The sequence below is a fragment of the Saccostrea cucullata genome, unplaced genomic scaffold (genome assembly GCF_032062105.1).
Source record: "Saccostrea cucullata isolate Sc308-1 unplaced genomic scaffold, CSIRO_AGI_Scuc_v1 ctg383, whole genome shotgun sequence".
In the NCBI taxonomy this organism is placed as follows: Eukaryota; Metazoa; Mollusca; class Bivalvia; order Ostreida; family Ostreidae; genus Saccostrea; species Saccostrea cuccullata.
The window spans coordinates 439,822-511,910 of NW_026933671.1; the positions used below are offsets into that span (position 1 = coordinate 439,822).

The 72,089-nt window shown below is 33.9% G+C and overlaps 2 protein-coding genes and 1 long non-coding RNA gene across 8 annotated transcripts; all 3 read left to right on the forward strand.

Moving 5' to 3' along the window:
- The first annotated feature begins 10,936 nt into the window (after positions 1 to 10,936).
- LOC134238901 (septin-2-like) lies at positions 10,937 to 35,133 on the forward strand. Of its 6 annotated transcripts, XR_009986115.1 has the most exons (14): positions 16,082 to 17,069; positions 22,246 to 22,351; positions 23,062 to 23,148; positions 24,969 to 25,092; positions 25,421 to 25,555; positions 25,889 to 26,006; positions 28,742 to 28,843; positions 28,958 to 29,103; positions 29,422 to 29,523; positions 29,868 to 29,906; positions 31,770 to 31,842; positions 32,997 to 33,221; positions 33,645 to 33,688; positions 33,887 to 35,133. XR_009986115.1 is itself a non-coding variant. In XM_062721024.1 (13 exons), exons 1-12 carry the CDS (start codon positions 11,344 to 11,346, stop codon positions 33,102 to 33,104), a joined length of 1,278 nt encoding a protein of 425 aa, XP_062577008.1. In that variant the 5' UTR covers positions 10,937 to 11,343; the 3' UTR covers positions 33,105 to 33,114; positions 33,887 to 35,133. The 6 variants fall into 6 exon arrangements, 5 of the variants coding, with proteins under 5 accessions (XP_062577008.1, XP_062577005.1, XP_062577004.1 ...); XM_062721024.1 differs by lacking the exons at positions 16,082 to 17,069; positions 33,645 to 33,688 and adding an exon at positions 10,937 to 11,481 and having other exon boundaries at positions 32,997 to 33,114; XM_062721021.1 differs by lacking the exon at positions 33,645 to 33,688 and having other exon boundaries at positions 16,095 to 17,069; positions 31,779 to 31,842; positions 32,997 to 33,114.
- Positions 35,134 to 37,291: 2,158 nt separating this feature from the next.
- Positions 37,292 to 43,918, forward strand: LOC134238922 (uncharacterized). The gene is made up of 3 exons (XR_009986122.1): positions 37,292 to 37,493; positions 37,841 to 37,981; positions 43,859 to 43,918. It is a non-coding gene; the product is annotated as an uncharacterized LOC134238922 (long non-coding RNA).
- An 8,271-nt stretch (positions 43,919 to 52,189) lies between these two features.
- On the forward strand, positions 52,190 to 61,489 carry LOC134238902 (septin-5-like). The gene is given in 12 exon segments (XM_062721025.1): positions 52,190 to 53,693; positions 56,658 to 56,751; positions 57,115 to 57,204; positions 58,140 to 58,263; positions 58,746 to 58,880; positions 59,085 to 59,202; positions 59,298 to 59,399; positions 59,496 to 59,638; positions 59,741 to 59,794; positions 59,894 to 59,998; positions 60,250 to 60,328; positions 60,790 to 61,489. Coding segments are annotated over 12 exon segments (2,004 nt in total). The 5' UTR covers positions 52,190 to 52,814; the 3' UTR covers positions 60,871 to 61,489.
- Positions 61,490 to 72,089: the final 10,600 nt, after the last annotated feature.

Sequence of the window (72,089 nt, forward strand, 5' to 3'; positions counted from 1 at the left end):
GAGCAGACGGCAGACAGGTAAGTGGTCTTTTTTTCAAGTGTTATTGTGTCTGGCGGTCTGGGTGCGGATGAGGCTGATCCCTCCTCATGACTCAGTGGTCAGTCATGGCATGGCTGTGAAAGAGAGGAAGAGATTAGGACAAATACTGGGCACAGCTAGATATTTTGGAATTCATTATACAAAGAAACATGTCATTGGTCAAGATTTAAACATTTCAAATGGGTATATTGTTCTCTGATTGAAACTGATACTATTTACCTCTTTACAGAAATTTAAATGCATGTTTTTTGAATAACTTGAAGTATCACTGATAGTTCAAGTGATTTGAAAATATGTATATCTCCCAAAGAGGTGGATGTTTTAAATTTTATTGATCTGACATGTCATTGTTCATATTTACTTTGAAGAAGCATCATTTTAGGAAGTTGTTCTCACTCTTACTCTAACCACGATTATACTTACAAGTAACATCTGTTATAACTTTGAAATTTTTCATTTTATGAATTAAACTTATTTTGCACTTGTTCTAGATTTATTATACATTTCAAAAACTAATATCTTAGTTGAGTTTGCCCCCAGTAATATATATATGTGGCAGCATCAGACAGGTTCGATTGACCATTGTCTGATAGTTCAGTTGGTTGAGTACCAGACTAGATTCAGGGGGCTTAGATTTGAAACTCGGTCTGGTCTGTTCTGTTTTTCTCCTTTCCAGTTGATACTCAACATTACATATATTGTATTATTCTTTGTTCATTTTATATGTAACCAAATTGCATATAATTACAGGTCTGAAATAAGATATTTTAAGAACTTGTTTTCTTTTTAAATAACTGGATTTGAGTCAAGTTCCCAAGACAAAGCAGGAAGAATAACAATGGAGTTTGATACTATTAAACCTGATCTAAAATTCTATGCATAAATGTCTCATCCTTCTAGATTTTTTGATATATATACAATGTACAGTGTTTGAATACTTGAACAATATATTACATAATATTGAATGCTTTTGGAGAAAGGGAAAAAAAGAGAAACTGATAAATATTTTGAATGATGTGTACATGTGTGGAATGCTATGAAGTACTGTGCTTGGTATTTTGATGATTTGACACACCAGGTGCATCCAGAAACTGCACTGATAGTTTATCATCATTAATTCATTACATTGATGCCTTGCATCATTTTGACTCAGTAATCCAGACTCTCAAGATAATTCTGGTGTTCAAAGTGAAATTCCATATGGGTGGCTTAGGCAGTGCAAGTAATTTAGCATTTTTTATGTCAAATGATTGAAGGAAAAACATCTTTATGATTTTACTTTCATTTTAAATTTGCTAATCATGGAGCCTAAATTAACTTCAATTTATGCATTTGTATGTTGTAGGTTTTAAAAAGCTTTGTTATATTTGTTTCAAAATTTCCTGAAACTTAAAACATGGCTGTTTGTTATTTTGCTTTCATGTATGATATCAGTTTAATGGAATTTATCAGCATAAAAAAGTTAGCCTGTGATGAGCACTTCAGAATGCACAAATAATGTTGCAGTTTTTCTTAGAACATTATTTCTTATTCTGTTACATACTTGATCTAACAAGTGATGTTACACTTTACTATAACATGATTCAGCTCTTGAGAACCAGGAAAGATAGTGTACTCAATTTTCACAGAGTCTGAAACAGAAATAGACATAAAACAGCTGTATAAATACAATTCATTGTTTTGTGAGGGGCCTTTGATTTGGTAGTACATGTATCATTGAAATATAATAAACAGTCATACATCTTAGAAAGATGGGGTTGGATTGTACGCATTTGTCTTTGATGAGTTACAGTGGAAGAAACATTTTCAATACAAGATATGTACATGTTTAGTAAAGTAACGCATTAATATGTGTTGTATAGAGTGAAGAAATAAGAACTTTTCACATTTTTTAGTTTAATTCAGAAGATCTAAGGCATTCACACATCAATGATAAAGAATATATTATGTAATGTGCATGTGATGATAATCAATGCTTTTATCGGTCTAGCACAGTTGGAGGGCATAAGTAGATTGTGCATCATTCTGTGTGATGTATAGAAGCATCAGGAAAAGGAGGTTGTAGCCGATTTAATCCGAGATGTTTTAAATCCTACATAGCTTAAAAATGTCTCTTAAAATTTACTTTAAAACTGAACCTTAATAGATAAAAGGAAAGTGTGACAGAACAAGACAACCCTTTTAACATTCTTTAAATCTATAAAGGAGAGCTGAATGGACTAGAATTCCACTTGTAAAAAAAAAAATTCTTGTACATCAAGTGCTGTATGAGAGAGCTGTGTGTATCTTGGTGTTTTTATGTAGAATTAGGTATAAACATTCCGTCTTCATACAGTTAGCAGAATTTTATGGCAGACCTGACATCTTGGGCAGGGCTAAGTTTGAGCTCATTAGATGTCTGTGTGTTGATAGTTCTCTGTTTATCACTGGTGATTGATTGTACCTTGCCACGACCATGTGTTATATTTGTGTGTTTATAGTAAATTAGTAATACATGTACATATATATGTAATATACATACTGCAGTATAATATGTATCAGTAAAGTCTAATGTGCATTTGGAATTTATTGTCTATATTGTCAGTGATCATTTCCCATTAGATGAAAGAAGGTTGAGGCAATTAAGAGACTTTATGTGACAATATTCAGATTTATTTTTGAAGATAAGAGTTATGATGTTAACTTTCTTGAAGATTGTTATTGAATCATATTCAAATGTTGGAGAGAGTTAAATTTTTGTTGCATCAGTTTGTGTGTAGCAAAATGTTCTTAACCAGTTTTTATGTATGCAGCTGCATACATAATTACATGTATAAGGAGGATGATAATTTCACTTTTTGATCAGGGTTCTAAAATATTAAAACTATTTTTAAAAAAATGCCTACAACATCACTTTAGTAAACATCTGTATGACTAGGAATCTGCATCCCCATTTGATCTTTTGTAAGGAAATGATCTGTTGGCCATATGCAAAAGAGAACATACAGCATTGTGCTTTCATCTAAAAGCAAAGACCTGATTTTGTTGTCTAGTTTAAACATGTAGACTACATAGTCTTTGAAGATATTATATCATTTATAGTCATTATTTGAAAAAGAAAAATGCACAAGTCTGACAATTGTTAATTTAAAGTTAGACAGTAGCCATGTTTTGTGATTTTCTGTCCTATTTAGAGTGTGTTTTGCTGTATAAGATTCTGTGTAAATGTGTTTGATGATACTTGAATGAATACAAATAATAACTTCACACTCCAGAAATATTACACAGTGGATAGAGATCTTTTTATTACATACAGTTTATTAAGTAGTATGTCAACCAGACAGGAATGTCAGCTCCACTGTCAAGAGCAGTTTATTCAATTGTTTTCCGTAAATATCCCATCAATTATTTGTCCAGGCTTTTGACACTTAAAAGAATTTAAAGCACTTTTTTTTTCAAAGTGCCCATTTGATTGGGGGTTATTTTGTCAGCTAACTTAAACAAAGTTGGGGATGGGGGTATATAGTACCATCTGTGTCCCAGGTTAACATTTTTGCAGCAGATTTTGTACCATTTATTTCTGTTCCATAGATTGCAATAGAGTTTAATCATACATAGATAAAAGAATCTATTGATAGAGGACAGGGCCATAGATACTCAGGTAACTATTTTGGCCCATGAACCTTTTTTTATTTTACAATGTATTGTGTTCATTGAGATTGTGGCTGAAGCATTTAGATTAATTTGTCTGTTAACTCATAGCACTTTTGGCAGTTTTATATCTTTTTCAACTAACTAAGACTTCATTTGGTATCTTCTGATCAGAAATATGTAATGATTTGTTTTGTATGAAATACATGTATTACGAAGAGAAAAAAATGTCATGTGTTTGAAGTTTGACTGCTAGAACGTTGTCTTAATAAGTCTGATTTAAGATGAAAATGTTTGTAAGTGGATAGCAGCGAGGTGTCATATGATGTTCATGTGAATCTAGTATCTGGATAAGACTAAATGCAGCTATTAAATAACTACAGTAAGCTTGATAAAATACGGAACTAAGAGTAGACTACTCTTGAAACTTCAAGGATGAGGGTTTATCAGAGTTACTGTTCCTTACATGTGTGGACATATTCTATGGAGGATTTTGTAATGATAAACTCTGTTTTGCTTTCTAAAGAAGAAAAGAAGGGTACATTGTTTTGTAAACACAAAATATAAAAAAAAAAATCTACTTACTGTAAGATATCATAGGACAGTCTCACTTAGTCCATGAAATACATTGTTAAAAAATACTTCAGCATAAATCTGCATTATTCAGGTAGTGTGTGAGTTACCTGTGCTTACCTGAATAGCTCAATGATAATAAACTGGCCACGATAATATATGGGGATTACTTTATAGCAGAGCAGGATGATAACATTTGTAAAACCCACCTTGTTAAGATTCCTCCTCTATTTAAATGTCAATAGCTACGTTAAGATTTCATCAAAATGATTCGAATTTTGAAAGCCAACCAGTTTGAACATCATTTAGGGTTGTTTGTTAGGACCTTTCTGTAAAACTTAGGAGCTTGGATGTTTTTGATGAATTTTTGAATTAGATATTTAAATGCGTATTTGCTTACAATGAGTAATACAAATGTGATAAAATTTGCTTTATTTTAAAAAGAGAATTATTTAAAATATTTGATTTGTTCCCTAGCCAATTATTTATGACATTTATTAAGGAGAGTCATTCCAATGGGGTCAATTTTTATTGGTTTGAGGGAAAAAGGTTTTAGTACCTGAAAATTTAAAATCTTAGTTGAAGAAATGAAAATGATACTTTTTTTTGGGAGGACATAAGTTTGTTGATCTTTACCAAATTTTAATACAATAAACCTTCATGAAAGTAAGGGATTCCTTAGCAAGAAACCACCCCCGGTGTATTTTCTATATTTATCATATCATATCACATGTCATCATTAGTGTACTACTTAGTTCTAGCCCTTGAACATTTTGAAAATATTTGTTAAATCTGTTAAATTAAGCATATATATGTTTTAATTTTTTCCCTAATGCAGTGTTGATTGTATTCTCAAGAAAAAGCAAATTTAGAACATCTATTTTTTTTTTATACATGTGCTATTTAATCCTTGATTTAGCAATGCCTGTGTATAAACGTATGTTTGTTTGTTTTGCATTGAATTATCTTGGTATTCAGTCTTCAAAAACCAGTAAAATAACATTTAGTTACCCTCCAAAACACTGTATGGTTAAGGCCCATAGAAAGATGAGCCATCAGTGTATGTTAGTAAAGCCCTTAACACAATATTGACAGATGCTCAGACCTTTTTGTATATTAATTTTAATGGAAAAATTCAAAGATCTGAAAAAAATCTAAAGAAAGTTCTTTTTCAATATTTTCCTCATTAAAAGTTTGTGAACATGTAGGTTCTGGAAATGTTTTTCTTTCCCAGATGATACCTATATGTAGACCTGATAAAGTCCTTGAAGTATAAATTGTAGTAAAAGCTACATGCAGTACATGTAGTGATGAAAATAGGCGAGTCCTCAAATATTGGCATCTTGATTTATTACCCAAATGGACCCAAATGGAATATTAAATATGTATTGTTACTTATTCAAAATGATAAAAAAAAAATGAACTTACAAATGGAGTTTATTAATTACTGTATGGGGGAAAATAACTCGCGGTGTTAATATACGCTATATTCACAGTGATAATAAATCCGTGAATTCAAGAAATAGTGAATAATTTTTCAATAATCTCCATGTTTTATTTGGAAATTTGAGAATAGACTACGATAGGTTTAAATACATGTATCACAGTGCATGTTCTTTTCAGTAATTACGAGTAGTACTAGTACTTGTCATTCAATTATTTTAATTAGCACTCTTTACATTAATTCAAGTCAACAGATAATATCCTGTATTTGTTTAAAGGCTTTTTAATAGCCAACGCTACATATTTCATCAATCAAAACATGTGGGCCATGAGTTTTTATTACCCGTGCGTAACTAATGTTACCACGCACGGTGTGTGCATTACCTGCATTATCATGCATATTATAGTTTTTATCGACATTTTGATTTTAAAAAATCATTCAAATAACTATCGAACTTAGTGAAGATTTGGAAGGATATTATTTCGTCGACCTATACATTAACACATTTTTAGGTCACCTGAGTCACTCAGGTGACCTATTGCTATCTGTTTTTGTCCGTCGTCGTCCGGTTCGTTCGTCGTCTGTTCGTCGTATCGGTCGTAAACTTTTGAACATTTTCAGCTTCTTCTCTGCAACCACTGAACCAATTTCAACCAAATTTGGCACAAAGCATCTATGGGTGAAGGGGAACAAAAATTGTGAATTTCATGATCCCTGCCCCCCTGGGGCCTGGGGGGTGGGGCCAAAACCACTAAAATTAATGCAATCTTCAAAAATCTTCTTCTTTACTCCTGGACATCAAGCAGTCAAACTGTTTGCATGATTGTAATCAGCATTGAGTCCTTTACCAAAATTGTGAAATTCATGGCCCTGGGGTCAGGGGTTCTTGTACTAGGGCGGGGCTAAATAAGTATATAGTGAAAATGCATTATTTCTTTGAAAATCTTCTTCTCTGCTCCTGGGTATTAAATAAACTAACTAAGTACATAGTTATGATGAGCAAGAGTGCCTCTACCAAAATTGTGAATTTTATGGCCCCAGGGTCAGGGGTTCTGGTGTCAGGGCGGGGCTCTATTGATTATATAGAGGAAATACATGAATTCTTTGAAAATCTTCTTCTTTACTCCTGGGTATTAAATAAACTAACTAAGTATATAGTTATGATGAGCAAGAGTGCCTCTACCAAAATTGTGAATTTTATGGCCCCAGGGTCAGGGGTTCTGGTGTTAGGGCGGGGCTCTATTGATTATGTAGTGAAAATACATGAATTCTTTGAAAATCTTCTTCTCTGCTCCTAGATTTTATATAATTTAACTAAGTACATAGTTATGATGAGCAAGAGTGCCTCTACCAAAATTGTGAATTTTATGGCCCCAGGGTCAGGGGTTCTGGTTTTAGGGCGGGGCTGTATTGATTATATAGTGAAAATACATGAATTCTTTGAAAATCTTCTTCTCTGCTCCTAGGTTTTATATAAACTAACTAAGTACATAGTTATGATGAGCAAGAGTGCCACTACCAAAATTGTGAATTTTATGGCCCCAGGGTCAGGGGTTCTGGTGTCAGGGTGGGGCTCTATATTATATAGAGGAAATACATGAATTCTTTGAAAATCTTCTTCTTTACTCCTGGGTATGAAATAAACTAACTAAGTACATAGTTATGATGAACAAGAGTGCCTCTGCCAAAATTGTGAATTTTATGGCCCCAGGGTCAGGGATTCTGGTGTTAGGGCGGGGCTGTATTGATTATACATGTATAGTGAAAAAACATTAAATCTTTGAATATTTTCATCTTTGCTCCTAGGTTTTAAGCAGATGAATTACCTATATAGTTATGAGCAATCCCTAATCTTCAAGAATTGTAAATTTCAAGGCCCCAGGGTCAGTTGTACCATAGTGGGGGGGGGGGGGGGCTGTACTTATGTACTGAAAATGAATGAATTGTTTGAAATGTGCTCCTTGGTATTAATCAAATATTTTTGAAAAGCAAGTATGCCTTTCCAAAAATAGTGCAATGTGTGGATCTAGGCCTAAGAGTCAAGGGTTCATGTGTGGTAGCGGCACTACTGATTATTGCTGAATATTACTGATTAGTTGAAATGCATTTTTTGTTCCCCTACCCTGCCTATGGGTATAAAGTAACCAAACTAAGGAACTGCTAAGTGTATAGTTATGATGACCAGATTGTAAATGCTATAGCATCTGGCTTAAAACATGGATCAAATTCAGTCACTGGAAAGTTGTTGAATAATGCTCAGGTGACCTATAAGGCCCAGGGGCCTCTTGTTTACCGTCCAGTGGTTTTTCGCCGCTTTGTTTTGAAGATCATGGGGTGTACATGCACTCATCGTAATAGCATACAGAAATTCAAATGACGTTTATAGTCAAGGACTTTTGATATCTGCACCTGTTTTAATTAATCGTCAATTATTTATTAAGTCTAACTATTTTACATTAACCTAATCTGTTTTTGTGAAATAAAGACATAAGAATGATGAATGTCGTTTACATGTAGCTATGGTATGGATTAAACGGATACAGACAAGGGAGGTAAATTCAATACCATAAGAATTCCGCGAATTCAAGAAACCGCGATCGTGTCCGATGAGAGAAAACCGTGAAAATTACAACCCGTGAAATTAATCCCCTATACAGTATTCATCTCTAATATGTATTTTGAGATACAAATTATTTTTGATAGTATTCTATTCATAGGCAAAATTATTGGGAGGGGGCTGGCCTCTTGTTCAGAGATTTAGGGGGCCGTGTTTGAATCCCGGTCTGGTCTGCTGCATTTTTCTCCTCTCCCGTTACATTTGGTGCCGTGCCTTTGAAGTGACAGGTGAGGGGACAAAGACCTTCAGGTTGGAGGAATGTGGCAGTCAGTCCGGTTCAGTCTGTTGGTGTGGACGCCAAAGTCTGAAGGTCACACCAAAGTTCAATGGATAAGTTCCTATGAAATGCACTTTGCTAAAGTGTGATGGTCTAATATGCTGAATTCCGATGATGCAGAGAAATTATCAAATAGTGCCTTCTCTGATGCAAAATCCTGGATCCACTCCTGATAATTGTTTAATAATTTCAACAGTATAAGAAAAAGTTGTCTTCATAGATGCCATACTTCAATAGCTAAGATTGAGTAAATGTGTGTATAGCTAAAAAATGCAGCCTGGTATAGAAATAAATACATTTGCACTCCATAGTTCAATCTGACTAAAGCCAGACCTCTATTTACGCTATCGCATAGATGCCTCTATGCGATAGCGTAAATAGAGGTCTGGCTTTAGTCAGATTGTCCATAGTTAGCATTTTAGTTTTATTCTAAAGAGATTCATGCAAGGAAGAAAAATCTGCAATAATGTTACTAGATCTTTCTGTTGAAAAGTGATTTTAAAATGTTACATTGTGTTTGTAATAAACCTCAGGAGGCTTTCACAGGAAGTGGTGACGTTTTTCCATCCGCTGTCGTTAAATCCCTCCATAGAGAGAGGAGACAGATAATGCGACTTCCTGATCTCGGGGAAGATAGAGTGGCGTGTGTCTGGGAAGATAGAGTGGCGTGTGTTTACAGCCTGTGATACTCTGTGTCAGGGGCGGAGGCTTGAGTAATCCTCTCCTGTCTATCGAGGGGTGAAAGGTCACAGTGATTGTTGTTTTAACAGGTCAGGGGAGAGAACTGTCAACATATATAACATATAATAAATGCACTGATGAACAGAAACACTATGATTGTTATAAAACTTGTTAATTAATAGGCTTGTGAAGTTCCCTAATAAGCTATAAAAATGTACTTAAACCAACATGTTTAGAGGTTCCCAAACACTCTTTATAGGACTACACTGGATTTCCCCCCACCCACAAAGTGAATGGAATATGTCTATTGTTGATATTTTGGAATACGTCTTTTGTTAAATATTTCAGTCTGTGACAGAGTTTGTTAGTGGAAGAGTCTGTGGTGGTGTTTTGTTGTTGATACTATCAGCCTGTCGGAGATCTTATCTCTCGTGCCTACATCTCTTCTGTGTTGGGTCTGGAGTTTGGTCAGAGTGGGGAGTGTCGCGGTGATTGTGGTTGTCTGGGTAGCGCGATGGTGGTCACTTGTCTGAAAATCTCCCTTCCTTCCAAGGATTCATATCTCAAAGATGGATTTAGATATTTTTTTAAATTGAGTAAAGCCTAACATTTCTCTTAAATTCTGGAAAGGGGACTTATCTCTTAAGTGTAAAACTGAAGATCACAAATAGACAAGATTAAGAGTTTGTCAGCATTTTGTACAGAGTCAGATTTAAAAGTCTGTAATGGAAGATGACAGATTAACTTCAGAAGTGAATTTATCTGAATTTGTGTTCTTTTTGTTATCTTCAAGCAGTATCAAGTCAATTACTACAACAAGTTTGCACTGAGAATTGGTTGAGGCAATTTTCTCAGTAGGAATTTTGTGAATAACTTTTTATCAAGAGTTTGTGACCAAACATTTAAACTTAATGAAGGAATTCTATCTATTGGTAAAAAATACCAACATATTTGTCAGAGGAATGTACAAATAAAGAGAGGGCTGCTAATTTAGGGAATCCGCCCCACTTCTTCCTTTCGAGACTGTCTAGAGAACCCCTCCAGGGGAGACTGGCCTACAATTAGGAGACAATCAAGTTTGACCGCGGTTTGATGAGGAGGCGTGTTAAAGTCGAGAAAAGAGCCATTACCCTGAATGGATTTCCTCTATTGAGCAATCTTATGTACATAATGCTTGGATTTGCTTTTTTGTGCGTTCTGCTCCAGTGCGTCATTGAAGAATGAAGATCCTCAAAAAACTGATTTAAGAAATAATGTGCTAATGATGATCACCCTGCATAAAGACATTTAAGATTTCATTTAAAACTTCTGACATAGAACAGGTAAACACTGATAAAATGGCAGAATTTGAATCCATTTGTAGAAATTGAAAAGCCTTATCTTGTTAAGAGCTTAGCACCATCCAGGATTGGATTTCATCAATAATAAGAATTTCTAATTTGTTGTACATGCCAGTGGGGTGGAACTGTATATTAGATGGGCAGGGATGTGACGCTCATTTCTGGTCTTTAGTGAACATGTGTTAATATCTTTTAGGAAAACAAGCCGGACTTAAGTACCCCGATTTGAAAATAGCTGCCCTTTATTGACATATTTGATGTTCCTAGTAAAATGAAGCAAGGAAATGGGTGACGTTGTTATGAGTCGCATAGGTCAGTGTAGTTAAACAGTGTTAAGTGAGGTGCAGTTACAAACACTGGGGTGTATAATACTTGTCTATTTCCCCTGCAGCCAGGTAATTGTAAATGGTGGGAAAACTATATCTGTAGCACAGTGACATTAGTGCAACTCCGCGTGGACAAAAATTCACAGTTTGTTTCCATAGGAAGTACTTGAGTGAGTTTACATGTAATTCAAGTACTTTACGAGAATTGAATTGGGATTATCCCTGGATTCGTGGGGAGTTAGTGGAGTCATTTAGATAACCCTGATCCTCGGTGAGGGGGAATGGACAGGGACTAGCGTGGGGGATGTCCACATCGTCTGGTCGGACAACTGAGGAAGGACACTCTCATTGACACTGTGTAATGGAATGTATTGTTTATGTACGTTTAAGTGTGAAATAGCAGGAAGTATGAAATAATGGCCGAGGAGACCTGTAATATTAACAACCATGAACTAACTCCCAAAAAGAAAACTACGATAGCTCGGTCCGAATCCTTTGGACCTCTCAAGTTAAGAAAAAGTTGTGGAGAAATCTTGCTATCAAGACTGCAGAAAGTAAGTGTATTAAGGAATTTCAGTATGTAGCATTTCACAGGGATCAAACTACAAGTTCCAGTTTAAGGAGACTTGGCCCTGTGGCGACTGTGAAATCCTACACAGTTATCTGTTTTAAATAAGTATTATAGATTTAAGCAGTGTTAAAATCACTTGCATCAATGCAGATTAAAATCTTGCAGATTTTACATTTCTTGTGTGATTTTAAATCATGTTTGACTGCAGTTTAAAGTGCAGCCAATATTCAAAACATTCCAGCAGTGTAATAAACTTATAGCAAATATTTTATAGCACTCTTATGTTTATAGCCATTGCATAGTAAAGGGATGTATCGTTTTTGGAAATTTCACCCCTTTCATATTGCCCAAAAGCACCGTATGTTTTAATTTTTTACAAAGTTTTTTTTCTCTAAATTCATTTTACTTCCCTTCTTTCTCCATTCTACAAGCTGTTAAATTGATTTCTCAAGAAATGAAGACCAAATCAATACAAGTTGTCTTTTTGCAGTAGGGCCTGATGCTTTGTACCTGTAGTATCAATTTTCACACTTGCAACACGTTCTGCATTGCAGGTACTGGTCTTCTTTTTAATCTTTCCTTTTTATGATAAGGGTATACTGTATAATTATTAAAACTGTGGATTTATCATAAATTAAAACCTTATAATAATTGTTGAACCATATAATAATTGATGAATTGATTGATTGCATGCTGTTTTACGTCCCATTCGAGAATTTTTCACTCGTATAGAGTCATCGTATACCATTGAAGGACTTCACATTTTGACCTTTACTGAGCACTCTTGGCCATTGGGCAGTGAGGGATCTTTAGCGTGCCAACATCTGATGTGACACCCGGCCTCAGTTTCTAAGGTTTCATCTGAAAAGGACCCGTAGCTTTCACCTAAAAGTGATGAGCGCATGGCGAAGGAACAGTTGATAAACATTTTTTATCGACATAGATACTTAGTTGAGGCCGAGATTTGAACTCACAACCTTCTGTTCACAGAGTTAGGCAGCACTCCACTGAGATACCAGTACAGGTCTAAAAATGAATGAGACCATAAATTATCAGCTGTCACTTTGTCCACTTGTCTGTCCAGCTGTCCAAGCTAGTGTGTCTAAGCCATAACATTGTAATGAAGAAAAACCCAAGGAGCATAATGCATCAAGAGTGTTTTGTTCATAACCTTGCTAACATAACATGGAAAGTGGAATGTAACTAGAAACTGTTTTAGCAGGTTTAAGGTCATTTTATTGAGCCAGGTTGTTTTAGCAAGTTGTCATGTTCTTGAGCCAGGTTGTTTTAACAAGTTTTTAAGGTCACTTTAAGAAAAATATATTTTCCCCATAGCCATATCTTGTGATAGAGAAATATAAGTTTATTTTTGATGGACTGACCCAAGGTTAGTAGAGCAAGTTCAAGGTCCTTCACAGTAAAAGTGTGAAATCTACATTTTGTTCCTATAATTCATGGATTCAACTAAAGACCATTATGGTTTACAGTTGTTTGAAAATGAGGAGCTAGATTATGCCTATTTCAACATGATGAAAGCTTTCAAAAACATTAAGATTCTCATATTTCCTGAATTTTGTGTGATGGGATAATATCATTGTGTACCATGTACATAGTAATTAGGCATGCTAAAGGGAAAGAGATGGGGTTAGGCAGGGGTATTATTAAAAAACTGAGTTAGTAATCCATGTCTATTAGATGAGTCAAATAACAAATGGAGGAACTGTGAAATTTGATGCACGCTCTCATATTTTATGAGGATTAAAATGACATTGAGTTTAAAGAGCTGGAAAAGAGAAGGCAGTTTGTCACCATTATAATGTTATCTTTACTCATTTTCTTTTGAGGAATGTCATTGAAATTCTGGTCTTGTAAATTTTACATTACTGGATACATGCTTGATAAGAATTGCTGGTGTATTGCTCTCATTATTGGTTATAAAAGTGCTAAAGTCCTCCAGAATGCTTTTAACTCAAATGGCTTATCAACAGTGACCAAACCCTCTGCATTGACCACTTCAGTATATTATCTCAAGGACCCCACAAGATGACTGTGTGGGTATATGTAATAATTTTGGTGTGTGCTCAGTGGTTCAAGATTAAATATCTGATGGTAATATTTAGTGCCATGACACAAATCATTAATGGAAAGATTCCTACAGCAGTTTAATTGTGACATGCCTTTTGTTAATTCAGATTCAGAAAAAATGCTTTTAACATGTCTAAGTGACCATACATTAGCTTGTATGAGGGGAATGCAATCGTGTCAGTATATCTTTTAATATATTTTGCACAATGCAATGTGTCAAAGTTCCATTAAATAAGTGGGAGACTCGAGAGATTTAGATTTAAGATATTTATTAATAAGTTTATAAGTTTAACTGTGGTGTTGATGTTAAGGGATAATCTAGTTTTTAATCATCTTAACTGGACCATTTATGATACCCCTCTCCCCCCTTCCGCTTCCCCCTGCATGGATGGATCTAGAGGGGGGATCCAGTTATTTAAAAGTGTTTATACTAAACCAAGTAAAAGTGACCTTTTATATTGAGATTTGTTTGATGGTTTATTTGTTTCCTTTGTTCTTTTGATAGTTAATTGATTCTAGTGCATTGTTTTACATGACAGGGAACTTCCCTGTACTGTTGTAGAATGTCCTTATAGGAAAATAAGGAAACATAGTTTTAATTAAGAAAGAGAGAGTTGCTAAGAGAATATCCACAAAAATATGCATTTTTATCTTCTTTAGGTTTGTCTGCATTTTGCTCACAATTTAAAAATGGAATTTTTAAAATATAATATATCATTCAATTTCACTACAAAGTTTGTTTTTGTGGCCTTTTATGTAAATGAAGTAGCAGTATTTACACAGAAATGTTTACATTTTAGATAAATCTTGAGGATATATGATGTTTCTTGCTTTAAAGGTATAATATTTTAATTAATTTCTCTGTTGTCCTGAAGTCAGTGGAAGCTAGAGATGAACTTGGAATGTAACCTAATCCATCATTCCACACACACAAAATCTGATGATTATTTAGGGAGCACTGTGAACTTTGATTTAAAATTAAATTTTGTCAGATCGTAAATGAGCCATGACTTGGCAGAGATTATTTTTAGATACAGTATCTGAGTGATGAGTAAAGGACGAGATCACCTGTAGGTGTCTGAGGATGTTTAATCTGAGTATTGTCCAGGATAGCTTTCTCTGAAAAGGGAGCTTACTCTGACATGTATACCACAACTTGCGAGGTCAGAGGATAAATGATCACCAAATTTAGGAGGATTAAATTTTACACTTGAATGAAAATTTGATAAGGTTGAAAGTGATAGTTTAAATATAAATTGATGTGTGGATGGTTGGTATAGATGGCTTAGTGGTCTTTCTGATTCAGCCTTTTAGACAGTGGGTTATGAGACAGGTATTACAAGACAAGAAAGTTATGGCATTATAAAACCTCAGACTTTTTACATATGTCAGGTAAAAGAATCAGACTTGCCAAAGGCAGTAGGAAAGAGTGACTCATCTTTTATTGTTATTAACAGAATTTTTTAAGCATTAAAAAATCTCAGATGCGAGATATTAGAACGTTTACATGAAATAAACAAAGTCAAATCTTCACAAGCAAAGACTTGTAAGTGTATATACTTAATAAAGAATTCCCCACATTAATTGAATTGAAGACCCCATCATACAAATTATCCTTGTTGGCTGAGCTCTCTCATTCAAATACAAATCACCTGCATTATTCATAAGTTGGGCTTGAAATGCTCTTGATGGGACCTTGTATGGCGAGTGGACCAAATTAGTGTCAGGTCAGCAAGCATACGGTCACTTATCCTAAACGTAAGACCAGAGGGGGAGGGATGCATCAACATGACTCCTGTTAATGACCGAGACAAATCCTACCCCAGCCAGGCACAGTGAATGATGGGTACACCACAGCAGTGAGTGTCATGCAGCGGGTTTTGTGTTACACAGTTTGGATGTGAGTCGCTGGGGTTTGACACTGAATGATACCTGTGTTGTTTTCAGAGTTCTCCATCACTGATCTGGACCTCATTAGACTTTTCGTATCTATCTAGATATACGACTTGAGTGACAGATTGACTGCACACTTAATTAGATCACAGTCTTTTCGACTTATTATCAGGGATTGTTCAATGTGAAATCACACTGGCTCGGAGCTGTGAATGGCCGTCTTACAAAAAGTTTAAATGCCGGGGTTAAGTGTATCAGATTAAATATACACAGTAAAAGTTGTCATCTGTTTGCAGAGTGTGGGACTGATGATAAATGTTGGCTTGATATCCGGACCTAAACCGTGGACTGAGATAGACTAGCTTCCAGGGCCCTGTGTGTTTGGACATTACCGTTTATATCATCAGTTAGGAAGTGTTAATGGGTCATCAAGGTTTATGACGGATATATTCTGTACCTGTATAGATCTGGACTTTGGGTCACCATCTAATCTTATGTTTTTGTGACTGGCTTGTCATGTTGATTTTATCACAGCACCTGTGCACACCTGAATGGTTATATTAGTTTTACGGAACATGGTGGTCTAATTTGAATTAACGACATACACATCTACTTTATGTCACACTTGAACTCTACATATTACACTTGTGTTTCCTCTGTAAACAAGTCATTATGATTCCACGGAGAAAGCCGGGGACTTACACGTCAGTTTCTTCTGTCAAAGTCTCAGGGTCTGAGGGACAGTCAGGGGACACCAGTAATACAAGACCCACCTCAACCTCTGGGGGACAAGCTGGAAGCAGTAGCCACCAAAGGCCCCCTACTGGGGGACCAACAGGAGGTATCAGTCACCCAAGAATCCATTTAAACAGTGGGGGCCATGCAGGAGGGGCCAGTCATCCAAAGTCCCCTACAAGTCCTACTGGCAAATCAGCAAACGGAACAGAGGGGACTACAGGGAAGTCATCTGAAAACGGGAAAGCCAGGCAACCTGTGAAGAAATCGGACTCATTTATTAACTCAAGAAATGTGTTCCAGAGTATGTCAAATGGCAAGCAAACAAGACCAGTACAAAAATCTGAGTCTTTTTCAGAGTCAAGAAGAAAACTTTCATCTTCCTCCTCTGCCAAAGGGGATTCCACTGGACAAAGAAGGTCCAGCTCGTCCAAAACTGAAACAGGGCCCACCTCTACCAGAGTAGAAAGCCATGGATCAAAGAGACCACCAAACTCCACTTCTAGTTCAAGATCAGGCAGTATGTCAGATTCCAGATCCTCAAGTCTGACAGAATCCCCTTTTGTACCCAAACAATCCATGGAGCCATCTGATGTGGTGCCAGGAGCAAGGGATCACAGCGTGACAGACACCACAACACGGAGTGGACCGATACAGCACCACTCACACTCTTCTGTGTCTGGCTCTTCTCAGCACCATCCACACTCATCTGTGAGTGGCTCCACCCAGCACCACCCTCATACTTCTGTGAGTGGCCCCACACAACATGGGACACACTCTGTCCATTCTCATGCAGTAAATGGGACTGTGTCTAGTGGTGTTCCTGAGGACAAAGTCAAAGGGGGTTCACCCAGCAAGGTTAGTTAGTATAGAGAGGATTTATTAGAACTCCATTGCAGTTCTATATCCTTTTTTTGTTTCAGCCAAGAGTATATTAGCATGTGATGCCGGTTCCTTTGAGCTCTGTTTAATTAAGACTGCTTTTGAGGACAAGTGAAGTAGGTTTAAGAAGGAATACTGTTACAGTTACCGCTTTTCTCGGCTCAGGCTGGTTAAGATGTATTTTATCTTGGCAATCAATCCTGAGTTATTTTAGAAATTGTATTAACTCCGTTAATCTGAGAAGGTTATTTGGTTCTTATCCAAAAATTTTAAAATGTGTCATCTGGTCAACCAATTCTCGTGTGTGCAGGTTTCTTGTTACATGGAGTGTTTGGGTGTGTAGGGTAGAGATTTGTATTCACTGGAGTCATCTTAGGGTTAGGCTTTGATCTACCTTGTCTGTTTTACTGAGTAGAGGATAATATTTCACCACTTGACTGAAAAAAATTCTGTTTATACACATAAATCACAAACATGTTCTCTGAAACATAAGACTAGTGCATTAAGAGAGGTGACAATAGTTTGTTAAACTCATTATAATCTCTTAAACCTTTAGAACCCGTGACTCAAAAGATGTTTCATACATGAATATAAGGTTTCCAAGAAATATGATCCAAACACTGCTAGATTTTTTAATTCATTTTTTTCAGTTTAAAGATTTTTTAGCATTGGCACTTTTAAAGTATCAGTTCTGAATGTTTAAATGCTTATTAGAATGAAATTCAAAGATTGAAATTGGTGATAAAGCTTTATTGAGAACAGTTGCTTTTTGAATGCCATGCAAGAGTTGCCAGAATGTTGTTTTTCTTGCTCTGACTGACAAAGATACATCTCAGATTATAAAAGTCCTATGATGTATGAGGCAGACATTTATTCCCTTTCCATCTTGCTTATCTAACTAAATTATCAGGAAAATTCCTTACATTTAACTCACAGGACTTAAAAAAGGCTTAATGGAATTTATTGGGATGTTTTATTTTTTTGTATTGACTAAAAAATGAAAATGTGGGTGTCCATATGTGACAGTCCAATGGTTTGAATTTTTAAAGAAATTATTTAAGAAAGTTGCAAAAAATATTACAGATTTTAATTTTTGTAAACAAGATATAGATTTACAACTTGCCATTTGTTTATCTGTGTGTAAAATCGATGGCAGATGTCTTCAGTAATGGTGAGTTGTTCCCAGACTACAGATTACAGAGATTATTGCTGGTGATTATAGAACCTCCCCTCCCTTCTATCAGTAAATAAAACACAACATATCTGTGTATTTCTTTTTACCAATATTAAGTCGGTCTACTGTGGAACATTTCAAAAGTCATAATTCCTGTAGGCAGCCTGTCTTTGAAGTGGCAGGCTACAGTGAAGGAGGTAGCTTGACTCCTTTTGACCTGCCCCCTCATTGAGAGAGGAAGCAATCAGGGAGGCAGACTCTTCATGTTCAGAACAGACAGGGATATATGATTGTTATTGGAGAAATTATTTAGTCAAGAGCATTCATTATGTTTCCAACAGGTGTCTTTGAGGAAATGGTAAGTCCATGTAATATTGTATCATGTTATAATCCATTATTTCTGGGAGATTTAGGGATTTGGAAAGAAGAAAATCTTGTTTTGGTTGAGATTAATGAGTCACTGGAGTTCTGTTAGCCTCTGGATAAATAATCGATAGTGGAGAGGGGGCAACATTGATGGATGTATTGTCCCTGTCTCCATAAACACGGGGGAAGCTCTAGAACAGAACGGCCATCATGTGTTGTCTTCAGGGGTCACAGAGATCCCTGTGTCACATTCAGAATGGAAATTGTTTCCTGCATTTAATGACAGACATTGAATTGTTATCAAGCCAGTTCCCCCCATTTGATCTTGATTTTTCTGATGATTTTGTTCAAAAGGTAAAATTTCCAAGATGCATATCGATGGTGGGATAGTCTGTATTGTAAATCAAACTTCATGTACAGCCATTAACATGCTGTTAGAAGTCATTTGTTTAATCATGTTAATGGACATGAATAAATAGTTCAGAGATAAATTAATTTCAATTCAATTAAGCTTTTTTTTGTCCAGTGAGTGTCAGGGTCCAGTCTTGACCTTGACAAGACCTAGACAATGAAATGGATGTTTATGTTCATGATGAACTTATAGATTGTTTCTTGTGTATTATCTTGTAATAGGTTTTTGCTTTATTAAGTTTTAGCTGCAGGAAATGGTTATACACAGATATTAACCTGCAAGCAAGGAATTTTAATAGCTAGTCTGAAGTAAACAGAACCTGGTATAATAGCAATTGTAGTACAGTGATTGTGTATTGTGGCGATCCCCTGCAGATGTAGGCATGTAGATTGTATGGAGTAGATTTCTGACACATATCTTCTCCAGCTGTTCATTACATTAGATATACTGCAGTCAGTTCACCTGATTACACCTGGTCCTCTCAGGTGATGCGGGGACAGGTATCGTACTGTGTACCATTCAGGGGGAGGGCATCATTCTATGTCCTCAGCTGTCTGTAACAGGGACCTCTGATCTTTACAGCCAGCATTCATCTTCACAGCTGGCTGAGAATCTCCATTTCTGACACAGGCATGTTATGATATAGAGCTACTGTTTTGGGGGGCTGATATATGATCTGATAGAGATTTATAAGATATAGAATTCCACTTTTCTATCAATTCACCTGTGCCCTCTTCTTTTAATTTTTTTAAAATACATGATGGTCTCTTTTAAGTGTGTCAGGTTTCAAATCTGAGAAATTTGACATTTTTTAGATTAAATTATAATTTTTTAATCAAGCTGGTTTATAGATTTTTAAATAAGATGCACATTGAACTGTATGAACTTAGTGTTATTATAACAGATCTCAGAAAAGATTACCAAAAAAATCAACTATACACTCTGTAATGTGAATATTCTTTACACAGGGGAGATTAAAGTTAATGATATTTTAATTGGATTTTAAACATTTCTTTGACTAAGATAAAACTTCTTTAATCCAGTATTAAGAAATATTTTAAAAAAAGTGTAATTTATTAACAGTGAATGAATTTTGATATCAGGTAAATTCAAATGTGTAATTAGCTCACCTGAGCCGAAGGCTCAAGTGAGCTTTTCTGATCAAAATTTGTCCGTTGTCTGTCGTCGTTGTTGTTGTTGTCGTTGTTGTCGTAAACTTTTCACATTTTCATCTTCTTCTCAAGAACCACTGGGCCAATTTCAACCAAACTTGGCACAAAGTATCCTTGGGTGAAGGGGATTCAAGTTTGTTCAAATGAAGGGCCATGCCCTTTTACAAGGGGAGATAATTATGAATTAGTGGAAAAATTAATGGCATTTTAAAAAAATATTCTTCTCAAGAACCACAGGGCCAAGATAGTTGAAACTCATGTGGAATCATCCTCAGGTAGTGTAGATTCAAGTTTGTTCAAATCATGACCCCCGGGGATAGAGTGGGGCCAAAATGGCCGATCAAAGTTTTACATAGGAATATATAGGAAACATTTTTAAAAATCATCATCTCAAGAACCATTAAGACAGGAAAGATAAAACTCATGTGAAATCATCCTCAGGTAGTTTAGATTCAAATTTGTTCAAATCATGACCCCTGGGGGTAGGGTGGGGCCAAAATGGCCGATCAAAGTTTTACATAGGAATATATAGGAAAAATCTTTAAAAATCTTCTTCTCAAGAACCACTGGGCCAGGAAAGATGAAACTAATGTGGAATTATCTCAGGTAGTGTAGATTCAAGTTTGTTCAAATCATGACCCCCGGGGGTAGGGTGGGGCCAAAATGGCCGATCAAATTTTTTCGTAAGAATGTACATGTATAGGGAAATCTTTTAAAATCTTCTTCTCAAGTACTTCAAAGCCATGATTAGTGATATTTATATGAAATCATCCTCAGGTAGTGTAGATTCTAGTTTGTTCAAATCATGACCCCCTACAAGGTTAAGATTTAAGCTCCCCCCCTCCTCCAAACTCAGTAAACTTTCATTTCTGATTTGATATTTGCTTTTTCCTAGCCGGTCTGCTCAGGTGAGTGCTTTGGCCCCTGGGCCTCTTGTTTAAATTCTAAAATGCTTAGTATGTGTTTTGTACTAAAAGGTACACTTTCAATGTTTCATTAGAGGAGCATTCTGAAAATTTATTACAATGTTGGTAGTTGGTTTATTTAATCACATACATGTTCATTTAAAACTTCCTCTGGATGTAATGAAATTATGAATATGTTTTCATAATCAACTATTTTGTCTTGTAATGTTAATTACCTCAACTTTAAGATAATTTGTGTTAATTTTATTCCTACCATCATAATGTGTATTGTTTTACAAAGATATAAAATTCACATACATCACCATCAAAGAAAACACTGACATGTTTTGACTTAATGTATGAAATTCAAAGCTTAATTCTTTGAAAAGGTTGTGAATGTGAGATGAAATTATTTTAGTTGATTATGCTAAGAAAAGCAAAGGGTCACATTAAAGGCATGATAAGTATATTTTTATCATCATGCTATATTAAACATAATGAAAAATAAGCCACACAGCCATTAGTGTTGTGATTTATGTCAACAATTTAAAGTTGTATACTTATATTTTATTACATTATTGATTTTAAGGTAAATTGAGGGAAAAAAAAATCACTTCTAATAAATTATGTCTGTTTAAATAGAACCCATAATACTTGTACTAACATATATCGGACTTGCATGGCAAGTCAAAAGCAAACCATTAATTGTTCCCCTGTATCCAACTAGTATAGCAAGTCATTGCTTGTACCCCTGTTTTCAACTTGTGTAGCAAGTCATTGATTGTACCCCTGTTTCCAAATTGTGTAGCAAGTCATTGCTTGTACCCCCGTTTGCAACTTGTGTAGCAAGTCATTGCTTGTACCCTTGTTTCCAACTTTTGTAGCAAGTCATTTCTTGTACCCTTGTTTCCAACTTTTGTAGCAAGTCATTTCTTGTACCCTTGTTTCCAACTTGTTTAGCAACTCATTGATTGCATAAACCATGTGTCATTTAGTAAGTTCCTTTACTATGTACAATGAGATGAAATGTAACTCAGACTCTTGTCACCCTACCTAATACTTGTACAGACAATACACGTTTTCACAAGTAAATAAATTGATGTATCTGATTTTTCTGTTACAGTTTACAGCACCAGAGCAATCAGGATATGTGGGCTTTGCCAATCTCCCCAACCAGGTTCACAGAAAGTCGGTCAAAAAAGGGTTCGAGTTCACACTTATGGTGGTGGGTGAGTATACCGCTTGTCTTCCATAGTCAGATCTGGGGATGTGAATACCTTAATGAAATGATGTGTCATGTTGATTCTATTTGTTTTAAGTTAAATGTTTGGAGAAATATTTGCTACTCATTCTTGTATAGAAATTATGGACTGAGTAGTATAAAATGATCTCTAAAAATAGAATTAGCTTTGAGGAGTTTGCCAAAACAAAGTCAAAACAAGAAGGTATTTGCTTTTATTGAAAGTACATGAAGGGTGTGTCCCAAAGATTAACAGTGTTTTATAAATCTCACCACAAACTAGTGTAAATTAAAATCACCAAGATTAAAGTGGAGCATTATACTGAAGGAAGTGAATCACCTATAATAAGTACATGTATATAGGGTGGATTTTGTATGACAATCTCTCCTAGGCTTGTCTCTCCACTGCTAAACCCCTTTCCTTTAATGGTTTTATCAGCTCCTTGATTTTTCTTTGATTTTAGAGAGCACAAATAAGTGATAAAGCTCAGCAAGGCCATAATGTCAATGTGAATGTGAACTCTTATCATCAGCAAATATAATCAAAAGTTGACACTTTTAAAGGATTATACCATCCAAAAAATCTTATGAAGATAAAAGAAATTTGACATATTTAAGATAGTTTACAATTAAAGTTGCTAATTTTGACAGGCAGCCAACCCTATATCACATTTTACAAACATTGATGATCTGTTGTAGGTGAGTCTGGACTGGGGAAGTCTACATTGGTCAACAGCCTATTCCTGACAGACCTGTATCCAGAGAGACACATACACTCAGCTGCTGGTACGTACCAAACATATACACTCAGCTGCTGTTACATACCCAGACACATACACTCAGCTGCTGGTATGTACCCAGACAAATACATACACTCAGCTGCTGGTACGTACCCAGACACATACACTCAGCTGCTGGTATGTACCCAGACACATACACTCAGCTGCTGGTACGTACCCAGACACATACACTCAGCTGCTGGTATGTACCCAGACACATACACTCAGCTGCTGGTACGTACCCAGACATACACTCAGCTGCTGGTACATACAAAAAATAGACACATACACTCAGCTGCTGGTATATACCCAGACACATACACTCAGCTTCTGGTACATACCCAAAACAGACATACACTCAGCTGCTGGTACGTAACCAAAATAGACACATACACTAAGCTGCGGGTACATACCCAGACACATACACTAAGCTGCTGGTACGTACCCAAACACACTCAGATTCTGGTATGTACCCAGACACATACACCCAGCTGCTGGTATGTATCCAGACACATAAACTCAACTGCTGGTACAAACCAAGACACTTACACTCAGCTGCTGGTATGTAATAAATGTAAACATACACCAAATACAGACACATACAGTCAGCTGCTGGGTATGTACCCAAAACAGACACATACACTCAACTGCTGGTATGTACCAAATACAGACACATACACTCAGCTGCTGGTATGTACCATACATACACATACTCTCAGCTAGTGGTATGTACCAAACATAGACATACTCTTAGCTGGTGGTATGTACCAAACATGCACACACTCTCGGCTGGTGGTATGTACCATTTACACACACACACTCTCAGCTGGTGGTATTTATCAAACATAGACATACACTCATCTGCTTATACATACACAGACACACACTCAGCTGCTGGTATGTACCCAAGGTAGACACATACATTCAGCTGCGGGTATGTACCAACATACATATATTTTGCTGCTAGTATGTACCCAAAACAAACATAAATTTTGCTGCTAATATGTACCCAAACAGAGATACATTTTGCTGATAGTATGTACCCAAAACAGACATACACTCAACTGCTGGTGTGTACCAAAACATACACTTACACTCAGTTGCTGGTATGTACCCATGGTAGATATGTTCACTCAAGTGATGGTATGTACCCAAGACAAAACACACATACACTCAGCTGCTGGTACGTACCCAGACGCATACACTCAGCTGCTGGTATTTACCCAGACAAATACACTCAGATGCTGGTATGTACCCAAAGCAGACACATACACTCAGATGCTGGTGTGTACCCAGAAAAATACACTCAAGTGCTGATATGAAGGCTGACACATACACTCAGGTGCTTGAATGTACCCAAACCAAACAGATACTTGATGGTATGTACCCAGACAGACACAGTGTTATACACTTGTCTGATGATGTGTACATGTATCACAGAGAGACATATAGAGGGATACTGGGGAAAACATGTACACCTAGCTACTCGTATAAAAGTAATATGGTACATATCAGCTATACTCAGAGTTGCATACATTCAGCTGCTGATACATAGGTACATGTATATCATTTCCACTCAGATAACAGCCATTATTTACAGAGGAAGAGAGCTTTGAATTGTTGAAGATCATGTATTGGTTGTATTATAGCTATTGGTTAATGATTGGTACAGTTCAGTAAACTTCTCATTTATTCTATCTTTTAATTTTCATTTTTTTCAAACTTACAAAATCATATGCAATAACTGATCTTTACAGGACCTATTGATTATGTATGGACTTTCTACCGTGTTATATTTTGACTAACCTTGATGACTTTTATTTACAGAGAAGATTTCGCAGACGGTGAAGATTGATGCCTCTACCGTGGAGATAGAGGAGCGTGGAGTCAAACTGAGGCTGACCGTGGTGGACACGCCGGGCTTTGGGGATTCCCTCAACTCCCAGGACTGGTAACTACATTTACATATACTGTTCTCAGAACGACAAACTTTTGTCCAACCAGAAGCAAGTAACAGAATTTAACTTTGCATGAAAAGGACGAGCACATCTGTCCACTAAAGTATTGAATGATATTTAAGTTTTTGTTGACTGTTCAAAATACAATTCTTATTTATGTGATGCCTGCCTGTGCAAGATCCATAAGCATGCAAACATTCGAAAATGTAAAAGATCTGAACATTTTTAAAAAAGTCAATCAATTTTCTATTTTCCCCTACAAAGTATATAAACTGTTTCATATTGGTTCTATGTTAAAGAGATAGGGTGTATTATTTGTAGTTTTAAGCCCATCATCCAGTACATAGACAGCCAGTTTGAACGGTACCTGGAGGACGAGAGTGGATTAAACAGAAGACATATCGTGGATAATCGTGTTCATTGCTGTTTCTACTTCATAAACCCATCAGGCCATGGGTAAGCTCACAAACCATCACTTAAAAATATGCAATGTGTGAAAACAGTGTCTACCTTGGAAATTTTTCATGCTAGTGTCAATTACCTTAGTGGAAATTTAATGAAAAGACTAAACTAAGCAAACAAAATCAACAAATATGACAGATTTTTTTCATTTCAAAGTTTAAAAGAATTTTTAAAGAAATAAAGAAGATTGTAAGATTTCAGTTGTAAGAATTTGGTTTCTGATAAAAAACTGAGAGAAACTTGTGAATGTACCACTCTGCAGTTTGCATGGACGAATTTCAGGTGTAAGTTACACTGATGCATGAAAATTCCTGATGTCTTTTTCAGCTTACGTCCCCTCGACATCTCATTTATGAAAGCAGTTCATCACAAAGTAAACATAGTCCCAGTCATAGCCAAGTCTGACACGCTGACGCAGCAGGAATGTAAACAACTAAAGAGGAAGGTCAGTTTTTTACTGTTTTCTTAGATGTTCATCTTTATATCTAGTCAGTAGGGATTCCCGTAATGTATATATAGTAGGGATCTTTTTTGTCAGTAAATTGAATATTTAACAGTGTTTCAGCAAAAATGTACACAGAAAATCAGTAAGGTTGGTGTTAAACAGGTATTTAAAGCTTCAGTAATTAATTGAAACAAAGCACAAAGACTGTGTGCTTAGACTAATGCCATGGGAAAGCCTATTCACAGCACACATTTGTCTGTTCAATGGATTAATCACACTGCCTTAGAAATATAAAACTTCCTGCATCAGACTAGGCAGAGATATTAGCAGCATGGATGGGGAATAATTTGTATGTACCGTAATTGGGGGAATACAATACGCACTTTTTTCCTAAAATAAATTTCTGTGAGAAAGGGATGCGTATTTTACATCACAATGGGATTTTGACAAGTTTTTCTTTCAGGTGAAACACGGCTATCATACGTACATACCGTAGTATTACCTAGAGACATATATGTAATTTCTTTTGTTAATTGCCATATTTTAAACTTTGGAAAGTTATTGTTGGAAGGTATGCTTCTTAAAAATGTCACTTTCATAATCTTTTTATGCCCAAATAACATGAAAAAGTAAGTTAAAAGTAATTTGAGCTGCATGTTGATTGTCTCCGAGGAGGCCGCCATTACCGATGTTATTTTTAGACGTTCACTCATAGCTATGTCACGTGCTTCCGGAATGATTAGTGCACATGCACCTTATCTGCCAGACAAAGTAATAAATCATTTTTTAATGAAATACAATAAAATAAATATTAATTTTAGGTTTAAAATAACTCAGTGATAAACTGCAACAATATTAACACCCCTCCATACGTCCCGATGAAAGGAAGCCAGTGTTGTGACACACGTGCGCTGGTCAAATGATAATTACCTATCAACACCCCTTGGGGCAATTAATTGTCTACCGACTCCAAAGCAATGTTTTTACAGTTAGAGCACTGATTATTTACTGCCATGTTAATTGCTGTGATTATTTTCTTTGTTAAAAATTAGGGGTCGGTTTATGACCTTTCGTATGTGTGAGCATGGTGAGCATGTGTTGATTACGGCACTTTAAACAATTAAACACTTGTTAAATGTAATTTTACCTTATCTTATACTTATCGGCCTCTTGTTTAAATAATTGAGAGTTGAGAAATGAAATATAAATTATGCTAAAACTTTTAATAAAAGTGGTATCTTTTAGAAAATAAGATATCCGCGAAGATTCAGAAGAGGAAAATCGTAGTCTTCTTAAAGAAATAAATACTTTGATGTTTCAATTTCGTTTCCGGTTAAAATATTGTAAGATAGTTTTAAGCATGATTATCTAGAACCAAAATTAAATATGACAACTGATAAAACTTTCGAAAATATCTCTTGCTTTGTTGAAATAAAATTATTTCATCTAAGAATATGGCTACGCATAATTTCAAAATCACCGTAACTATTCTTTAAAAAAATCTGTTAATACTTTTACGCAACATTATCTTGTGCTTTGTTGAAATAAATGAATAAATAATTTTCTCCAGATTGCCGCGATACAGAATGTCAGGATTAAGAGAAAGTCATAAAGTGTGTATTTTAAAAAAAGTGTGTTCAGTAAATTTTTGACATTTAATCCTCGCGCCGATTTTCTTAACAAATTACCGTGATTTTCATAGTTCAGAACATCGCTTGGTAAATTTTTCTGTTGCGTATAATACATCCGAACTGCGTTTTTTTCCCCAGTTTCAGACTCAAAAAGGGGGGTGCGTATTTTACATCAATGCGTATTATACTCGGCCAAATACGGTATACATGTTGGAAGGGGAATTCATTGCTGTTTTATGTATACACTCTTGTTAAGCCCTTGTTTTTCAGATAAACCTGAATCATTTGTGAAGAATTGGTAGTCCCAAGACTACACAATCTACTCCAAAAACAGTCAAACCTGTATTCATATTAATATGGATGACTGATGCAGGCTTGACTGTAGTTTGGTATCAGAAAATTCTCAAGGGGTGGGTCTCTGAGAAATATTTATATGCAGATTTGTAATTGCAAAGCTAAAAAATAATGGTCATGGTTTAAAAATGTCTCTAATAATCAGTTTAAAAAGAAAAAGCTTTTGAATAGTGCTTTTAATAAAAGTTAAAAGGATTTCTAACATCTTTTATTATTACATTAACAACTGACTTTTTCATTAAACATTGTACACTGCAGATTGTTGCTGTTTTATTTAAAATCTAGCAAGTTTTCATTAGGAGGTATTTAAGTTGGATACCTGCCCATGCAGGTGGATTATATTGACTTAGAAAGTTGATCCAGTTACCTCTGTTCCAGCCTCCCGGTATTTATGTATAAATAAAACTGACAGTTGTCTGTCAGTGACAATGTATACCCTTCTGTAAACTCTCTCCAATTCTGTTTGATTACTGGTTTCTCTTGTCTTTTTGTCAAATCAGTGGTAAACAAGTGATCTGGTTTCCATTAATTACTACTGTTATATCACTATAAAGTGTTATCTTTATGGTAATTGGGTAAAATCTGAGTTCTTCAAAACTTTCCTGTAATATTTTAATGATGGGAGACATTGTACCAACTAATAAAGTCAGTTATTATTTAGAGTACTTATGACCATCTCAAATTTATATGGATGATGAATGAAGTCGGTAAATATTTTAGAGTACTAATGGTCTTCTCTGATTTGTACAGGTGATGACTCAGATCGCTGAGAATGGTATTAACCTTTACGCACTCCCAGACTGCGATGAGGACGAGGATGAAGAATATCGAGAACAGTGTCGACTTCTTAAGGTTAGTCTTCTCAAGATCATTGGTTGTTACTGAGGAGTGCCTCTTACTTATTAAGTCTGACTAGTTTTCTATTTTTCTATTCATTGTAAAATGGCACTACTTATTTTGCTACAGGAGGCTGTGCCTTTTGCTGTCATTGGTGCTAATACTGTGATAGAGGTCAAAGGTAAAAAGGTCAGAGGTCGTATGTATCCATGGGGAGTGGTGGAGGTTGAAAATCCAGATCATTGTGATTTCATCAAACTTAGAACCATGCTCATGTAAGTAAAAAGTTATAATTGAAGCATCACTTGTGAGTCCAAGAGTATGACAAATACAAAACTTATCCAGTGCATGAGTCTCAGTGAAAATTTGCAACCTTCAAGTTTTAAAAGCTTTTGAAAATAATCAGAGAGAATTAACATATGAAAAGTGTCAGCTGCTGAAAAGTCTGGTTTTTAGATTGACAGGAATTTCTCTCACTGCAATAGCTAATAGTCACAATATTAATTGGAATCATCTTCATTTGAATGCTACTGTTCTTACAATTTAATGATTATGGCGTAATCATTAGTTTGATTTATATGATATATTTACAGCACTCACATGCAAGACTTACAAGAGGTCACCCAGGAGGTTCATTATGAAAACTTCCGAGCGGAGAAACTGGCAGGTGGTGGATCTGTCCCCAAGAAAACAAGGTACGAGACTGACGTAATCTTTCTCGAGGTCTCAGTGGGATCCCTAAAAAATTAGTTTTTATATTGAAAGCAGTTTCAATGTGTGAAGATAACAAGAGCTTTGTTTTGTGAAGAATTCAGTTTCTGTGCTTTTTAATGCATCGTTTTTTGATCAGGCAAAGGAAACAAATTTGGCATTTATCAGGATAAGCTTCAGTTTTATTAACCATTTAGTTTTTGCATTCTTTAAAAGTACATAATGTTTGGCTTATATATCAGTGTAGCTTTATATATTATAAATGTTCTTATTTTGGGTTCTTTGTAAGAAATCTATTTGATGTTACAAATGTCAATCAAATTTACAGAAGACCTCGCAATGAAGAAACTTACAATGAAATGACAGAGTATGTCTTATTTTCATTCCAATTGTAAAGATTTATATACTCCCCTCACCAATGTTAGCATGTAGGCACATGATTTTAGTTTATCTAACATGTTTACAGCAGTTATACAAAGTCAATGCAATGGTTCCCAACAACATGCCATGCCAGTAGAATAGATACCTGGTAGTTTGAATGATTCAGTATTTTGTGTATGAATGTTTGTGAAGTTTTATAAAAACTGAAATAAATTGTCATTCTGAATGCAGCAAGATTATAATAAGACAGTGATTGTTCAAACCTAATAGTTATAAGTGTTATTAGAGTTGATATTACATGTTTGTTTTGCCTGTAATTGTGAGTTTATGGTCCAGATCCATTTTGTTTAGATTTAGGATGTAAACCTGAAGTAGAATCCATTAGTGTTTCTTTGTTTACAAGGAGTCTGTCCCTTACATCCCTCTGTTCTACACTCAATAGGAAAACTGTGCATATGAATTGTCCATCATTTGATGAAATACTTCTTAAATAACAAACTTCTGAAGTCTGCAAAGGAGTTGGAGAATGTAATTCTTTTTCTTTAAAATTGAAATAATACTGAAATTGCATGGAACTAATATAATTTTTTTTCTTCTTTTCTCCCCCTCCCTGTTCTGTGGTCACCTGACTCTGGGGTCCGGGTAAGCATACTTCCTGTCTAACACTTCCTGTCCTCATCTCATCTTGTTGGAGGTTTCCCTAACTTTCATTTTCCATTTTCATTTTGAGATTTTTCATAGTATTTGTCATGTTTTGGTTTTTCTGCATTAAAAACTATCATTTGATTATCTATGACATTCTCTAGCTATTTCTAGAAGGTGAAAAATTACTTGTGACCTTAATGAAAATATTTAACATTGACTGCCTTATTAAATTGGCAGATATATATGAAAGTACATGTATGAGTGAAGTTGAAAATCATATAGATTAGATTTGGGAGAATAACAAACTGTTATCAACATTATTCAATAGTTGTCAGTAATAATTATGTGGAAATTGTGCCAATATTGATGGATATATTGGTGTGAATAAATTGGACTGCACATTATGATATAAAACAGGAATTAAATTATAGAAATATTGTACATGTAATAATCATGGTAAAAAAATAAATACAATATATATATTAACATTCAAACTTTGATATGTAAAAGTTGCTAATAACCAGCATATCATCCTGTTATTAAAACTTTGTCTGACTACATGCTTTTTTGTCTGTCTGTCTTTCGTCTGTCTGTCTTTACATGTGTATATCTTAAGCTAAACACATCAGTACAGCACATTCATAAACTTTTTTCTCTCTGATCAGTCAGTTGTATGTTTCTTATATTTACCTAAGACAAGGTGAAACATCAATATAGTAAACTTAGTAGAAAATGCCCTAAATTCACACCTCAAAATTATATAAAGAAGTGGTTATTTTATGTTCATATTCATTATTCTTTTATTGCAATTTTTGTTTGCTTATATTTCCTTTACAAGAGTTTTTGTACATAAAACTTTTCACACAAAGTATTAACCATGTATCACTGTAAATATGTAAAGGACATAATACTCTTTATATCCAATGTACACCATTGATCTCTATCGCTGAAACTTAGCCCAACTTTACATTCATGTCTGTATATAAAGTATGTGTTTCTTATTTTTATAAGTCTGGCACTTCTTTTTATTTTTCTAACTTTCAATTTTAAAAAAAGTAATTTTGAGTGCTCTTTATATATCTATGTAAAAGGGTTACCTTACTGTTGCATGTTAATTAAATATATATATTCAAAATTATACATGTATTATATATAAATTGCAAAAGTTAAGGTGTAAATTGAAATTTTTCTTATTTTGTTTCAGCAAACGTAGACCTGAGGGCCAGCAAGCTGATTTGTCAGATCGCGAGAAACAACTCCTAGAAAAGGAACAAGAGGTATGATATACTGTAAATCACGTTTTATTCACGAAAACTTTATTTTTGCGTAATTACGCGAGACACTGTGCTCGCTAAAAGTTAATTCTCTCGTATAAAAGCATTTCTTAAGATTATATAGAGCTTTAACCACAATTCGTGAAAATTTTGTCTCGCTAATCAATAGTCAATGACTATCTTGCGAAAATAAGGTGTCGCAAAAATTTTGTGATCTACAGTAATCAGAACTCGGGATTGTTAGGGGAGGGATAGTTCTTATAAACACTCAAGATAAATAATGTACTACAGGGCTGATGGACTTGATTTTACACACATCTCAAAATAATGGAAAATATAAATCTTAAAACTGTAATTAATAAGTTCTGAATTAAGATTGGCCATTTATTGTGGGTGAGGGAGTGTATTTATGTAGACAGTAGTCACAATACAATCCACTTTGTCACAGTGTAGACAGATCCATTACACTGGGGAGTAAACTGGTTTTTATCTTGACTTAATTACTAAGGAAGGGAAAAACCTAGGGATTTGTGTAGTAGGGAATGACTTTTATGTATTGGCATTAACTTGTAATTAAGGACATAATCAGGGGTGTGCAATTACCATCGCTCAACGCCCGGGGCTACCAATTTTAGAGGTCAGGCTATCTTAAATCTGTACTGCGTTAGCCCGTCAGGCTAGTAAATCTAAAATGAAAGTAAACATATATTTACCTCGACTGAATTGAGGTACGAATTAACTTTTCTGTAAAATCATAATCTTTCATTCGTTTTAATTTATATGCATTTTGTGTTCCTATCGCCAGTCGTCTCAATGACAATTATAGTCGATATAAATAGGGGGAAGTACCTGAAAATTACAAAGCGCAAACCATTATCTGTTTTATTTATTTCAACTTAAATGTTTTTTTTTTAAACCTTTATGTTATGCATGTATTGATTTCGGTAGTTAATGGGCTAGTGACTGGCAACCTCGGGCTAGTAACTTTGTTACCGCCATTGTCCGACGGGCTAGTAATTTATTTTTGTAATTGCACACCCCTGACATAATTCTGCCTAAAATAGAGACCTGAAGTTAAAAGTGTAAATAAAAAAAAAAACTAATAGAAGGAAAAAATTCATTAGATTGTATTAATGAGAAATGTTGATACTTTTTAGCTGAGGAGAATGCAGGAAATGATTGCCAAGATGCAGGCAGAGATGAACCAGCGCAACACACCACAGAAAATGCAGCAGAACGGAGAAGTCAAATCACAGAATGTGTAAAGTTTGGCAGGTAAATCTAGAACTAAGAATGTGTAAATCTAGGACACAAATGTGTAAATCTAGCACACAAAATGTGTAAAGTTTGGAAGGTAAATCTAGAACACAAAATGTGTAAATGTAGAACTCAGAATGTCTAAATCTAGAACACGAATGTGTAAATCTAGCACACAGAATGTGTACATCTAGAACACAAATGCATAAATCTAGCAAAAGTAATGTGTAAATCTAGAACATGAATGTGTAAATCTAGCACACAGAATGTGTAAAGTTTGGCAGGAAACTCTAGAACTCAGAATGTGTAAATCTAGAACACAGAGTGTGTTAAGTGTGGCAGGTAAATCTAGAATGCAGAGTGTGTAAAGTGTTGCAGATAAATCTAGAACACAGAAGATATAAATCTAGCACACAGAATGTGTAAAGTGTGGCAGATAAATCTAGAACATGGAGTGTGTAAAGTTTGGCAGGTAAACCTAGAACACAGAATGTGTAAATCTAGAACTCAGAATGTGTAAATCTAGCACACGGTCGGAATGTGTTAAGTGTGGCAGGTAAATCTAGAACACAGAATGTGTAAAGTTTGGCAGGTAAGTCTAGAACACAGAATCTAGGTTGCAGAAATGTGTAAGGTTATGACATAAATCTAAATGATTAACTGTGTAAACTTTTAAATGGTAAATCTCTTGAGTTTTATTTTTTGCTCAAAATTCTTTATACAGTATTAAATGTTAATTAATTGAATTATATTAGTTGAACTTTCACTAATTTTGATTTTTTTCCTTCAGGTGACCATTTGATAGGACCAGTATTTGAAGATGAGATTGTCGTATTTATACTTAGCGACCTCAGACAATCCACAGTAACAAACGCAATGTTATCACATCATTACACCAAATCATCAAATTAAGTGTTCAGTTTGTGATGTCTAACATCCATGCTACTTACATTTTGTTAATAATTTGCAAATGCTCTGCCCTGTGTGTTTAAAAGTAAGTGGACACATGGTTTTATAATGTAAAATCTTTTTTTTTTTTCTTTTCAAATATTGTTAAAAAATATTGTATGGGATGATTTTTGTATTCTGTGTGAAATAGAATAAAAAGAAACCTTATTTTTGAAAGTAAAAGACTTTAGATTGAGTGCTTACATAGGCTAAGTATTCTAGATTTGAGCATTTACAAACATCCAAAGTCATTGTTTTGTGTACGTGAGTATATGTTTTTTTAATAATAAATTGTATAAATTTGCTGTACCAAAATATTGAAATCAAAACCAGAAAGCTCTGCAGAAAGGGAGCTAACTTTTCTCTAGCCTGGTCTAGTCATCTAACCACAATCAGCAGTGACTTGTTAGAGTTATCTACCTTTGTTGATAATGGTTGATAAGTTCATCTTTCCTGTAAATTGATAATTTGAATGTCTAACTTAGCTGGATTATTTTGTTGTAGTTCTTTTTTTTAAATGTGTCCTTTGATTTTCATTCTTGGTGACATATAACTTTCATGAGGACATTTTTAATAGCTGATCTCCCATGTAAAATTCCCTCCCCCATCCCCCATGTAAGATCTAAGATGTATTGAATACACTATATGTTAGGAGTAATTTTTTTTTTTTTTATTGTTATATCATTTGTGTAGTCTACATATATGATATTACTTGTTTATTTCTGTAGATTTGAAAAATTTACTGTAAACTTTATGAACAAAAAATAGATCTGAAATTGAATTAAAGAGCATAATGGCCACACAACATAAAGGAAAACTTTGTTTGCCATCTTTTGATTCAGTAAGGAGGAAAAAACAAACATACACTGAGTTTATAGAATTAGTATACATTTTATAAACATCCTCCTTATATTGACTTTTTAGTGTCGTGTATGAATTGAATCAAGGTAGATTTTCCATGAGATACTGATATGAAGACATCTTTATTATTCTGCTTTAAAGCTTATTCTGCTGAATTTTATCCAACTTTGCAATAATTTTGTAATATTTTTATTTAATTTGTACATGAATAAATTTAATGTATATAAATGTGGGCATTTGTTGTTATATTTTAGTAGACCAGTAATTCTGAAAAATTGTTTAAAAATGCATGTATCAACAGTTTCTCAGCAATAATAAAAGAAAAGGTTATAGGATATGAAAAAAATACCTTAAAACAGTGCCAGTGTCTGCTTGGTTTTGTCTCATGGCCAAAACTAAAAGGGTTTTGAACTGAAAACATGAATATTAACTAGAGAAACCTTGGCACCAAAGGTTGATGTAACCTAAGGGGTGTGTTGTACCCATGAGTCAAGGTCATTTGGTTAAGGTGAAGGTCACAGCTTTCCAACATAAGGACATAACATTATTATTGTAATGTAGAAATAGAAGAAGCTCAAACTTTGCTCTGTTGAGTTTCTCATGTTTTGACTTGACCTTCCTAAAATGAAGGCAAGATTTAGTTAAGGAGCAGAGTATAGTTTATGTGAAAATACTCTAGGACTCTATTATGACATAAAATTACATTGGTTTATAACAATTTCTTTTATCTTGGAAGAAATTGAAATATGCTGTTTAGAGAGGGAATTTAAAAATTTTGGTTTTTCATCAAGCTTAAGGTAGTCCGATCCTCAGGTTTTTAAGATTAGCAGTTAAGTAATCAAAAGTACTCATAAAAGTATCTCTGAATCCACAATGTTAGGTAAATTTATCCACAAGATTTTTTTAAAGTTAGAAATTAAAGTTAATCATATTATATAGGGAAAAATGTCAAATCTCCAATATTTTTGCAGAGAAAGTGAATTGGATTATCAGCAATGCATTTTCTAATTACAAATTGACCAACAAATATATTTTAGGCTAAAAAATGATAGGTATCCAGGCATTCAGAGAAATTTCCTTGATTTTTATACTTATTTTGGTATTTTTTGTCTTCTATTTCCGTCATTTATTCTATAATACACAGTGTAAAAGGCTTTTGCTATCATTGCAAGACACCACAAATCACTATTTATATCATATCATGCTGATAAGCATTAGTTTCTAAGGCTGGATACAAGAAAATCTTATTTCTCTAAAACAGTTTTAATTTTTTCCCTTTTGTAGGGTATAAAAGTCAACTTTTAAAAGACCTTTCCCAAGACTTCCAAAAACCTTGGATCTTATAAAGATAAATAAAATGAAAATTGTTGCATGAAAAAATTTCATTTTCAAGCTTCATTTTGGTGCATTTCAAATAAAATATTAAATTTTGGAGTTATCCTTCCTGGCTGAGGATCGGATATCCTTAATAGTATATAATTATTTCTTTGACTTACAGTATTGTCCCCCTTGCTTCTCATTTCTAATGGCTTGGATGCTAAGGTAAATACAGACTGGTTTTCCATGTAAAAAATAAGTTAGACACACCAATGCATTGAGGACTGGTGTCATGATGTGAATTGCTACAATCCAAGTTTTGTACATATTGGAAAAACTGAATGCCATCACTCAGGCCATTGGTGCTGTGTATGAAATTGTTTTTATCTTATCTTGGGCCATTGTGAATAAGTTTTTTTTTTGACATTGAGAGAATTCTAGTTTTTGTGGTACTATACTTCCATAAACTTCTTTATACACCCGTCTCTTTCTGTATGTTAGATAAAGTGTGAACAGTATTTTTCGCACATGAAATAGTGTTATCATTGAATGGGAAAATAGAAGTGGAAGAAAAATTTTACAGCATACTCATTTTGATTTGTGGTGGTTCAATATTCATGGGGAATCAAAATGTTACCTGTTTGTTGGGACATATTTTGTTGGGTTACTCATAGGTAGAATCAATATGTTTACAAAATAAACATTCATTCTTGGGTATATGAATAGGAAAGGGTTACTCCTGAAATCCAAGAACGTTGGTTACCCATAAAAAATGATGAATCTACAATATGTGTGCAAGGGTCAATGCTTAGACATTTTCTTCTGAATTATAACAGTTTTTCAGATGTATTATTAATAATTTAATAATAAATAAAGATTGCTTGGAGTTGTAAGTTTTGAATATACAAAGGGACATGGAATAAATCCTTACACAGTAAAAGTTCTGTGCTGGAACTTTGACAATTTTTGTCTTGATGCTGGGCCCTAGCGAATGAAGAGGAATCTAGGGTTATATGATGGGACCATCTATAAATAAGTGAGATGGCAGTTGTTTACTGAAATTTACTAAAATTTCTGCCTCATTTGATATAATTTATAAAGAATAATTGGTCTTTTGTACTGTTTTTGTCCAGAAATTGATAGTTTTTCAGTGTCATTTATGCAGGCTCCTTACAGTTCGGCATTGTCTGTCAGGAGGGTTGGGGTAGTTGTATCAGGATAAAGCTGTCAAGTGAGATGATGGATTAAAGGAGGTGATGCTGAAATTACAGGTGAGCATGTTACCTGTGTAATTACCTTATACAGGTAATAAGACTCCTCACAAGAAATAATGGTAATTGAAACAAAATTGATTGCTAGGCACAAAGCATTCTTTTACACTGATTGATTTTTTTTTGTTTGTTTATTAATTGCTGTTTTTCTTATCTAAAAGGATAGCTTTGAATAGTTGCTAAAATAAATGCTGGTTGCATGTATGTTTGGTTAATGTACTGAGTGTGCCTGCTGATGATCCACCCAAGGAGCTTATTTTTGGAGGGGTTCTGTAGATATGTAGATAGAGTTTTGATAACCTCTTGGCTTTTGTCAGCTTCTGTATAATTACTGTTAACAATTGCAGGGTTAAAACAGTAACCAGTAGTGCTGAATGAAAGAAAGTCTGCAAGGCGTTTCAAGTTTTTTTGCATTAATGTGTCGGAGAGCGGATGTTCTTTATCCCAGAATCCTATGTATTGTTGAGTGATTATTGAAAGAAATTCAGGTGAGTCAATTTTAAATGGATTTTTCTTTTTGTTTTTTTTAAATATATATTTTAAAAATTAACATAAATTTTTTTAAATTTCAAAGTTCTTTAATTTGATCAATTTCTTTTATGCACTGTGAATTTCATGCATGTATTGGAGAAGACTTAAGGATGCAGCTCGGTATCTCTAACAATTCATGAGCTTTTGAAGTAAAACTTTATTTATTTTAGAATTTTATTCAGACTTCTGAGAAAATTTTACTTCATTTGTGCTAGTGAGCAGCAGATGGAAAGGAAATATAGAAATAGCTATAAAAAAAAATGTAGTTAAAAATGGATAAAATCATCCTCTCTATTGAACCCTGCAGTTTTCAACACAATTATTAGCATCCCTATTTTGTTTGATGCAATCTGAGGTCTGTAATGAGAAGATATTTTAATAATTAGCTGCGGGGGCCACCTGAGATTAATCGATCCCCACAGATGACAGGGTACCGGTGCTTCGGTGCCTGGAGTTAATGCTGCTGACTCATGCACATGCATGTGTGTGCATATCTGTATTATTAAGTGACAATTGTTCAGGTGTACGGTTAATGAGGTCTGGTCAGGTACGGCCTGACCATTAAGTATCCCTCTGTCTTCCTGCCAAATTAATCAGGGCAGCTGGATCCCTCCCATACCCTCAGGTAGATATACATTCTTCATTGTCTGACTCTACTGTGTTATTTTGTCTGCTGTGTGATACATCTGTTTCAGGTGTCAGGGTCATGATTAATTATAATTTTTGAAAATGGAATTAATTTAACTGCAGTTGGAAAATGCATTATTTACTTTTTGGGGGTATATTACTCTAGACTTTTAAAAACTGCCTCAAAATAATAGATAAATCTGTCTGTCTTCAAATTATCTATATTTTGCTTGGAGAGCTAATAATTTCTGGAAATTGGTAAATACAAAATTGTGAGTGCTTAATGCATGTTGATGCTAAAATATATTGACAGATTGAAATAAGCATGTCCAAACCATTGCAGACTCCTGAGCATATAATTTTTGGTGTCTGGCCATCTGTCTGCATGTCCATCAAAACTTTAACCTTGCCCATACCTTTTGATTGGTTGAAACTTTGAATTTCCTTTTGACAAGATCTTTCCTTTGGAACCCTATACATTTGATCTTGACCACTTTTTAAAAATCTTACCAAACTTTGGTCATGTCTTTTGAATGGTTGGAGCTAAGTGTTTGATACTTTACTTGTATACCGAGGTATTCTATAAAACAAGGCCTTCTCTTGTTTGCAAGACACAAGTATTTTTTACCTTTTGACATTGCCCTTAGAGTTTTACTTGCTTTTAAAAAAGTTTAATCTTGCCCTTAAGTTTTGAATTGTCAGTGCTTTACACTCCATATTTTACAGAAATATTCTTTTTTGACAAGACCTTCCCTTGAGCACCAACAATTTTGACCCATTGCTTTTGAACACTGGGTGCTAGGGCCTTTAACACTGCACAGATCTATAAGACTGCATGTCCCAGGGATACCAATTTTTTTAACAGTGTTGACAATATGTCCTTGATATTTTGAAAAACTTTAACCTTGGCCATAACCTTTGAATGGTCAGTGCTAGGACTTATAAATATTTTACAGGTGTATTCCTTGTAAAAAGAATTTTTTTGTACCAATATTTTTTTTATCTCTTGTCTTTAACGGTAGCTTGGAGTTAAACTTGTATTTGGGAAACTTGAATCCTTACCAGCCATAAAGGACACCAGTGTTTCATAAACACATCTTTTTTGTGTTTTTTTTTTAACTCTCTCAAATGATCTGAAAACTCATAGACATTTTCATTGACAGATCTATCAGAATACAACTCTTCTATAATTTAAACAGCTGCAGCAGAAGTACTGGTAGAATACGCTTCAATAAATAACAAGCTTTCTCTTTGTGAAATGAAAGAAAAAAATCCTGATATCCAAGAGGTCATCAGAATAACATGGGGTCTTATTTTATACAGTCATTTTAAGTTTTCTTCATTTGTACAATTTTATTTTACATATGTGTTACAAATAACATAGATACATGCAAACTTCAGTATCTCATGGCACAAACTCTGATATCTGGAATACAATGGATATATGAAAAAATTACAGCTAAGTACTTATTCCTTTAAGTATTTTTTTTACACTTTATATCTCAAATTATTGAGTATCTTGAAGTTTTCCCTTGATGATGAGGTTTGACTGAATATATTGGAGAAGTTGTTATGGACAACTTCAGACAGAAATATTGCAAGGAAAATTGTGTTTATGTGAAAAGTCAAACATTTGTGGATAATTTATTAGCCCTAACATTTGCCTGGACTTGAAGCTTTTTTTAAACTGTTAACATTTACGAATTCACGCTATAGTCACTCGTGTATATATGATATTAAAACACATACATTTCAAGCTTAACTCCAAAGCTAACTGCAAATATAGTACTGTAAATGTATTTTATTTGGTGAGTATGATATTTGGCGGAAATTGATTTTTAAACAATTTTGCCTAGATATGAATTAGCTAGCGCTTTCTGAATATGCCTTACATGAATATATGAAAGCAAAACATTTAGGGATGTACTTCATGACGTTTTCCGTGAAAGGTGCTAAATACAATACACAGCCAAATGTAATATATAACTTACAGTATAAATTTACATGTGTTTACATTTTGTTCATATTTTGGTTTTTTCTTCCAAACTGAGAGAGAGAGAGAGAGAGATCTAAATTCCAGCTGTGACTGTTACATATTGAGCTGGATAAGAAGTCCTGTCTGATATAGTATCTTTGACATGAGATCGTGTACCAGGGATGTTTTTAGCTATGTTCAGTAGCAGGGTAATTGTCAGCAGTAGATACACCACTGATAGATTCCGGCAAGGTCAAAGCCAGAGGTAGAAACGGGCTCAGAAAAATATCTCTTACAGGAAATTGTAAGCTATGAATTTCCATGCACTGAATGGGAAAAAAACTTCCCTTTCAGATATAGAAATTTAATGAAAATCGTTATGTATGAGTAAACATCAAAGGTACTTTGTAGAAAATGCTTCCTGTGGTATAATTATTGTACCGACACAATTCAATTTTCAATGTCAGGTACCGACTATTAGTGATACTTAATATGGAGGAAGGCCTTGCTCTGGAACACCCAGTTCACTACATTTGTTTACATGATATTGTCTGCCTCCAACATGTGCTGCATGTATGAAAAAGGCTTTCCTGGTTTCCAGGAAGTAACGTGTGTGAAAAACTCAGTTCAGTGCACAGATTGATACATTGATTTGGTGTTATTTATAATTTGAAAATGCGGCATATTTTAGTTACAATCAAACATTGTGGAATTTTTAGCTATATTACAAGTACTGGGCCAGTTGATATTGTCTGAAGTTAAAAGTTAAATGGTCCTGATTATACCACATATTGTTATCTACAAGCATGACTATATCTAATTGTCTGTGTAGAAAAAGTTTAAAATTAATATTTGTAATTAATGACTACATATTAGTGTACAGCAATGACATGACCTAATCAGTGATTTCCACATTGACCTTTAACCTTTTGTTTTCACTTTTCCCTGTAATTTTCATCAGCATCCAAAGGTCAAATAACCCTTCTTTGACCTTTAACCTTGTGTTTTCAAAATGAATGTCTTCTTATCTTAATTTCATCATCATCCAAACGTCACATGACCTTTGTGGTTCTTTGACCTTGTTTTCAGAATAAATGTCTTCTTTTTTCTCTTAATTTTCATCAACATGCAAAGGTCAAATGGTATCCTCCTCCAGCTTTATTTGTGTATGTGTGATTCTGACCAGGATACCTCTTGATCATTGTTTATAAATGTCCTGTTAATTATAATTAGGTCATGATACCACTTTTTGCAAAACACTTTCTTTTTTACTTGATGATCAAGTCTCATTTTGAGAGCTCTTTATAAGCATGATAAGATAGCTACTCAAAGTACTCTTTCCTGATTTTTTTTTTTGTCTTTTGTAATCAGATTTAAGTTGTTAAGGTCTGAAGAAAATGCAAAAAAAAAAAAATCAAAGTAACTGGTATCAGTTTCAGGTGCAGATTCAGGTTGGACACTTGTACACCCCCCACCCCACCTCCCTCAACACCACCACCACCCCACCCCCTTCATTCACACACATTTACACACACATACCTTCAAACCAAAAAATATTTCAGATATAGTTGTCATGGTTGTACATTAATGTGAAATAGGTAAAATAAAATTCAAAATAATGTTTACTAGGACTTATTGTTTATTATCATGAGCTTTGGAGCTTTGCACCCATATCCCCCTCCCCCCTTTCAGTCACTGTCCTTGATCTGCTAATCTGCATTACCTTGACCCCTAACTGCCATCTAATAGCACATCCTAAAACACAAAATCTTGGATCTGCATCAATTTGTTATATAATGCTATTTCTGTCTATAATAAAATTACTTCTTATGACTTACATGATGATGACTGGAACGTACAGTGTTTTTTATATCCGTCTTCCATCCCTCTGTCCTTCTGTCTGTCCTTCCATCACCCTTTGCACTTTGCTCACTTTCAAGTGAAACTGTTCAAGATACTATTATCAAACTTCATATGCTAGCTGATACATTTTTGATGAGAGCTATTCAAATGTATCAACATTTTTTGTCCTTGAACTTTCCTTTGACCGTAACATCACTTTTCTTTAATAAGTGATTAGCTCATTTCCAAAGGAAGCATTCAAGATTAATTTTCATCAAACCTAATATACGAAAACTTACAGATGAGAGGCATTCAATATCATCTTTAATTTTTTACCTAAACTTTCTCATTGACCTTGACCTTTGATGTCTGTTTTTCTCAATTTGGAAGAAGCTTGAGAGATTTTTATTTAACCGTATGTACATATTCAGATTAGAAAAGTTTTAGTTATCCACACTTTCATGTGACCTTGACCTTGCTTTTTCTAAAACAGAGTGGCTTAAGTGCAATTTCAAAGAAACTGTTCAAAGTATTTTAATCAAGTTTATTGTGCTGATATTTGTCATATGGGTAAAGTCTATTTATCAGCATCAACATTTATGACCTTGACCTTTCCTTATTTCTTGGCTTCAAAATTTGTGTTTAAATTAATATCAAAGAAACTTTTCAAGTTATTTTAACCAATCTTTATATCCTTATACATATTGATGAAAGTTTTTTTTTAATTATTGGCATCTGCATTTTTGACCTTGACATTTCCCCAAACCTTGACCTTACATCTTAATGTTTTGTTCAGTCTCAAAGAAGCTATGCAAAGTAAATTCATGTAATCTTATGCGCTGATACTTTATTTTCTGAGGATTAACCAACAGTTTTAAATTTATTTTTATTTTGACCTTCACAATGACCTTTTGCTTTACTTATTTAATATTGTGTATAAAACTCAATTTAAAAGAAACTATTCAAGATATTTTCATCAAACTTTATTAGACTTGTGCAGATATTTATGTTGCATTATACTAATGAACCTTTAATGGGACATTCATGTAGTATGGACAAATTTCTGGTGTTAAATTTAAAAAAAAAGTTCACAACACATTAGCTCTTTTGAATATTATAAATACAGAATTTTAAATACACTGGAGAATGAGGATTTCATCAGCTGTTTTCATAAATTGTGCAATATGCAATTTTGTATCCTGTACTTTAACAATTAAGTGCTTGATTTAATTCATTGTATACAGATGATGATAAAAGGAATCTATTACAGATGTAAAACAGATTGTGTCAGACAAACATCACCTAACAAAAATAGACCTTTTACAAGGGATCAGTAACAATTAAAGGCAGATAATTAATGTATTTTTTCCCTCTTTCTCTATGATCTCAGATGCTGATGCAAATAGTACTCTCAACAAAGGATGACCAATATTTTATTATGGATTATTTATGCATTATTTATTTAATGCTCTCAAGTAGGTAATGCTATGTTTATCCACATTTTTTAAAGAGGAAATTATAATTGTGTGTGTTTTTGTTAATTGACCTAACTGTTGCCCTGTAGGAGGCAATTTGATCCACAAAAATGCTTAAACTTTTACTCCAGTATAATACCCTTTTTTCAGATTTAATTAACCATGTATTTGCCTTAGAAGCATCTGGTAAAAAGGATGCACATGGGTGGCAATTTTATATTAAAAACTTAGATTTAGAGAAAACTTTTTTTTACTTATAGCTAAATACAGTTCTTGCACATTTAAAAAAAAAAAATTTAATACATGTAATGTTCTATGAATTGAACTTTTAAAAAAAAGTTCATTAGACATACTATATCGATAGAAATAATAAAATTTTGATTTTGTTTGTATACTGAGTATTTTTTTTAAAACAAGTGACTGACTTTTCCACTGGTTTAGTGGTGTATTTCAGATAGCCAGCTTACAGTCAGTAACTCACAAGCAAATCAGATCTCAGGTTACATAGCCCTGCATTGTTCATGTTCTAATCTAGAAAAAAACTTAACTGAATATGAAATATTGTAAATGAGAAATTTAAAGTGTTAATTGTCTTCTCAAGTTTATTTTGTGTTGACAATTTCCTTCTGGCTATTGATTTGTAATTGAGGAAATATTGTTTATGTTTGTTTTAGCAGGAAGTTTAGTCTCCATTTAAAAGCGAAATAAGGTTTAGAATCCGCAATGTTCCGAAATCTAATAGACAACCCGAAGTTCAGCCATCTTCAGGACCAAGGTAAGTTTTTATCATTAAAAATGAGAAATATTATGAACATTTTAAAAGTACAATGTATTGAGCAGTCATTCACAAGATTATATAATTATGCGCATCTGACAAGATTTGCAGAATGATATGATTTGTATTGCAGCCTTTTATGTGTTTTACTTGTACATGTATTACCTTGGCACTATGTCCCATAGCTTTACTACATGCATTTACTCTTTAATGAATCATTGAACTTTTTTCAAAATGAAATAAGGCCTGCACAGGCAGAGCACCCCCTAGCAAAGGGCATGTCTATAAATCAAGACAGCATTCAATATCAATCCAACTACAAATTATGTCACTTCTGTTTCACACAAGGACAAACTAACACACACACACACACACGGGCATTACAATATCCCCTCCATTGCTGTTTCAATGGGATAAAAAATGTCCATACAATTAGCACTTAAAATTTCCTCTTTACAAATCAATTTAATTTTCCTTGTTACTCAATTTTGCTTTTAGTGTGAATTTTTTTTGTGATATCTTAAAATCTTGTTTTGAACACAAGACTCTTGTTTCAATATTTATTGTCCCTTGCCTTCACTGAAGCGAGGAATATTAATTTGTCCATCTGTCCTTATATCCATCCATCCATCCATCCATCTATCCATCCATCTGTCTGTCTGTGTGTAATACTTTCCAAACAGGGTCTCAAGAACCCTTTGAGTTTTTGCAATAAAATTTTACAGAACAACTTTTTATGGCACAAAGAAGACCCCCAATGATTTTGAGGCCAAAAGGCCAAAAGCCAAGGTCATTAAGTTGTACATTTTAATTGTGTGTAACACTTTTTTTTCTTAGAGATATTTCTGAAATTATTAAATTCATTTTAGCTTTTGGCAACAAAACTCATGGTACAGAAATGTCACACAATTCAAGTACCCAGGGCAATAAGCCGGGACTGCCCGCCAAAAAGCCAAGACAGAGTAGCCCAGCCAAGAAACCAGGTCTGCCACAGCTAGAGGAGGATAAACCTGGGGTAAGGTTTACATATAGCTTAAGTTCACAGCTGATATTATGCTATACACAAAATACTGATCTCTGCTTTGTATTCTCACTACCTGTGTTTTATTTCTACAAGAGTATTCATTTAAAAATACTGGAGACTGAAAGATAAACTTTTTAATCATTCAAAATTTATGAAAAAAAGGAATTTTGTCAAACATTAGGTTTTCTATGAGGAGGGGTGATTCTAGAGTACCTGTTGATCTTAACAATAACAAAGTATAAATTTGAACAAAATTCAAATCTTTTTTATCAAAAAAAAATGATTTATGTATTGAGGAAATGAAAGAATTCAGTCTATATATATAAAAGAGGAAGAATCTCTCATTCCTTCAGGAGTTATCCCTCTTTGTCCATGAATTTCTCAAACTCCATCCCTAGGTCTAGTACATGTGTATCTAGACTTTTAACTAACTTTCAAATTGGTGATGTTAATTTTAAAACTGATTGAATTTTAACAACATAATTTAAAAGTATTCTTTTGTATAAGGTAGTGCAGGGACCATCTTCTATTACATTAAGAAGATCCAGCATTTAGAATCACTTAGCATAAGCATCACTTGTAATCAGTCAGCATTAAGAAAAGCATGGCTAGATTACAGTTACAATAAGCATACCTTATATATGAGCAATGCTGATATTAAGTTATCTCGTATTTCCACACAATTAAAGTAATTTAAAGGGTATTTTGTTAGATCATTAAAATGTATTTAAACTGCATAAGGACATAAAACTATATTGTTTACATGTGTATTTTTAAAAATTCAAAATTGCATGATGAACTTCAGTGACCTAGTATATTCAGCATAGGCTCAGCATAGCTTTCATTCCTAGCATTCAAACAACAATCTCCAAAAAGCATAAGCCAGTAATAATATATCAGCAAGCAACAAGATTTGGCATTTGGGAAAAAAAGCATTCATGTTGTCATAGAGGAAGGTCCTGTACTGTATGTTTGCAGCATTTGATAAACTTTAATTTATGTAACTTTAAATGTAATGACAATAGTTTGGATTTATATTTGAAGGAGTCGATCACTTTGTCAACTTTCCTTAAGTATATAGTAATCTTTCACCTGCATATGGTGTTTATATATCATAGCTTATGAAGAGCATGTTCTGTTAAACCAAGGCAGACTACTGACAAAGTTGTTGTTACGAGGATATCTACAACCTAGTATTTCAATTCAATTATTGACAACATCATCATACATTGGCATATAGTCATGAATACAACAATTAACAAATAAAATAAAATCAAAGAAAGCATATCAGGTTTGTTGAAGGTTTTCCTTCCTAATATCAAAGCACTTTTTCAAAAAGTTACAAACTCTCCTAACAGTTTTAATACTTGTAGGGTTGATAATGTCAGTAATAGGGTTTTCCTTCATGTAACATTGAGCATTAAATAAATCATATGGTAATATTGTAATCTACATTGATCATAACTAGGACAATAAAGTACAAAATGGTTTTCATTTTCAATAAAAAATTTACAAAAATGACATCACCTTTTTCTCTAGGAATAGTATGAGCATTTCCTAATTTTTATAGTTACTGTAGTTAAAGAGACCTGCTTAGAAAATAAAACCATTCATTGGATCAAACCTCAGCTGACATATTTCATAACAGTTATTAAACCTTTGTTTTTGTACAAAATAAGACTAGGGATTATTGTGTCTTCCTGATAAAGATAGGCCTCACAGCAGGTGTGACCGGTCAACAGGGGCTGCTTACTCCTCTTAGCAACCCGATCCCTCCTCTGGAATTCCCAGGGGTCCATATTTTATGTCCTGTGTATACTGTAAATCACTTTTTATTCGCGAGAACTTTATTTTCGCGTTATTACGCGAGACAGTGTGCTCGCGAAAATTTAATTCTCGCGTATAATAGTATTCCTTAAGATTTTATAGACCAATAACCACAATTCGCGAAAATTTTGTCTCGCTATTTAAGAGTCGATGATTTCCTAAGGTGTCGAAAATTTAGTGATCTACAGTAGTTTTGTATTGTTTTCGATTTTTTTTTTTTTAGATTAATCTTTGCCTATTTCATTTACAATGTTGTTAATAATTATGATTTAAATTAACTTGTTCTAAAACATAATGCATAGATATATACAGCTGCAGTATGATTTATTTCTGAGCATAACTTCACAAAGCTTCTTAAAAGCCAACATTTAATTTTAGTGTATATTGGAATTAAAAGCCAGTGTGTATACCCTGTTCATCCTCACTGATGAATGCTGAGCTAAAACAGTTCCTTTTCATGGAAGCTCATGACAACTGAATTTTTACCTGTAAACCCAACAGATAAAACATAGAATTTTATAAATTCCAAAATAAACTTTTACCACAGGAGGTATTTGTAAATAAAACACAGAAAGGTAATCATTTAAGGATTGGACATATTTACTGTAGCTTACTTTGTGGGATAGATTGATTTTGAGATTACTACAGACAGACAGACTGCCTGTTAAATCTTGTCTATTGATCAAGGGGTGACAGATTTTGTGTGATAGATCGGTATCAGTCAAAAACATACAGATATCAATGTTTGATATTGGTTTAAAGCCTCTAGCACCTGGTATTTCATGCTTGTCACATACCTATATATTTATTTGTTGCTTCTCTGTGAACTACTAATTTCTTAATGAGTGATTTGGAATGTGTTTAATAATTATTTTTTAAATACTATTCTTACCCCTTTAATACAATATGGTATGTCATGCATTAGATCTAACTGTTGATTAAAGACTTTGGTAAATTCTATTTCGGCAAGGGTGTTAACATTTAATTATTTTGCCATGCTGTGGGCAGATTAATTAAGCTATATTGTCATAAATAAACCTGGAGAATTGAGATGTAACAAGATGTTAAGGATTAGAGCTTATCAAGAAACTGTAAGTAGAATTTTATGAAAGTTATCTCCCTTGAAACACATTATTTCATTCATTCACCTCTCTTTCTCTCTAATGAATAAAGGACACATAATGATATTAAATAACTGCTAATGCTAATAATCTTTCCATTTATTGTTTAAAATTCTTTCACTTAATTTATATCCAGAATGAGATTTTAATCATAGCCAATTCAATTAATTTGCAATATCTTATGGTATGAAAAGTAAAAAGAGAGGTGGGGATAGGACTATTTAAGATTTTGGAACTTGTGTTCAATCCCTTTGACATATCTTCAAATAAAAAAAGTAGTTTTACTTCTTTATCCAATAGACCTTTATAATATGATCAAACTGTATCTTCAACAATTATTTATATGCCAAGTAAATTTAAAAAAAGTTAAAACACTGTGAGTTAAATTGGCCAATTTTTAGAAAAAAAAGAGCATACAAAAATGATAAAATTTCAAAATTAAAAAAAACATTGATGGTTTAGATACTAAAAAAAATAAGTTATATCCTGGTTAATAAGAAATGAAATGTAATGAATCTGTTGGTTATTTAATGAATATTTTTTCACCTGATCTGATACGCGGTTTATAGAGATGGACATGTTCTTATCAGGGTTCAGGTAGGATCAGGACAGGAGTGGCTTCCCCTTGGAAGGAACAAACAGATTGACAGATGGCGATTTTAACCCAAACTTTACTGACAAGGCTTTACCTTGATTAAACAATTCATTAACTCAATCTCTGTAATCCTAGAGCAGGCAGAATTCCACTCGGTCCAGGGACAAATAACTCCAGACCTGTGGTTTACTTAATTGTAATTAAAAAATCTAAATTCAGAAAGGAAAACAGATTACATGTAATGGAATTAGGTAGATAATCTATGGATGAATGTAATTTATCTCTGTTACATTTTATATTCCTTTATATTCTTTCTGCTGAACATCAGCATTATGACCATTCAGATAGACTTCAAGAGCTGCCAATAAATTTCCAATAATTCACTTATAGCCTCACCCCTGGGGGACTGTTAGAGCTGGTTAATAAACTGTCTTGTTCTGTAAGTCACAGGAGCCTATAGATCACCAGAGGAATGTACATCTAGTAATCTGTCAGATCTGACAAAATCAATAATTGTCCCCATGGTACACTGATCTCAAATTTTAATTTTTATGTCAGAATTTGCATTCTCATTTATTTGATGTTGAGCAGAATAGCTCACTGCACTTGTTTCTCTTCCAACGTGTAAGGCCTTAAGGTCCCCATCATTTAAGTAGTAGACTGACTTTGTTGATACTTCTAGTAATGGTAACAAACTGTCTTTGTATATGAATTGGTATCTTTTCCAAAATCTAATTTATTCTACTAGACAAAGGTTGATGAGATATAACCCCTGGGAGATTGGGTTGAAGCGATCCATTTTGTCTGTGTGCTTGTCTGTATGGGACCACACAATAACTGTAGGAGCCTAACAGATGTAACATTCTGTATGATAACTTCTCTGTGGTGTGTCTATTTTTTGTAAGAGATCAATACCAGTGAGTGTTCAGTGGAAAGTCCCTGATGGATATTGATCTAAGACTCCTCACAAATCAATACAGAGATCACGGTCTATAGCTGTCTATAGACGGCCCCGGCTTTGTGTTGGAGTACGGAGGCTGAGCATGTTCAGATCTGTGAGTATAATCCTCTTCTAATTCTCCCCAATTCCTTGCACCACTGCATTACTTGATTTTATGAATTACTTGGTCTCCTATGCAGGCACCATACTTTGTTCAGTGGCCCAGAATGTAGTCTCTGGTTTGTTTACATTTGAACGGACTGGATGTTAATGCTATTATGGAGTAAGTCTGGCAGATTTAGTTGACTAAGCCCCAGTCTGAGACCTAAATCAGATGGATGAGTTGATGGACTGGCTCTATCTGTGTGTGTATCACAATCCAGATAGCATCACTTATTTACAGTCCGTGTATGATGTAAGGCCAGATTAATGGATTGTCTCAGTAGAAACTAACACAGGTCACTCTGTTTAATGGGGAAGACATTGTGTAAGCAAGGATTCTGTAAAAAATTCAGGTTTTTCTGGTCAAAATTGTAATCAAAGGGGGAAGTGTGTTTTAAAGGGACATAACTCCTCCAAACATTACAACTGAAGAATTACCACAGCTGTATCTGTTTGCAGATCTTGTTTTGTATGCACCTTTACATCAGCAATAAACAACTGAATGAATCTAAAGACATCTGCAGTAATTGTTCCTGCCTTTAGGTACACAATACATTACATTTTTTAAAAAGACAAGTGTGGATTAGATAAATAAAAGACACCAATGGCTTATGGAGACACTTTGAGTGTAGGTCAGAGTTTATGTTAATCACATCGTACAAACTGGTACCCGTTCTCCTTGTAAGGACAGTCCATTGTCAGGCTCGGCATGGCGTCGTCTTCCTCCAGAGGTCAGCTTAATGTTTTAATGACACATAACTGACCTATAAGCAGCTGGTATTGGTCAAGGCTTCCCTTTATGTCCAGTACCAGTGACCAGTAACTCCTATCTGCTGGGGGCGTAGGTCAGCCCCATTTTGTAAACACCTGTGCTAGACAATGTTATTGTTTATGTTTACCTACTAATATGCTTAGCCTTTTAAAATTCCAGAGGTTGGTGTATAAGGGGGTGAGCTAGCTGGTATATTGAATTAGCTAAGGATGATTTCATTTTAGCATTTGTATTGCATTTATTTTTTGCCTTTTCATTGGCCCACATGTCTTTTTTCATTTTAAATTTAAAAGCTATATGTTAGGATTATTCCTTAAAACAAACCATTTGTGTAATGAATAGTTGATTTCAGAGATTATACGTAGATTTCCTGCAAATGAAATAAAAAAGATTTTTAAAAATAAGGAACAAGCAAAAGATTTTAGCATCAGATAAAGACTGTTAAGAGTTTTTACATATGGTGATTTTGCTCTCGTTTTGCTAATGGGTATAAAGAGAATTTAATTTTTTCTCACTGGTTACAATCTCAGGTGCAGAAATATTACCTGAGGAAGGCACCACACCTAGGACTCCACATATACCTGTTGTCATTAAAAATTGATGTAATCTGTGATCCAATCATTTATTGTCATGGTAATAGAAATGTCTCACAGGGGCAATATATCTGTACAAGGAACTGGTCTACCAGTCACAGTTGGATGTGGAACAGGTACATTTTAATTTCATTTTAAAATTCATTCCTATAAGGCAAAAATATGAGTGCTTCTAGACTAAAATTATATGTAGAGAGGCTGTAAAAATGTCTGTTTTATTTTCAATTTTTCTAACCCCCCCCCCCAACCTCCACTCCACTATCATTAAAATTAATCAAGGTACACAGATACTAATTAAAGGTCTATCTTCATGTAACAGTCATTCTTGTATACTGAACATTAATCACTTCCCCGAAGAATAGCTTGGACACTCTGAAGATTCACTGTGATGTCATCTCCTATACATGTCTCTTAGCACTGGTTCAGAAATAGCTGCATGTAAAAAGTAAAAATTATGTCAACAGATGCAACATGACTAGCATACCTGAATCTCATAGAAATGGAATGTGCTACAAGATAAATGTAATGTAAGTAAGAACATGGACTGTTCTCGTACAGGTAAGTGTAGCATGGCCCATGGCCAATTTATCTGTGGGCATCATTAGAAGTCTTAACACCAGTGACACAGTACCAAACTACAGCAGACAGAGGCCCATTCAGATCCGACAAACAGACCATGGCACGAATTGTAGGAATTCACCGGACCGTGACCGGACCATTGCTTCAGCCACTACAGTGATTATGTATGCATGTATATTTACAATCCTTCACTGCTCAGTTGTGATGGTAATTTGAAGGTAGAAATTGCTCGTGAAATTCAGTGAGTGCATGCAGCTGATGTCTTTCTAAGGAGATTGTGTGGAATTTCTCTTATTTCTAGAAGGTTGACAAGAAAGATGTAAAAGAGCATACCTGAAAAAGTTTTCCTTTATGGTGCTAAGGATGATTTAATGTGGATATAATGGATTTTGTATGGTGGACAAGTTTTAATTAAATTCTGTGATTGTGGAAGGAATGTCAACATTGAACAATCTGTTGTAAACACACCAATCATCTCTCACCATGGAAGGTAGCAGCACTCAGAAGAAATCCCGCAATCCATTCAAGTTTTCATTAAGCACTTCATCACTAAAACCTAGTCCTAATGCTCCAAAGCCTGATCCGTCAGCAGCCTCCATACTGCGACCTCGGAAACTCCTCAGCAACGACAACTCAAGGAACCGTTGGTCCTTATCTCCCATTGGTTCCAGCCTGCTTCCCAGTGATCAAGCAGGCAGTGAGTCTAAGATTCATAGTCTCGGTCAGTATGAGACAAGTACCGGGATAAAGTACTCAGCCCAGCCCCTCCTAGGGAGACATCACAGAGAAAACGGTGTGCTCCATCATGAGGAGGACAGAGGGAGAAGGATCTATGATCGCCCCCGCTCCCAGGTGTTCCCATCCTCACCGCTCTCACCCTCACCTCAGGACTCTCTGTACGACACACCACCAAAGGGACCACTCCCACTGCCACACCCATCCTCACCCACAACCCCACCCACCTCAGAGGGAACACCAAAGTCTGCCACTTTACCTTCACCTTTGACCCCAAAGGAAAGAGACCTTAACCAGAACTATCCTACAGAGGGGTCAGAGGACAAGGTCACAGAAGTGCAGGAAATTAAACTCTCAGCAGCAAGGTCATTCGGACCCTCTGATGTGGGGTCAAGTTCACCAGGGTCAGTTGAGGAGGAAGCAGGTGGTGGGAGGACAGAGGTGACCTCCCCTGTTCGCCCCCCTAGGAGGACCAGCAGCTCCTCCAGTGCTAGTAAGAAACCTCTGTCTGTCGTACGTCAAGCTTCAGAGGAACCCCAGGCTACAGAGGGAGGGGCGGAGACCCAGGAAACACAGCAGTGGAAACCCCGTCCCCCCATAATAATCCCTCTTGATCCAGTTAAAGTGGTGAGTTCATACATTGATATATAAGGGTGCAACAGGCAAATGTTTACCCCAGTCTAGAACTTTTAGCATTATTTTTTAAGCAACTTAGAGTCTTATAATATACATGAAGCTCAATTAAGTAAAACAAGAGGGACAATATTTCTTAATGCTAGGTTTTAAAGTTATAAATCAAATCAATGATGATGAAACTCTTTGATGACCAAATCAGAGCTTTTCTTTTTTTCTTTTTGATGACATTGAAACTAGTGAGGTTCTGGAGTTTTGATTTTCTTGACAGGTTACAGATTTTTACTTATCTGATTTTAATCATCTCATTTGCAATAAAGATTGTCTGACAAGATAAAAGAGAAATACTGGAGGCTTTCCTATAACAATTGCAGACAGGTTGGGATTACTTGGTCAAGTAACCATTCAGGTTTTTATCAGGAAGACTGATTATGGTAGACTTATGAAAATTTTCAATTTTATTCCCCCCATATTTATACATTCTAAATTGTTCAAGTTTTTTCCACCAATTGCAGTACTGTGTTGTCTTGCAAGATACACTAGCTGGTTAAAATTTTTCGTTGTAATATGACACAAGCATAACTGTATACCCTGGTATGTTGTTTTTGAAAAATATAATAGGATATGTCATAAAGAAGTTACCTGGCATTCTACAGGTGTGAATCAGTGTTAATTAGAGATTAACATCATAAAGCTATTGGTCACTATGGGTCAGTCTTGGTATCTGTCATTAGTGACACACCATAATCAGGGCCGTGACAGATTACACTGAGGCCGCGTCCAGACGTTAGGACTTCTGTGGTTATTTTTGTTAAGAATATTTCCCCGCTATATCAAGTTTGACAGCTTTACACTTATTGGTCATTAACTGATAGTACTGACCTATTTACAGACGAAAATTTTATATCACACCCCCTGGTCTTTAATAGTATCGTTTTATAATTATGTATGAACGTAATATGTTAATCATGTGCATAATTATTTTCAGTCATATCTTTTTTGCTAGTTCAGAAGAAATTATAAAAAAAAAATGAAAACATTCACAGTTTTGTTAAGTCACAATGCTAAAAATATATACACACCCTCAAAAGTGCTTTTTAAAAATTAAATATTGGTGCAGTTTGTGGATTTTCACATGCAAATAATATTATGAATATTTCCTTCATATGGTAATTTAAGAGAACTGAAATAACATGCTTTAATTTATTTACATAGGATTTATGAATGAAGTTTTCTTATCATTTATCACACAATGTTTTAAAAATGCCAGTTTGATATAAAAAATTCACAAAAGGAATTTGATCATTTGAATGTGAAGGTGACTTTGGGACATTCTACCCTCCTAGCACCCTTGAACATCAAATTACAGGACTGTTAAACCAGGATTTACGTTTTATTTAAAAAAAACTATTGAATTTTAGGAAGACAGTAACAAGTTGTTTAAAATAATGAAAGGATTTCAGTTTTTGCATTTTCCCAGTGGAAAACTTCATCAAAATAAGATTGATTTTAAGTGAGTACATGATTTAGCAACAACATAAGCAAATAAATGAGAAATCATAATGACATTTAGAATCGAAATATAAAAATTATATGTAGATGGAATATGTCAAAAATATAGATAAAATCAAGAAAATAAGTGTATGTAAGTAATAAGACATCAATCTGATGGTAACTTGGTGAAATGCCTGGCCCGTTCTGTATTGCGAGAAATGACTGGTGACATTTTTATGTATGATCTCCTATAACATGGCTATAATTACAGGACACACAGTATTGTCTGCTTAATGGCAGGAGTGGACATTTAATGGGGACCAGTACTTTGTGTAAAACTAGAACTACTGGTCCCCGCACTCTGGAATGTATGGCATAATGATAGTAAACAAGCGTATCACGGCCGATCTGTAGGTGGTCCTGGGTGTCAGGTACATAGTATAGCAGGGTTTTATGGTTGCCGTGCAGGATGTGTTGCAGTACCACTCCTTATAAGATGAAATAAACAGAAGTTATATATTTGTTTTCAATTTTTATGCTGGGAAATTTTCAGAATTATTTATCTATATCAGTTTTATATAATATACTTTACAAGTAAGATTTATATGTCATCAGTTAAAAATAGAAGTAGTACCTTCTCAAATTTTCAAAATTGTCTTAATTTTATATCAATCATGCAGAGTTGCATGTCAGGGGCTCAAGTTCTTTTTGTTTCCATTTTCATAACCTTATATAAAAACTCACCGCCCTTACTGTAGGTATTGTTGATGGAATAGAAAATCCCTGTGCTATGTTTTCTTAATTGAAGTGGCACAAAGGACAGTAAAGTGAATATTTTTTTGCCCTAAGTAAAATAGCCAGTGGGTGACATTTTAATGAATACCTTAAAGGTCAAAGGTTGTCCTCAGATGACATCACAACCCTTTGAAGTTGAACTCAGTAGGGGTCCTCTTACTTGAAGGGGTAAATATGTTTATATTGTGAAGTTATGAATACTGCATTTTCATCTTTTAGATTCAAAAATTCAATTATTAAAGAAAAAAAAAATAAAATCCAATGGAAAGCTTAGTGTGTGAAGTTCAAGGTGAGGCAATATACTGTGGAATGATTATAATTCCTGGGGGTCAATGTTCGTGGATAAGCAAATGGTTCATGTGGATGTAATTTCTTAGGTAACTCATAAGGTTCAGTGAATAGATATATTGACAAAAGACAAAAAAAAATTGTTTGTTTTGATGTAAATTTGTGGATAAGAGTGATCAACAAAATCCACAAAGATTTGTCACCCACAAACAAAGATGATGATACAGTGTGACAATTATATTCAAGTACAGGCACAGACAGGGTGACACAAGCATCAGTAAAAGACCAGTGAAACCTACAATAGGTCTCGACTAAAAAACAGTATGGAGAAAGCTTTTTATTAGTAGACATTTTCATTTCATTTTCGTCTTTTTCTTGCAGGATGATGATGACTTTATCGGTTTTGCTACACTCCCAGACCAAGTTCACAGGAAAGCAGTTAAGCGAGGATTTGAGTTCTGTCTGATGGTTGTGGGTAAGAATTTTTATACATAAGAATGCATTAATATGTTTTTAAATATTAGTTCATTAGACAAACATACAGTATACTTGTTTCCTGGGTCACCTCTCTCTCTTGTGTCTTCTTGCCTATAGCTCTATATTAAACACTTCCCCACTCATTACTTTTGGTTCCTATACGTTGTTGTTGCCCTCTCTGTCAACATTTCTTTTTCATTATCCTTATTCTCATGCTTTTCTGTCTTTATGATTCTCCTTTGCCCTATTTTCTGCACCTCTGTGTGCAAAAAAGCACGTGGTCTCAACAATGCACCAAGTATTTGTATTGTGTATTTAGTGTTTGATGTTTCTGACCAACATATTTTGTTTTGTTTTGTAGGAGAAACAGGGCTTGGAAAATCTACCCTTATCAACAGTTTGTTTCTCACAGACCTCTACAAAGATAGGAAGCTCCCAGTCCATGTATTAGGTAAGACAAAAAAGTCCTGGTAGATATACTGAGTATGTCAGAAAGTTTCCCTTAAAGTTATATAGGGCTACAGATGTAAATGCTTCGTAACAGCTGATTCCTGTTCAGCAGAGTGAGTGCATTCCAAAATTCCTTATACCTCCAACAGAAATTTTCCTGAGGCTTGCTTTGTTGAACAGGCATCTGAGATCATAGTTAAGCATTGTAAAAGATGATATCCTAGTAGAGCATTGTAATAGTTAATATCCTAGTTTAGCATTGAAATAGCTGATATCCTAATATAGCATTGTGATTGCTGATATCCTAGTTTAGCATTGTTACAGCTGATATCCTAGTTTAACATTGAAATAGCTTATATCCTAGTATAGCATTGAAATTGCTGAAAGGCTAGTTTAGCATTGTAACAGCTGATATCCTAGTTTAGCATTGTAGCAATTGATATCCTAGCATAGCATTGAAACAGCTGATATCCTAGTTTAGCATTGTAACAGTTTATATCCAAATGTTTAGCATTATAACAGTTTATATCCTAGTTAATAGCTCTGTGCTAGTTTATACATCTGATTTCCTAAAATACTAGTTGAGCATTGTAATATTTTATATCATATTTTAAAATTCTAACAACTGACTTCCTGTAATTCTGATAGCTTTGTAAATGATATCCTTGTTAAAATTTCTGATATTTATATAGTTTAGTTATGCAACATAATTGGTTAAAATTTCTAATATTTTATATAGTTTAAAATTGCAACATCTGCTATTTTTTTTTAAAGCTTTGTTACACCTGTTCTAACAGTTCTAACTTTGAGGTTTGTAACAACTGATATCTTCTTTGTTACACCTTTTGTTTTGATTAATGATGATATTTTGTTTATAATTATAACATCTGATATCTTGGTTAAGCTTTGTAACAACTGATATCTGGTTTATTACAGACAATCCTGAGCAAACTTTGGACATTGAGAAGAGACAGTTAGACATTGAGGAGCGAGGGGTCAAAGTTCGACTGTCAGTGGTTGATACCCCGGGCTTCAGTGATTCCCTGAAGGGGGATGAAGCGTAAGCAGTGTTTATACTTTATTTAGTTCCACAAGGTATTAAGTATTATCTTTAAGTTATGTTCCTTTTATGGCATTTAGAGAATACTCTATTTGATGTAGAATATCAAACTTTTCCCCATAAGAAATCAGTTCAGTGTAGAACAATTCTACCGATAGCTTAGACTTTCCGCAATAGCTGACAAACAACAAGATGACATAAGTTTAACCTTTAGATCATAGAAAACTAAGTTTGCACAAAATACAGAAATTGAAATCTACTCCATTTCCCTTTAATAAAGTTTGCTGGACAGTGAGTTTAAGTCTCCAGCTATTCTGTATGAAGTAAATACAGGCACATTGGCACTTACTAAAGTCAAACGTTTTGACAAGTTCAAATTATCCCAAAAAGGCAATAACATTATCTACTGATATGCCCTTTACAAGTTTTCTTGATATGAAAATAGAATTTATAAAAACTTACCTGACCTTTTGTCTTGACAGCTGGAAGCCTATCATTGATTATGTTGATCGACAGTTTGAGCAGTTTTACCAGGCCGAGAGTGGCGTCAACAGGAAAAATATTCAGGACAGTCGGGTACACTGCTGTCTGTATTTCATATCGCCATATGGACACGGGTAAGTTTACAATATTAAAATCTTTTCCCTTTTCTTCACCATTCTGTCCTACACCTGCCACTATTAAATTTTGCCAGATCTTCTGAATAATTTGTATCAAAAGTTTTATGATACTGGTATTAGTATTTTCCCTGACTGTAAAGGATGAATTTTTCCTATAACTCATGTCTCTGATAGTCTTGATTGATACGTCCGTGTCTTTAGGTTGAAGCCTTTAGATATATTTATGATGAAGAAACTGCACCAAAAAGTCAACATTATACCTCTCATTGCCAAATCAGACACATTGACACCAAAGGAAAAAGCAAATATCAAGTCCAAGGTACTATTTATAGTAAAAATAATTAAAAGATAATTAAATGACTTTATCCTTTAGCTCTTTTAAATTTTTGAAATACCTTATTTTTGTGTTTGTAGATTTTGGAACAGATAGAAGAGAATGGGATTGACATTTATCAGTTCCCGGAGTGTGATAGTGATGAAGATGATGAGTTCAAGGAGCAGGATAAGGCTCTCAAGGTCAGTATCATCAGAGGTTAGAGATCAAGGTCATTATAAAAAGTAGGTCAAATGAAATGAATCCGTGAATATTAACTTATGTCTATTTCGTTTCAGGCAGCCATACCATTTGCTGTTGTTGGTAGCAACACAGTGGTAATGAATGTACCTTAAACTTCAAACAGTTGTCGATCTTACCTCATGTAAACAAAAGGTGCAAGATCTGTGTCAGAATGTACTTCCCAGTGGGGGATAATAAAAACAACACAATTTTAGTCCCAGTTGTTTAATTATTTTAAAATTGAAAATTTAATTGATGATAAAAGTTCTGTATGCTATATAATATCTATGTTCTTGCTTTCAGTGGACAATCCTGCCCATTGTGATTTTGTTAGACTACGACAAATGTTAATAAGGTAGGGTACACTTTTGTAGATGGCCGTATTTTCACATTCTTATCCAATGTTTTGCTCAGTGACTGAGTGTTGATTGACAATTTGTTCAATGTTTTCCAGCACCCACATGCAGGATTTAAAAGATATCACCTCAGACAAACATTATGAGAATTACCGAGCTGAACATTTAGCCTCTCAGATGAAACACTCAACAAGGGAGAGAACGTGAGTACTGGATCATTGGCGTGGATAAATTAATCTGTTGACCAAAAAAAGCTTATGATGGCTAGATTTATAACATTATCAGTGTACTTAATGAAGTACTGTTATGTATTAAAAGTATCAAAATATATCCAATTTTTATTTTAAAATTGTTTTCTTGTTTTTAATCAATAAAGTCTGATTGACTACTTGATAAAAAAAATTAAAAGGAGTTTTTAGCCTGTGTTCTAATCTTTTGATTTTATCATGTCTAGGAAACTGAAGAGAGAGTCTATGATAAACCTAGGACAGCTGGAGGACACAGACAATCTAATAGCACAGAAAGATGCAGAGGTCAGTGTTAGTCTTTGTAGATGTAAACAGAAATCCAAAACAAAATAAATCTGTATGGAATTGTGTCTCATATGTATAGAGTTACAAAAGGACTCATACATTCAATTGTTTTGATGAAAAAGTTCTGAAAACTTCATAGTGTATTTCTTAGAAAGAAATATCTGTATATTTTTAAAGTTTATCATCATTTCTTTCAATGCACTTCTATTTAAAAAAAATATTTTGAATAATTAAAAACAAGGAAAACAGCTCAGCTCAACTTCCTGATAAATTATAATGATAGGTCTATATTTAGGTAGAGAGGGAAGTGTTTTAGTGATATCAACAGCCAGGAAAGTAAGAGGCCTCAATAAGGACAACCAAAATAAGATATCCTAGAGAGAAAATATATTTAACAGATGCAGGTGCTTCTTAATTATTTATCATGCCGTATGTCTTGTATGATTGATTGTATTTTGTAGATACAACGAATGCAGGAGATGTTGGCTAAAATGCAGGCCCAGCTACAGACAAACCCACGAAGTGCTGTCAACGGTACTTAACATGCTACACTAGCTAAACAAAGAATAGCTTCGTTATTAATAAGACAGTTATTGTGTTACTGTGAAGCAAGATCAAGGCAGTTGAGCCACAAGCAAAGGGAAGTAATCCTGTGACATATCAAAAAAAAAACATTCCAAAAATGTTTGTCATCTTTACAATCATTATAATGATATCTGAACAAAGATTTACTTTCCATTATGTGTATTTTAATCTTCATGGACAGCTAGTGGACTTGTAAAGATATGCTGGGACTTGTGGGAGTTTTAGGATTGTGACTGTGTTTACACCCTGTATGTAGACTGTAATAATTACATTGTATTACAGTCCTGTAATAATTACATTGTATAACAGTCTAATGTATGTAAGCCTGTAATAATTACATTACACTGTATTACAGTCTCCTGTATGTAAACCTGTAATAATTACATAATTTATTGTAATAATTACATTGTATTACAGTCTCCTGTATGTAAATCTGTCTTAGTTACATTGTAATAATTACATTGTATATCGGGGTCTTCCTTCTGTCAGCAACTGTTTATGTAATTCAAGATGTTTACATAATTACATTAATAATTTACTTACTGGTAAATAAATATTTATATGACATAAAGCAAACCATTAATTCTCTGTCTCATTCTCTTCAAACTTGGTTCAGGCAGCTTGCCAGAGAGAGAGAGAGTGCCAGAGAGAGAAAGAGTGCCAGAGAGAGAGAGAGAGAGAGAGAGTCCAGTTTGAGGTTACTTCCCCTTTTTTATTGAAAGCTAAATTTAGTATAAAACATTTACCCTCAGGCTGTCCCTCCCCCATATTTTCTATGGCAAAACTTTTCTATATCGTCCTTTTTATTACAAGAAAAATTTTGGTCCAAATATAGGAGTTGAAACCCTTTCTCCTGGAACAAGACTTTTAAGTGTGGATAGTTAAGGATTTTATTATTTGATTTGTCAAATATATTTTGTGCACCCCCTTCCATTTGGAAGTCATTGCCACAGGTCTGTAGAGAAAGAGAGAGAGAGAGAGAGAGAGAGAAAATCATAAGTATCTTTATTTCTTCTTTACATGTAGAGATATTCGTGCAAATATTGTGCAAAGCTAGAATTATGTAAACCCATCTCAGGAGAACCCTGTATATTCTAAAGTAAGAAAGAATGAAGACTTCAAAGATGACAAGACAAATATTTTTAATGGTGATAGCCATTTGGAGAAAATAGGAAAGACATCTCTATATCCGATTTGACACAGTGTGTGGTGGGTGGGTTTAGTGGTATACATATTTTATGAACAAATTTGCGTAACTCTAAAAAAAAAAAAATTCCAGTACCATATGTTCCACTGACATTACCCTAAGCATGATAAAGTAATTTTATTATATTATTTTTTTTTTTTTGATAACGCCTTTCTTTTTATGTCTTTTTGAATATCCATCGTCCAGATCTAATTATCCTATCTGTCATTTAGCAGTGACAATGATTGTCTTTTCTTTCTTATTGGTCATATATCATTTTCCTTCCTAAGGCCAAAAAAAATTAATTTCTTGGTTCTCAGGCCCTCCCTCATCTCTTCCAAGGGTGCCTCATTGACCCTTTTTATTGCTAAATCAATTAAATATAAACACCAAATCACCTCCCTCATCATTTTTTGAGGTTTTGTACAATGTAAAAAGCTGCCTCATCATGTTTTGGGGGCAATAAAAAAGAAAAAAGAATGCCTCCCTCCCTCATCATATTTCTTGAAAAAAGGCCTGAGAACCAAGGAATTAATTTTGCATGGCCTAACATGTATTTATTTTAAGGCATACATGTATTGCACTTGATAGGTAGGTGAAAAAGGAAGTCATGAGATAATCCAATCATAGACAACGTGTATTGAAATCAGATGAAAACATGTACCTAGATTCAATATGCATCATTGAAAAATCATGAAAGTATTTTTAGAGCTTCAGCAAAAAGAAAACCAAGTACATGTACAGGTTTGACAACTGTTTACGTTATTTGCAGCTTTTATGAGTGCTTATTCAGCAACAATTAGATTTCGTAATCTCAAAGAACAATACATTTAAAAAAAAATGATATAGTGGTCAATTAGTCCATCCTTTCCTTACTTTTTTTTTAAGAAATGGAATTCATGTATTGTAATATTTTACCAACTATCATAGAAATTTGAAACATTCCATTGAATGCGATGACATGTGAATTGCTACCCTATTCACAATTTTTTTCTCGTCCTGTCTCCATTAGAACGATTTATAAATTGAACAGTTTTTGATATCAACGAAATCAAACAACTTTTTGAGCAAAAATTTGTGAGAAGACATAAGTTTATGGCATGTCAAACTATGAACCAGACAGCACTTGCAAAACCCTATAGACAAACTAAAGTTATCTCTCTTTGCATGACAGTTGTAATATCTCTCTCTCTCTCTCTCTCTCTCTCTCTCTCTCTCTCTCTCTCTCTCTGTTAAGGTGAGACACACGTTCCTCAAAATTATATAATTTTTCCCAAGAATTTGTCATTAAAGTATAGTTACTTAAACAATTAGTTTCCTAAAAAAAAATTAGGTTACCTTACCAGGCATTTGGACAAGATACCAAAGGTGATATTTCTTATATATCCCATATTGGTAATCATCTGAATGGTGTATATCACAGTTGTTGATGTATTTATATATTCAAAAACATATTGAAAACAATGTAGAAATCATAAGAGAATGACAAATATGCATATTTTCATATAATACCATAAAATACAAAAGATGTATTTAAGAGGAACATGTCGTTTGACCTTAAACACTGATGAAACATTTATTCTTTCAATTTTGTGAGGTGAGTTTGCATGAAGAAAATGATTTAAACTAGTATTTGATTCGGAATTTATTTTACTCGCGATGCAAGACTTTTGCTACGCACTCTTGAAAATATATAAAAAAGAATATCACGATTGTTCCACCCATTAAATAAATTCCATATCCTACCTAAAACACTGAACATCCTCTGTTTATACTACATTTAGTACATATATTTTGAATATGGAATTTATTTCTTTATTTCATTAGCGAGGCGGAATTTAAAATAAATACGTATATATACACTTTTTCACTCTTGCTTCGCGCTTGTGAAAATATATACATCTATAGAAAAAAAATCCTATCCCACTCGTGAAATAATTTCCATATACAACTACCATTATTGAATAATTAATATTCAACGTAAAAATTGTGAACATAAATCAGTTGCCATGATGTGGTTTGTTTGATTTTACATGCTACAGTCTGAAATTTTACTACAGAAACAATTGTTTTTGAATTCATGCAACTTGTATTCATGTATGGAACGCTCATAGAAAATAATCATGGTTAGTATGTTAATCGTTGGAATTTACCCTTTATTTATTTAGCTTACATTGTATAATTTTTTAAAAAACAAATTGAAAATAGCATACCGTTGCAGTCTCATCTTTAAAACTTTGAAACATTTTATTCATTCAAGGGACTCGCATGAGGCATGAGTACAAATTTAACATCTGATACTAGTCAAAAAAAAAAGAAAAAAAGAACATTAGAAATTTGTGAAACTCATGTTAACCTTTTTTCTTATTCTACTACTTGGTCTATAAACCGCTCATCTAAGACTCAAAGGAAAAATCAAACAAATTGTATGAAACAGAAAATTCAATATTCTTTAGTTGGATGTACAGTATATTTCACAAGTGGAATGTTTTTTTTTTATTCGCACCTGTGAAAAATGTATTAAAAATACAATGTATAACTATTGTTCCAGTAAAGATCTATTGTATCACTTGTAAAATAAATTCCATATCCTGCTTCAAAACATTGAATATACGCTGTTTATATAGGAGTATTTTATATGTGGAAATTATTTCACCCCAGAGAGTTTTTTTTCTATTTTTGGTTGATATTAGTGTATTTTCACTTGTTTCTCACTCGTGAAACATCAAAAATATCACGAGTGCCCTACGCGTGAAATAAATTGATCCTTTAACTAGAGAACATTCAGTATTCTCTATTTATATAAAGGAGTTATTGAACATATATTGGTGAATATTTGCACAAGTTGGCTGTACAAATGCACGAGCTTGCATGAGAACATTCAAAATTCTGTATTTATTCAAGCATTGGAATAATTTATAAGAATAATAATAAGAATTTATTTTACTTGCGAGACAGGGTCTTCAAAAAAAATATTTTAACCCTTGCCTCACACTTGTAAAAAATAAATCACGTCAAACTTGCGAAATAAATTCCACATCCAACTTCAAAGCATTGAATACCTTGAATGTGGAATTTATTTGTCTTGCAAGACATGCAGGATTTTTAAAAGATATTTTCAATCGTGCTTCCTACTCCTGAAAATACAAATGAATAAAAAAAAACATATCGACTGCTCCACTTAAATAAATAAAATTATCCATATCCAAACTCGAAACACCGAGCATCCCCTGTTTATGCTACTTGTAAAATGTAGCATGTTTTTGAATATGGAAATTATTTCACGATTGAGACAGGCTTCGCACTCATGAAAATATTTTTTAAAAGCCCTGGTCCCAGTCGTGAAATAAATTTCACATCCAACTACGAAATATTGAATATCCTCCACAAAATTGATGTTCAACATAAAAATTAAAAATTGTGTATCAGATGCTAGAGAATACTTGTATCCCAAAGTTAAGCATATTTAATGACGTAAAATTGCTCTGGATACATTTCTTTCGGAAATGAAAGTAATAAATTTGGTGTTGATAACCAACCAATTGTCAAAATTTTCTATAGTGCCATGCAGTCAGTATGTGATTTGTTTAGCCAAAACGCAATTTATTACAGTAAAACATATGTAGATAACGAACAGTATCCAAGATCAAAAGTCCATAAAACAATATACAAAATAGGAGCAGAGCAAACACGGACCTCCAAAACATCAAAAGGTGGGATCAGGTGCCATGGAAGAGTGAGCATCCCCTGCCTACCAGTCACACCTGCCGTGTGCTCCTTGTCATGCTCGTGAAATAACGCAAAAATCCATTGTCAATTCAGTGTATAAATAATGGATTGAAAAACGTCATTCAGCATTTGACTCAATGATACATTGTTTTTGCTGATAAGGTCATTGTATCGACCATAGAATTTACGAAATGATGACTTGAAACGAGACTGCTGATATTCTTGTTTCATCAACTTGTTTGTCAATTATTTACCTCGTTTTAGAAATTGTTCATGCATAGAGCACGTTCTTGCATATCGAATCAACTGAGATATATACACAGTAAACTCCGTATGTATGTGATGAAGGTATATTGCTGCATAAGTAAGGGAAGTTAACGATAGAAAAGTTAAAGTCATCATGTTTATCATAGAGCTGCAGTTGGTTGATAGATTGCCATTAACGTCTTTTTCAAGTAAAATATCCAAAAAAAAAAAAATGAAACAGATGTGTCAGACACTGGCGTATCTGTTATCTCAAGCTCACCAGGATATATCATATCGACATAAGAATAGATATTTATACCATTGTTAATTGACAATATGTCGTGCATATATCTAAATGTCGAGTTGAAGGCCACGACAAGTGTTTTCTTCTTTCCACGCATAAGATTTTGCACAAATTCTGCTTATATGAAAACAAAAATAGGTCTGCTAATAACGGGGCGCAATTGGTACCCTTTGGAATTATGATAAATTGTTGGAAGACCTGGTATCCAAAAACAACATACTAGATATTGTCAATCATAAACTCAAGCATCTTTTTGATGTCAACTTCAGAGTACTGGTGTGTAATCAGATGTTTTTAAACAAAATAATTTTGCAAATGAACAATGAAAAGATTAGTAAATTTATGAGTTCTATTTTTATTGAAAAATCAGCTGCTAATGATATCAAAAAGCCTGGACTTTGATTTATCGTTGGTTATGTATAAAGTAGAAAAGTCGTAAGTTTTTAAGCTGTTGATTTTAGTAAAATCCTGTGATTTCAAATTGTCCAAAAGTTCTTTGGAATTATTAAGTATCCATATCTGATTAACACCACTTCTTGAATATATTGTTACACAGTACTCTTGAAGTCTCTCCTTCACTACTGTTAATATCTTGGTGTGAAGTAAAGAAAGAAACTTGGTTGAACATTTACTGGCTATGTATCTTTGTTTGTAAGGATTTTTATGAAGTTTCGGAATCCAATATACATATGGTAGTCAAATTCATTTTGTTTTTTTGAGACATTTTGAAAAAATATTCAAAACTTACATAGGATTTTGAAGAATTTCTTCCTTAGAAAGGGAACTATGAAATAGTACACACAGAAAACTGTTGTTAAAATCACGCATTGTGTGTTTTCATCACAATCGTGATCAATCATAGAGAACTCGTATTATATATTATGGCATGTCAAATGTTGAGAATATTCGATCTTCTCAACTTACATTGTATCATTTTAGTTACATTGTTTAATTTGTAAGCTGTATTGCATAATTTTTTTATACCTAAATTTTCCAGTTATATATTCTTTTTTTCCAGTTGTGCAATTTCCCATTTGTATTCTATAATTTTTCATTTAATTATACAATTTTCTATTTGTGTAATGAAATGAAAAATTATAGAAAATAGACAAGACCAAAACAATTCATTTATATATATTAACTGACATAAACTTTAACAATTCTATTTAACTTTGCTGAGGTCGTAATACAATGTGGAGAGAATCGACCTTTCTTTTATAAATTAGTCAGTATTTGCATTTTTTTTTTTTAAATATGCGTTTCAGATTCAGAAACTTCATTAAAACACCAAAATACTTGAATGCAATGTGATGTTAACGTAATATTGTAAAGCATAAATCTTTTCCTGAGAGAAATGTATAGATGCAGACATTTCCCATATGGAAAAAAATAATATATTGACTCTATCTTATAAGTTACATCTGAGTAAAATTATCCAGAAAAACGATGAACTGGATCTATGTCAGTGTGTCAGTAATTCTGCCGATTAAGAGGACATTCGTTCTCATTATGCTATTTGCAATAATAGTGACGTAAACTTTCAAGATATCAATGTACAATGGGTGTACTAGCATTCATAAGATGTAGATCACAGTGGTATCGGTTACTGGGTTCGGGCAAACCGAAATCTTTGGGTCGACAGATGGATGGAAGTTCCAAAAGTTACGAAACCTTGCTGTCAGTACCTTTTAACGACAAATTCTATAAATACATATAAGCAATAAATTTTATTAGGCCTAAAAATTCTTCTTGTAGCAGTTATTGAAAAAAAGAAAGATTTTTTTTGGCTTCAACTGTATTTGATTTTTTTTTTTACCAAAAACAAATTTCTTGGCATTCTCCTGAAATTACCAGTAATTAAGGTATTCAATGTATAACGACCATATTTTGTACCTAATAAATTAATGGTCCAACATTTTTTATCATGGTAGCAATATAAAGGTGTTATTAAGTAAAAATGCTCCACTAGAGGAATTTGCCAAATTCTGGTTATTGTCCAATTAATTGCACCTTGAATTTTACATTGAAGTCTATAAGCAGCGCATGTTTTTTTAATATACATGTATTGTAAATTTAGTAATTTGAATTTGAATCAAATCTCTCGGTGAAAATATGCATAAACTCTCTCTTTATTAAAATATGAAATAAAATGAAACATGTACCGCAGATATTTTGACAAATTAAAAATTTTCTCTTTTTCATCAAGGGCAGATAACTCTTCAGAAACTTTCAATGTGCAAAATGACCGTCTCCTTACATGTTATCAGTCTTGTGAATTTGGTTCATTTCACTTTTATTGTTATCTAGCAATGTGTTTTTAACTAGTTTAAAATTATTCAAAGTTGTTCAAAATCCCTTCATTGGTTTGAACATATTTTATTGTAATTTCTAATTACAAAGAGATTGGACACAAGTTCTAAATCCCTTCATTATATATTGAATACCTTAATACAATATTTTATAAATTTTACTTCATAAATTATCAAAATAACGTATGAGTGGATACAATTTCCTGTATGTGTCTGAAATATTTTAATTGTTTAAAATTCCTAGTATAAATACAGTGTGGTTGAATATAAGGGGGAAAAAGTCATGCAAATACTGACCGTTTTCTCCCGATCCTTAGTATAAATTCAACAATGAAGGCTGAAATAAATGTGATATTCCAATGAATTTTTCCCCCAGTTTTAATATATTTAGCAGTAGATCCTTCCTTTAAAAATCATTTGATCAGCTTCATTGACAACATCTCCTTCTTTTGAATTATACATCTGCAAAGTTTTCTTTACACTCCAAACTAAATTAATCAGTCTACACCTTTTTTTTCATTTTTTTTTTCATTTTATATTTCAATAAAGAAACTGCATCAAAATCTTATAACCACGATAAACTTTCCCACTTATAATCTTAACAGATTTACGAAGTTTATTTGAGTTATCAACTTATATGATTCTTGAAATTATGTCATTTTATTATAATCAAGACAAAATTACGAAATCGTTAAAAGAGACCTAGATTTTGTAGACCCTGAACTTATATAATCACATCAGTCAGGGAAATTTAAACCTCATACATGTGAATTGTATATGAACATGTGCTAATTCGTGTTATTTGATATACACTTCTCATATTTCAATAGAAAGAATACATCGAATATACAAGATGTAATGAAATAGAACTGGCCTAGTGCTCCACTGACATACTGAAAAACAGGTCATCAAGGATTTTATATAAAGAGTTAATAAAGAATTTCTTGTGATAATTTTTTTAGACAGTTTCAAAACTAATTAGATTGCCCGAATGTATTTAAATAATGATAAATTTAAAATAAGTAAGGTTAAAACAAATAAAATACACAAATCTTGTTGGAAGCTAGGAATAATTTTAAAATGTTTAACTTTGTTGATAACTGATGATTTTCTTATTTACCTCGTAAAGCCACTCAAGTGATTTACTGCAATCAGTGTCCTTTCTTGGTTGTGCGATGTACATTTTCTGTTAATAATTTTAAAAAAGACGTTTTTGTATTTTCAATCAGTCTGGTTGATAGAAAAAGGAACAAAATATAGGTCAAAAGTGCTTTTCCACGTACGAGCAGGTAGTGTGTCTATAGATACGGATGAAAAATTCTAAAAAGTAACGGTAAGCAACAAACAATCAAACAAGAAATAAATTATAAACTTAATATTCACCTAACTCTTGCAAATAGTGAAATACTTAAACTCAAAGGGTCCCAAAATGGTTTCAATAAATAATATCTTAAATCATATTTTCTTACATTTTTTCGTATATCATTGAGTATGACATAAAGATTAATCGAGTGAATAAAGCTTCGATCGTCAACTTACTTCCCTTACAGGCATAACAATATACCCAAATCACCTCTATATGTAATCTATATCTCTCAGTTGATTTGACACGTAAGATCATGCTCTTCCTAATTCTAAAACGATGAAAATCATTGACGATCAAGTTGATAAAACAAGAATATTAGCAATCTCGTCTGAAGTCATCATTTCGCAATTTCTATTGTCAGTGTCAGCAGTAACAATCTACCTTTTGGTCAAATGCTGATGAACGATGAACGTTAATTTTTCATAAAAATTATCAGGCTTTTAATTACACAATGAATTGTCTTCGGATTTTTTCGTTTTTCCCAATCATGACTAGGAGCGAACGGCGGGTGTGATCGGTTAGCAGGGGAAGCTCACTTCTTTAGCGCACCTGATCCCACCTCTGAGTTGGAGGAGATATAGTAACGCGCTTGAGTGTGTTACTCTGTCCTGTGCGAAACGGAATTGACAAAATTTAAATCGGGATCGATGTCGAATATTGCCTCGAGTTATAGATATGCGGTGCTCTTATTATACAATGTGCATCGAAATAGCTATAATAGTATATTCATTATCTTGTGTAAAATCTTAGAATGTTCATTTTCATTTTTGGATGTCTTTTTTACAAAATGAAGGGTACGCTTTTATTACTGATCAAGTAGCTTTTTAGATGTCATCAAAATGTTGATATGTATATCTTGGTCATAAAACCATATGCACGATTAAAAACTAGAATTCGAGAAACGACGAAATGCTTTTTCTGACCCCCATGAAATAAAGACATGTTCTTAAAGGTAAATGTATATGCAGACTTATGCAATGATTCGTGTAATTGTATCCGCATTCGTCAATGAAAACTACACCCTGAATAAGATTACATGACTGAAATCCACCCGACCCACTTCTCCCTACTGACCCACTGAGCTACTGACACACTGAAATGTAGGTCACCGAGAACTAGCCTGCACATAGTAACGATAAGTCGATTGGTATATATATTCTGCTCTGGATATTGAAACGATAAATGATTCCATATTGACTGTCAAATCGCCCAATATAAAAAAGTATCAATTTGCAGAGTACATAACAGGTACAAACTCTTGCAGTGCTCATAAGAACAAAGCATTGCAAATAATCAGTTTAGGTATAAAACACACTAAACATTCTCTAGAATAAGTTATTATAACTTTTTAATAAGATATTTTTTTAATTCCTTATAGGACTCCAAGTGTGTTATATACACGTCTTCTACTAAAGGTGAATCTTTTTGATATTTTTTAAAACAAGTACATGTACTTCGTTACTAGCAACTAAACTGAACAAATTTTAATACTGAGCGGGTGAAAGGTTGGCATGTAAAATCTTAGTTCACTTTCTTAGGATGAAGTTCTTCAAAATAATATTACTGTATTTTACTTCAGTCAAACAAAGGGAATAGATCCATCCTACCTACTAGGTATCATAAACAAATTTAAGGAAATACACTAAAGGGCCAAGCAAATGTTCAACTAAGCCCCTATCCTTACTCTTAACTTACTCAGAAATATTAACTGTTATTAAGGTGAAACCTCCCACGTACTGTGCTACAGCTTATTCTAGAAGTCTTGTTAATCAGACGTGGATATAAAAAAAGTTAAAAACTATTACAAAACTTAGTTACATCAATTTTTTTAAAAATCTGTAACAACAAACGTTTGATTTTTCTACACTTCATACAACCATTTATCACGATAAACTGAAAACTAAGTTTTTTGATATCATGGACAACTGCTTCTTCAATAAAAATGAAATCGGAAATTTTCATATCGTGTGATTGGTCTTCAGAAAAAACTTTGTTAAAACCACCCTGTCTATACACATAAGTATATGTGTACTTTG

Bases quoted from the DNA above. Each gene is read 5' to 3' on its own strand.
- LOC134238901 (XM_062721020.1), top strand. From the start codon at position 16,149: ATGATTCCACGGAGAAAGCCGGGGACTTACACGTCAGTTTCTTCTGTC. The intron at 23,149-24,968 runs GTACGTACCAAA...TTTTATTTACAG, and splicing joins ACACATACACTCAGCTGCTG to AGAAGATTTCGCAGACGGTG. The intron at 31,843-32,996 runs GTATGATATACT...GATACTTTTTAG, and splicing joins TCCTAGAAAAGGAACAAGAG to CTGAGGAGAATGCAGGAAAT.